The sequence below is a fragment of the Oncorhynchus mykiss genome, chromosome 25 (genome assembly GCF_057628025.1).
Source record: "Oncorhynchus mykiss isolate SJ-2025 chromosome 25, ASM5762802v1, whole genome shotgun sequence".
NCBI lineage: Eukaryota > Metazoa > Chordata > Actinopteri > Salmoniformes > Salmonidae > Oncorhynchus > Oncorhynchus mykiss.
The window spans coordinates 9,602,541-9,674,629 of NC_143046.1; the positions used below are offsets into that span (position 1 = coordinate 9,602,541).

The following is a 72,089-nucleotide window of genomic DNA, read 5'->3' on the forward strand; positions in this document are numbered from 1 at the left end:
GCTTTACGAGGCTACAATTCAACTTGCCTCACTCTGGCTTTGCAAATCAACACCAAACAAGCAAACAAATCCAGCGATGTTTATAATACATCATATTTAATATGAACATGACAACAGAAAGACTGGCTTTAATGTAATCATTTGTACTGTTAAGATCAAAGGTGGCAAGGAATAATATACAGTGCATTCGGAAAGTATTCAGACCCTTTGACTTTTCCCACATTTTGTTACGTTACAGACTTACTCTGAAATTGATTCAATTGTTATTTCCCCTCTTCAATCTACACACAACATCCAATAATGACATCACAATACCCCATAGTGACATCACAATACCCCATAATGACATCACAATACCCCATAATGACAAAGCAAAAACAGGTTTTTAGAAAGTTTTGCAAATGTTTTAAAGATAAAAAACTGAAGTATCACATTTACATAAGTATTCAGACCACTTACTCAGTACTTTGTTGAAGCAACTTTGGCAGCGATTACAGCCTCAAGTCTTCTTAGGTATGATGCTACAAGCTTGGCACACCTATATTTCGGGAGTTTCTCCCATTCTTCTCCGCAGATCCTCTCAAGCTCTGCCAGGTTGCATGGGGAGTGTTGCTGCACAGCTATTTTCAGGTCTCTCCAGAGATGTTTGATCGGGTTCAAGTCCGGGCTCTGGCTGGTCCACTCAAGGACATTCAAAGACTTGTCCCGAAGCCACTCCTGCGTTGTCTTGGCTATGTGCTTAGGGTCATTGTCCTGTTGGAAGGTGAACCTTCGCCCCAATATGAGGTCCTGAGCGCTCTGGATCAGGTGTCATCAAGGATCTCTCTCTGTGCTCCGTTCATCTTTCCCTCGATCCTGACTAGTCTCCCAGTTCCTGCCGCTGAAAAACAGCCCCACAGCATGATGCTGCCACCACCATGCTTCACAGTAGGGATGGTGCCAGGTTTCCTCCAGACGTGACGCTTGGCATTGAGTCCAAAGAGATCATTATTGGCCTTTTACTGAGGAGTGGCTACTGAGGAGTGGCTACTGTCTGGCCACTCTACCATAAAGGCCTGATTGGTGGAGTGCTGCAGAGATGGTTTTCCTTCTGGGAGGTTCTCCCATGCTTCTACACCTGCATTGCTGGCTGTTCGGGGTTTTAGGCTGGGTTTCTGTACAGCACTTTGTGACATCAGCTGATGTAAGAAGGGCTCTATAAATACATTTGATTGATTGATCTCCACAGAGGAACTCTGGAGTTCTATCAGAGTGACCATTGGGTCCTTGGTCAGCTCCCTGACCAAGGACCCAGATCTGTGCCTCGACACAATCCTGTCTCGGAGCTGTACAGACAATCCTTCTACCTCATGGCTTGGTTTTTGCTCTGACCTGCACTGTCAACTGTGGGACCTTATATAGCCTTTCCAAATCATGTCCAATCAATTGAATTTACCACAGTTGGACTCCAATCAAGTTATAGAAACATCTCAAGGATGATCAATGGAAAAAGGATGCACCTGATCTCAATTGAGTCTCATAACAAAGGGTCTGAATACTTATGTAAATAAGGTTTTTGTTTTGTATTTTTAATACATTTGCAAAAAAGTATAAAAAACAGTTTTTTGCTTTGTCATTATGGGATATTGTGAATAGAATAAGACTGTAACGTAACAAAATGTGGAAAAAGTCAAGGGGTCTGAATACTCTCCGAATGCTCTGTACATAAACATTTCCCATGAACATTGTTCCACTACCCATTCATTCCCTATTGAGTCCATAGGACTTAGTTCCAGTTGATTATGCATAAATGTCAACAAAAAAAAAACATCCCAAATGGCACCCTATTCCCTCAGCCTGGTCTCAGACATTTACATTTTGAACATTTAGCAGACACTCTTATCCAGAGCAAGTGCAGTTAGGGTTACGTCCATTGCTTAAGGGCACATTGACAGATTGATCACCTATTCGGCTCGGGGATTCGAACCAGAGACCTTTCCGTTATTGGCCCAACACCCTTAACCGCTAGGCTACCTGCTCTACATAGGGCCCTGGTCAAACATAGTGCACTACATAGGGAATAGGGTGCCATTTGGGACGCAAGCCAATTCTTAGGTCTCCCTACCGATCTTGGTCAGTTTATGGATATTAGTCTCAGTAGGCATGTCCACATACTTGTCCCTGATGCTGACTGTCATTCCACCCAGGATGGAGGGGTCCGACTGGGCAGAGAGAGAACAGAAAAGACATTCAGACATGTAGCAGCATGTACAAACCAGCTCATAATCACTATATTCATCTCTTTATTTCGCAGACTTTATAGTGACGATTTTAATCAGGGGTAATGGAAACGTAAGCCTAAAATGTCAACGTTTCCGATTCTGTAGGTGGACACTGATTCCATTATTCTTTCATCCACTGTGGCTTGTTATGTCTATTCAGTATTAGCTATTCATTAGCCTCCTCTGTGAGTTCCTTGTTCCTACCTTAGTCTCCAGCTTGAGCATCTCTGGCCAGGAAGCCATTCAGAGCAACTCTCAGGTCTTTGAGGATGGCAGCATCCAGAGGCTGTGAAAGATACACAGGATTAGGAAAATGTCAAATAAATGAAAATAATTAATCTGAAAACTATTAAATTCCTTAAATGTAAACAACATGACAATTACATTTTAGTGTGGATTAATGTACATCTTGAGTTGGCTGATCTGGGATTAGATTAAATATGTGTAATGATGGAATGTGTGTGTGTGTGTGTGTGTGTGTGTGTCAGTTCCTACCTGTGTGGTGGTGACAGTACAGAGGACCTCTCCACGGTGAGCACTCATCATCTTGCTGAAGGCTGAGATGATGTCAGAGGTCAGCGTCAGACGGTCGTTATCAGCCATAACATCTGAGGAATGAAAGTAAAGATATTCAATTCAATACAAATGTAGTTATCTCCTGTGATGGAACATTTTATGTTTGTGCTTAACTAATAACCTATTTTTGTGTTCATGCAAGTGACTGATTGAACGAATCCTCACTATCAGTATCTGCAATTTGGCAGTACGCCCAGAGCGAAAGGATATCTCAGTTTCAAGGTCTCAACTTGGAGAGAAGAAGCCTCATGAGGTATTGGTCTGTCACATGCATGAACCAAATGTTAGTGATGAATTAATTATGAATGATGAATGAGCTAAATCATGCAAATATAACTTGTCTGTATATAAGAGAACTAACGGGACTGACCCGGTGGAGCTCCTGATCGACATGTGTACATGGTGCATTGAGTTTCGTTGGAACCTCTCCAGCTTGCTGTTAATAAACAATGATTCATTTAAGATTGACTTTGAGTGTCCCTGTGTAGAATTTCCACAACACTACTTAGGGCAATTCATGTCAGGGCTACATCAGGGCCCTCAGACACAGGCACATAAACAACACACAAGACAACTATTACACATTACGCGGTTATTACACACAACTTTTGCAACACCATCTTTCTTTCACCCGTCTGTCGAGACAGGTGACATAAGGCTGGCTACCCACTGAGGACGTTGATGATGATGATGATGGTCATGACATCAGTGAAGGTGTGCTCTTTGATACTGCGTTTAACATGGGGGTTCACCATGATGCCAGATAACTTGGGGTCCTTGACTAGGGCCTGGAGAAACAGAAATAAAGCCTGTTTGGTATAGCTATGGGGCAGTAGCTGGATACCAGGTCTGAAACCGGGTCGTCTGAAAGAGAAAGGCATCCAGGTTCATGGGACAGATGACAGTCAGGGGTTCCCATGTGTGTGTTGTAAATTAATGGGACTGACTTACAAATACTGTCATCAGCTCCTTCTCCACTTGCTCCGGTCTGCCCTGCTGGCTGGCTGCTGAAAAGAGAGCATAGGCATAGCGACCCTCAACTCCATACACCTGGATGGGAGGCATAAACAGGCTGCAGAGAGGGTAAATCATTGCACCCATTAGAAGTTTCAGGATTATATTGAGATATTTTGCCTATTTTTGACTGTGACGGCTACATCTTTAGACTATAGACGCCTGTGTTTGATAATATCGTTCTGAAGTCGTCAGTCATCATTGCATAGTTGTTGTGGAATGTTGAGCCCTTCCAGTAGCTTGTATGTCCTGCTTTGCTTGCCGTGACCAGAAACCTGCCTGGTCAGCGAAGTGCTGACCTGACGGACCTGCGAGAAGAGAGAGAGAGCATTGCTTGGATAAAACTGCCGTTGATTTAGCTTCCAGTGACAGCAAGTGAGAAACTAGGTGTAGAAACCCAGTAACTGTAGAAGTGTTGGTTGTTACCAGTGTGGGCGAGTAGTGAACTACAAGTAGTTCAACTAGTAATTTAACTACATTTTGCAGTAGCTTGGTGGTAGTTGAACCAAATTCAAATCTTGGTAGTGTTTTCAGTAGTTAATTACTTTTTTTTTTGCAATGTAACGGTGTAGCTAACTACTAGAACTACACACTACTTTTTTTGCTAAAATCAAATCAAATATGGGTGAAGTAGGCAAGAGATTCATTTTTTTCTGGTGTTGTGCCGAAAATCTCTCCTCTGCCAGAATTCTCACACCCCTTCGAACGCGCACACACTCAATTCTTCATTGCTGCGACTTGCTTGGTAGTTGAGATTTCTGCTCTTTCACTGCGTTGTCAGTTTAGCCTACATTTTACTGATCTTAGAAGCAGAACGCATGTTTTATTTGTGTTTTTCAAGGCAGCTGTCAATAATCACGCTAGGCTGCGTTTCATTTCAGCAAGGCTTTCTGCTTCTAAGATCAGTGAAATGTAGAGGGGAGAATTCTGTCGGGGGGGGGGGGTTTCGGGGGGGGGGGGGTTTCAGGAACAGCACTGGCATCAGTGACAATGTTGTCGTTTTTAAATAGGCTAAAATACACATTGTGTAAACATCCGACTCCTGAGCGACACGTTCTTGCAATTTGTAGTCAATGACATTTTAGATTTAGATATGATCCCTTTTTACTTAGTTGTTTGGATGCAGTGAACTACTTTTTCAAAGTTACTTATTGCAGTAAACTATATTTTTTCTTAAGGGTAGCTTAACTTCTTACAGTTTGAAGTAATTGATAGGTTAGTAAACTATATTTTCAGAGTGACTTCCCATCAAGCGTCATCATTCATTCAATTCATTTTCGTACTGCTACATTGTATCAGACACGTCTATCAAAACCAATGACTGGTCAAAACACAAGTAATCGTGGACGCGAACTGCACTCAGTGCCTATGTACCTAGGGTTTAGGTGAAGCGGTTCAGCTAACTATGTTATTTTACAACAGAAAATAAATGTTAAATACTTAATGTCTTACCTGATGTCATCCATGCCTCAATGTTGCTGCCATTTTCTCATGGTTAGTGGTATATGGAATCCTTGGGACGTCCATACCATGAACCTTAACCCATACACTTACCTTAAACCTTACCTTAACCATTTTAAATGTCAACTTCAATAAGCTAACGTCAGGGTTGGGATGTCCCAAGGATTCATTATTGCACAAACCATGATCTCCTACTGCTGTCTGGGATAAAACTCAATGCGCATGCGTGTGTCATAAACCTGATGAGCCGCCTCAAATTCTGTATAGTTGTTCTTGAATCCAGCCAGTCCATTGTATTTATTCACTGTGAATGCACAGTAGTCCTATGCATTTGATTAGCAGTATATCTATTTACACTATTTTCCACAATATTCATGGGATTTATTTTGATAGGTTTATTATTTTGATACCGAGACCACAATTTAGTTCCCATTCGTAACCACACGGTGGCAGAAAAGCCCAGATTAAGGGGGCCAGTGAAGTCCATCGGCCAAGTAAACGCAGCAAGACCAGGGTGGTTCGTTTATCTGACTTGGGTTACTCCGATGGGAGAAATTTTAATTGGGTGAAAAGTGAATGCATAGTTCTAGAACTGTGCTGCCTCACGAACGTGAGCCAGGTAGGTGCACAGCTCTGGCCGAGTGAGAAGTCGGCTCAAAACAAAAGTAACGAAATTAATTACTCGTGGCGCAGCGGTCTAAGGCACTGCATCTCAGTGGGGTTCGATCCCGGGGTGTGTCACAGCCGGTCGTGAGCGGGAATACCATTAGAGCGGCGCACTATTTGCCCAGCGTAGTTCGGGTTAGGCGGTGAAGACCTTCATTGTAAAATAAGTCTTAACTAACTTGCCTTGTTAAATAAATGTGATGAGTAGGATTCTATGTTTCCACATGCAAAGGTGATAAAAAAGCTTTCCAATCCTAGTTTGAGAATTCAAACATTTATTTTATGGAAAATATAAATAAATGTTTCTGGACGATTCTGGCAACATGACAAAGCGGCGCATATTACAGTTCGATTTGAGATGGGCGCTCCTCCCGATAACGTTGCCCGGATCAGTGTAATAGAACTCCCTCATTGATTGTCGCTCGGGAAAGAAGCTGGGTTGGGTCCACGGAATTTCATACAGAGACAGTTTTCTGCAACTGCACCACGCATTTCTTTAGCTTTTTCATATTAACATAAGCTTGAGGTACATGCATCGCTTATTTTTAACAAGTAGTTAGCTAGTGCCGATGGTTTGAACCAATTTAAAACAGAGTCGGTAACCTAGCAAGATCGTGTATTCATTTTCGACGAAAGCAAAACGAGTGCGAATGACGAGAACGAATTAGCTAAACTAGTTTTCAATAGGTTTTCAACCTAACTAGCTAGCTGAAATATAACCAGACATGGACGACAAGTCATTCACTAAGGAATTGGATGGGTGGATTGAGCAACTCGGCGAATGCAAGCAGCTCTCGGAAAACCAAGTGAAAGCCCTTTGCGAGAAGGTAATTTTAGCCTATTTAATGTGTGTGATCTTGCAAGCCCTTAGCTAAGCTAGTTTGCCGGCTATGTTAGACAGCGAGCATTAGCTAACTGTTAAACAACTGTTTTAATTTGATCATTGGTCCGAGCACGGTACATTTCTCCACCGACTGTTGTATGCTCAGGCTAGCTACATTATTCTGAAAATGGCGGCGGGGCTGCATATTGCCATTGCATTTATTTTTATTTTTTTTTATTTTTACCTTTTTATTTTTACCAGGCAAGTCAGTTAAGAACAAATTCTTATTTTCAATGACGGCCTGGGAACAGTGGGTTAACTGCCTGTTCAGGGGCAGAACGACAGATTTGTACCATGTCAGCTCGGGGGTTTGAACTCGCAACCTTCCGGTTACTAGTCCAACGCTCTAACCACTAGGCTACCCTGCCGCATTCACTTTGGAGTTGTCAGACATACATTGGCAGTACCGTAGTTTACTTGCAGGATTTAAGGAGTATTGATTATATTTTTTATGAATGTTTTTGGAAATGTCAGTTTGATATCCTTGCTGTTCTTACATTTCGCTCTGGCTCGTTGCAGTTTAATTCAAAAGTGTGCCGCTTGGGTATCAGCTACTAAAGCTAAGGATCGGACTCTGATTTTTAATTTTCGTCCTAAAATGACATACACAAATCTAACTGCCTGTAGCTCAAAACCTTAAAGCAATGATATGCATATTCTTGATACCATTTGAAAGGAAACACTTTGAAGTTTGTGGAAATGTGAAAATAATATAGGAGAATATAACATTAGATCTGGTAAAAGATAATACAAAGAAAAAAACATGCGTGTTTTGTTCCATCTTTTCAAATGCAAGAGAAAAGCCACAATGTATTTATTCCAGTTTTGGCGCAATTTACATTTTGGCCACTAGATGGGAGCAGTGTATGTGCCTAATTTTATACTGATCCAATGAACCATTGCATTTCTCTTCAAAATGTTGAATCAATTCTGCCCAAATGTGCCATATTGGTTTATTGATACATTTTCAAGTTTAACTGTGCACTCTCCTCAAACAATAGCATGGCATTATTTCACTGTAAGAGTTACTGTAAATTGGAGAGTGCAATTTAGATTAACAAGAATTTAAGCTTTCTGCCCATGTCGGATATGTCTATGTCCTGGGAAATTTTCACATTAGCACACGTTAGCTCAACCGTCCCGAGGGGGGGGGGTCACCGAATCTGTAGGGGTTAAATACTTAAACAAGAAATAACATCCGAACTCTCGCTCTGTATCCCAGATTTCACCCATCCTCTAACTAAATCCCTAAACCCAAACTCTTTTCTCGCCTCCTCCTCCTTTCCAGGCCAAAGAGATCCTGACGAAGGAGTCTAATGTGCAGGAGGTGAGATGTCCGGTCACCGTGTGCGGAGATGTCCACGGACAGTTCCATGACTTGGTGGAGCTGTTTAAAATCGGAGGGAAGTCTCCTGACACCAACTACCTCTTCATGGGAGACTATGTGGACAGGGGCTACTACTCTGTAGAGACAGTCAGCCTCCTGGTATCTCTCAAGGTAAACAGCCAAATGTTTTAGAGCAGGGATGTGCAATTTTAATGAGGGTGCCCCCCCCCCCAAAAAAATAAATCTAATTTCATCACGAGGGGCCGCTGTGGCCTTGCCTGACGACTCAAACTGAATTATTTCGCTGCCATAATTAAAATCGCTTGTGGTGAGGTCAAAATGAGAAGTGTTGTATAAAACTAAGTAATCAGCGATTGGATCATCTCTAACCAATCAGAGTTGCAAAACCAATGATACATTTTCAAACCTCCACTTTACCCACTTGTGTTCTGGCCCAACCCATCGGTTTCTGGGACCAATTAGAACAGTTAGAATGTTTTGTCCGTTCTAGAAATCGTTGTAGAGGTACTCTGAACCATTGCACAGGAAACCTCTCATCCGTGGGCATAGCGTTTGGGTAGCCAGGCAAGCATTGGTTTGCAGGTCTGCATATACCCACATCCATAGCCACACATGCGGTCAGAGCCGGCCCTAGCCTTTCAGAGACCCTAAGTAACATGTTGCGAGCAAAACTTTTCCACGGCTCCTCTCTTGACAATGGAGAGACATTTCCTGCAATTCTCCACTATACGTGTAGAGAAAATGTTGCCGTTTTAAATTAAGTTTGCTGAAATTCTACACATTTTGCCATTGGGTGGAGAGAAGATATAGCAATTTTACCCGTCGGTAATTCTACCGTGATTATTGCAAGTTTAGATAGCTGGCTAGGCTAACTTACCGATCTAACCATTTTTAGGTGACGTGGGTTAATTGAGTGACTACTCAAACGAGTAGAGGAGGTCAGTAGGTTTACATGGAGGACAGGACAGCCTACTGATATAACACAGGAATAGATGTATTGCTGCTACTGTAAATGTCATTATCAACCTTAAACCATCTCTGGTTGACTCTAAAACAGAATGTGCAGTCGCTGTGAATGTAATGTGTGTTATGCACTTGTTGTCCCATCCAGAGAGGTGTTAATAATTCTAGTTTTTCAGGTGAGGTACCGTGAGCGAATCACCATCCTCCGAGGGAACCACGAGAGCAGACAGATTACCCAGGTGTACGGCTTCTACGACGAGTGTTTAAGGAAATACGGAAACGCCAACGTCTGGAAGTACTTCACAGACTTATTTGACTACCTGCCCCTCACTGCCCTGGTAGATAACCAGGTGAGATATTAGTTGTTAAAGGTGCATTACGCAGAAATAGCGCTTGTCATTTCCTGGTTGCTAAAATTATAGTATTTTTTTTGCCTAATTTCAGTTTATTTGACAAAACCAGCAGTTATTGTGTAGAGAATCAGTGTACCATCTAATCCACTGTGAAATATATTTTACATAACCCAAAATATTTTATTTTCAGCTGTTTGATGCTGGTGTACAAAACTAAAGTTAAAAAAAAAAATGTATTTAACCTTTATTTAACTAGGCAAGTCAGTTAGGAACAAATTATTATTTACAATGACAGCCAAACCCGGACGACGCTGGGCCAATTGTGCGCCGTCCTATGTGACTCCCAATCCCGGCTGTTCAGTAGTAAAAGACACTAAAGCGAAACTTAAGAACAGGAAGCGTAGAAATTGAGCACATAGAACAGATCTACCACTTCTTAGACTTGGTGTCAATGAGATCTATAACTCAAGTTTCTATGTGAATTCAGGTCGGGTCGCCCAAGAAGTTATGTTGCAGCTTTAATGTATCACATATTTACTCATTAGTGGAAGTATTACACAAGTGTCTTGGTTTGGGTCCTTGGAAGAGTTCTATATAAAACTCCTGTGTTATTAGTATCACTTATGAAGGAGAGAGGAGATTCAGCAACACGTGGGAGGACAGCAGAATTCAATAAATACATTTTTTTTAAAAAAGCTTATTTTTTGCAAAAAGTAGAACCAACGCCTTTTCGACTTTTGACCTTCATCAAAACGATGACGAAGGCCAGAAGCCGAAACGTGTTGGTTCTACTTTTTTTTACTTTTTTAAATAAAAATAAAAAACATTTTTTAAATTGAACTCTGTTGTCCTCACGCGTGTTGCTGAATCTCCTCCTTCAGTTTGCTCCTCAATTGAAAAGCGAGGTAGTGGCAGTGGACTCTTTCCCACTATATGTTATTACATAACCATTCAATTTAGCAGCCATGTGCTGTACAGTACAGGTTTTTTAAAGTCATTGTTACATTTACAACCCGACACAATGTTCACGTGCGTCTGTTACTGATTTAGTTTTTAACAGTAACATTTATTTTGTATTTCATTATTTATTTCACCTTTACTTAACCAGGTAGGCTAGTTGAGAACACCTTTATTCAAACCAGGTAGGCTAGTTGAGAACGAGTTCTCATTTACAACTGCGACCTGGCCAAGATGTTAGCTGGAAATGTAAAGCTAAATTATTGCTTTGTTCTACCAATTACACCATGTTTTAGATGGAAATGTCCTGACTTGTTGTTCCTCTGCAGATCTTCTGTCTCCACGGTGGACTGTCCCCCTCTATAGACACACTGGAACACATCAGAGCGCTGGATCGCTTACAGGAAGTTCCTCATGAGGTCAGCTCACTTCCACGTTCCTAGAATCGACGTCCGATCTTCATACTACCATGCTAGTTAGAATACATGCCCAATATGTTGTTTCATAGTATTGACTCACTTCACTTTAACCTCTTGGTCCCCATTGGGAGCACAGGGGCGTCCACCATGCTCTCCACCTCGCTCACTTCTGTGTGAGGTCTTTTGCCTCTGGCCAGGAGATCCCTGTTTTGTTCATGTTGAGTGAAGCGTCTCCAGTTGTTTAGCGTGTCACAGTATGCTAGTGTGGGTATTGATCCACTGGAGTCTGTAAGCCCTGACCATTGTATATCAGAGGGTTAATCTGTCAACCGTCCAACCAGTCACTACTCATCTCCGTTGTAATATGCACAGACAAAAACGCCTTCGATGACATCACATCCTGCGGTGACGCTGACGTGGGTTAAGTGTTGTAGCCTGACCTCTCCAATATGGCCACCTTATTTACATAATGTAGTGTTCACAATATTGTTGAATTTAATAACATGGCCACTGTCTCCCTCCCCCAGGGTCCGATGTGTGACCTGCTGTGGTCAGACCCCGATGACCGTGGCGGCTGGGGCATCTCTCCCCGCGGTGCCGGCTACACCTTTGGACAGGACATCTCAGAGACCTTCAACCATGCTAACGGACTCACCCTGGTCTCCAGAGCTCACCAGCTGGTCATGGAGGTACATTGGCTTGTTTCATCCTCTAAGGACTTGATGTACACCAGTTGGCCTGATGAGGATGGGCCGTGGTCAGAGTCACTGCTACGTTTAAACAGACAAACCAGTGTTCTGGTATTCTCCTGTTTCTTCATAATGAAATGTGACAATGTACTCAATCCCTTCAGTGCAAGGTCATTTATCAAGCCGTGCGTTCACAAAGATACACAGCATAACTGTTTTGTCCAGCCTTTTTTTAAATACTGCAAATTTTATATATATATACAGCAAAATCACACTACAAGCCAAAGACTTAAAACACTAAAATGACAAGAGTAACTCATATATATATATATATTTTAACCAACATGTTTACTTTGTCCTGTTTGCATGATGTAATGTGTTAGTTTAGCAAGACTTGTACTTTGTGTCTTGTTCCTAGGTTTACTGGGTTTGTTTTGACAGGGTTATAACTGGTTTATAACAGGGTTATAACTGGTGACATGATGTACCTCTGGTTTACTGGGTTTGTTTTTGACAGGGTTATAACTGGTGACATGATGTACCTCTGGTTTACTGGGTTTGTTTTGACAGGGTTATAACTGGTGCCATGATGTACCTCTGGTTTACTGGGTTTGTTTTGACAGGGTTATAACTGGTTTATAACAGGGTTATAACTGGTGACATGATGTACCTCTGGTTTACTGGGTTTGTTTTGACAGGGTTATAACTGGTTTATAACAGGGTTATAACTGGTGACATGATGTACCTCTGGTTTACTGAGTGTTTGTTTTGACAGGGTTATAACTGGTGCCATGATGTACCTCTGGTTTACTGGGTTTGTTTTGACAGGGTTATAACTGGTGACATGATGTACCTCTGTTTACTGAGTGTTTGTTTTGACAGGGTTATAACTGGTTTATAACAGGGTTATAACTGGTGACATGATGTACCTCTGGTTTACTGAGTGTTTGTTTTGACAGGGTTATAACTGGTGACATGATGTACCTCTGTTTACTGAGTGTTTGTTTTGACAGGGTTATAACTGGTGCCGTGATGTACCTCTGGTTTACTGGGTTTGTTTTGACAGGGTTATAACTGGTTTATAACAGGGTTATAACTGGTGACATGATGTACCTCTGGTTTACTGGGTTTGTTTTGACAGGGTTATAACTGGTGCCATGACCGTAACGTGGTGACTATCTTCAGTGCACCCAATTACTGCTATCGCTGTGGAAACCAGGCCGCCATCATGGAGCTGGATGACACACTCAAGTACTCCTTGTAAGTATTCACTTCAAAATGTGTTTACTTAAAGAAAAAAAATGTACGAATTCACTTCAGAATAAAATCCCAGTTAAAAATGCTTTTACTTGTAGCTTTATTGTAAAACTCTAAACATTGGAAATTGTCATGAGTATATAAATGACTTAGGAAGCTTCCTTGTCTTGAAATAGAACAAACCTTCTAATTTAGATCTAAAAATGGCTCCAAGGCGTCATAGTCACATTTATATCTGATGTCTTTGTTTCCGGTCCAGCCTTCAGTTTGACCCCGCCCCTCGCAGAGGAGAGCCCCATGTGACCCGCCGTACTCCTGACTACTTCCTGTAAAAGATCGCCACGCGTGTAAAGCTGTAGAATCTTCTTAGTCAACGTGAAGGAGGAGGTGGGGGAAAAGGGAGCAACCGACCATCGGTAGAGTTATGACAAATTCAACATCCATGGACCAAAAAGTGTGCCATAATTTCACAATGCAAAAAATGGTGAGGGAGGGGGGGGGGGGGGGATTCTGATTCAACTTTAAAGAAGACCACACAGCCTACACCCACCACAGTCCACTTCCTACTCTCTCTCTGCATGTTGTATTTATGTCTCTGAAAAGGATTCTTCATTATACAGACTACAGTATATATAGCTAAAAGGGTGCCATTTTGGAAGGAGCCAGTCTCACAGTACCTGCTGGTTTTGTCAGGTAAAATGAATGCATCTGCTGAGATTAATGCTTAAATGTAACCCATGTGTTAGGAGCGTAATTAAGATATCGAATGGTTTGCCAGAACTAAACTCGGCATGGCCTCAAACTGGACGGTTGTGGTAAACATGATATGTTGTGACATTGTTTCAAACAGAAATTCAATGGCTTTTTTTTTTTGTGTGTGAATTTAAATTACTGTTTTCAGGGTTGGGTGGAATTTAATTATTTTGTTTGCACTTTTTTTATTTAATTTTTTATCACATGACACTGACAAACTACAGCATTCTGTTTTATATTTCACCCCCAGAAAATAGTTTTTCTGTCACTCACCTGTCACTGTGACTGACATCTGTTTCGGTTAGGAATACCTGTACAAAATGATATCCCTTGTTATACACTGAACAAAAATATAAACGCAACATGTAAAGTGCTGGTCCCATGTTTCATGAGCTGAAATAAAATATCCCAGAAATGTTCCATACCGCACAAAAACCTTTTCTCAAAAATGTTGTGCTCATTTTGTCCATGGTTGAGATAATCCATCCACCTGACAGGTGTGGCATATTAAACAGCATTATCATTACAGATGCACTTTGTGCTGGGGACAAACAGCCACAGTTATGTCATTACACAATGCCACAGATGTCTCAAGTTTTGAGTGAGTGTGCAATTGGCATGATGAATGCAGGAATGTCCACTTCTCTGCCGTAAGCTGCCTCAGAGAATTTGGCGGTACGTCCTACCGGCCTTGTAAACCACGCCAGTCCAGGACCTCCACATCCGGCTTCTTCACCTGCGGGATTGTCAGAGGGAGGGGTGCTGAGGAGTATTTCTGTCTGTAATAAATCCCTTTTTGTGGGGAAAACATCCTGATAGGCTGAGCCTGGCTCCCAAGTGGGTGGACCTATGCCCTCGCAGGTCCAATCATGGCTACATCCCTGAACAGTTGTGAAATCCATAGATTAGGGCCTAATTCATTATTTCAATTGACTGATTTCCTTATATGAACTGTAACTCAGCAAAATCTTAAATTGTTGCATGTTGCCTTTATATTTGTTGTTTAGTATAGATACATCTCTGCTATACAATAAAGATTGAAGTTGCTCCTTTGCTTTGTCCTGTGTGGTGTTATTTCCCAATTTACAGGCATTCTTTTTGATCTATCTTCTGCATGGCTAAAAATGTGACCTTCGACTCTCAGAAGTTGTCCCTGGATCCCTTGTTTTTTTTTTTAACTAGGCAGATCAGTTAAGAACAAATTCTCATTTACAATGATGGCCTACTCCGGCCAAACCTAGACGACGCTGGGCCAATTTGTGCGCCGCCCTATTGGACTCACAATCACGGCTGGATGTGATACAGCCTGCATTATGAACCAGGTTCGGCAGTGACACCTCTTGCACTGCGATGCGGTGTCCTACACCACTATGCCACTTAGGAGTCCCTAGGAATGCAGGGGAAGAGAATACATGTGTATTCAAAATTGTCTGCCCTGTGATGTTCCATACATTTTTGCACTAATTTGTATAATTGTGCTTTCAAGACAACTGGGATCTCGGTTGTCCACACTCCAGTCCAATCGGTGGTGGTAATGCATCTTACATTTGGTTGCCAACCGCCATATAAAGTCCAAAGAAGAACCCTGAAGGAGGAGAGATTACTAGAAACAAACTCAGTTGACCCTTTTATCCTTGTATTAATAAATCAAATGTTTACTGCTTTTTGACCTGTCCTCAAATTAATATAGTTGGTTCAGAGTTCGTTTTGATATTTCAACCTGCGTGTCCTGATCGCGTCTGGTGTGGGTGGACAAAATCAACATGCACGTGAGGTGGACACACGTGCGCGAAAGATCTGGTCAGCATGTAATGTCACTTCCATAGAGTACGAGTCATAATACACATCAAACCTAGCATTCAAACAAGGAAATGGTTCCAATTGTTTTTCCACCATTCATGTTTCCCATAGGGGATTTTAGAATCACCTCAAATAAGGGCTGCGTTACATTTAGGCTTACCCTGGGGTGATGTTTTGATAACTGTGTAAATCTCTGTAGGACAAGGTGACTTATCAACAAATATCAATATATTCGCCTGTATTTACCCCTCAACAAATGAAACGCTAATGTGGCTATCATAAAGAACTACAAATACCATGATGATCTGGATGAGACTGCGAATCGAGGCAAAGGCAATAATCTCTGGATTCTAATGTTAGCTAAATTTAGTCATTAATAAATTGGCTACATTTCCTTAAATGGACAATTCTGAACTGTCATGTGTAAGTTTTAAATTGGCACAATACCTGTTAACAAAGATGTCAGCTAGAGATGATGTGCAGGGATTTGTAGTCTTGCATGATGTCTACTTTCATGCTAATTAGCATTTTCGAATCTGAGAGTACATACAGCCGAATATACTGATAAAAGTCACCCTGTCCGAGAGAGATTTATACGGTTATCAAAACGGGACGCCAGGATAAGCCAACGCAGCCCTTATTTTAAGTGTTTCTAAAATTCTAATTTCCCTGTTTGGCCGCTAGGTTTATGGTTATCATGACACCTCCACTCTGAGGCTCTATTACAAATGACTAACCAGCGGATGCTTTGTTCTACTTCTGAGTGAGAATGAGTCACACGTACTCCCAAAACGGACCGCTAGATGGCAGTAAAGTCCTTAAATTCTTGAACTGTTTTTTTGTTGCACTACCTTTACACTATAGTCCAATCTCCAGGAGATAGGCCTAAAATTTGAATGGCTGTAAAGATCGGGTGGCTACATTACAATGTGGATAGGTTTATTAGAGGGCATTTTACATATGATTGATCATGTTCGTTCATGTTTCTCTATGGTTCCATTTCATTTGTATTTTGTAAAATCGAAGGCCCAGTGTACAGCAGCCTACAACTGATTTACAACTGCACAATCCATTAGCTATGAGTTAAAAGAGCTGACTATTGGAAAACCAGCTTTCCTCCCGCTGCCCTTGAAGTTGAACATTACCCCCCCGCCCTCCCATTTTCCGATCCAAAAGTGAAACATTCATGGCAATTTCACTTACAAGCCAAGTTATATAAGCTACCATGCACTCTAGCATACCGTATCAGACCGTTATGGGCCGTATAAGGATGCGTTTAGACAGGCAGCCCAACTTTGATCATTTTTTTCCACTCGTTTGTATTTTGACCAATCAAGATCAGCTCTCTGAAAAGAGCTGATGTGAAATGATCTGATGTGATTGGTCAAAATACCAATTTGTGGAACAAATATCAGAAATGGGCTACCTGTGTAAACGCAGCCTGAGAGCTTTTTTTTGTTGGCTTTGTAATGTTTTCTCTTCTACGAAGGAGCAAGCCACCGTCTCGTGTAATCAGTGCACTTTTACATGGCTTCAAATATAGGAAGGCTATTGATGATGTGTTTAACGCAGTGATTCTGCTTCTGATATTCTCTAAAGCAAGTTTATGGAGACAGGCCTAAACAATTCGAAGGGAAAAAGGCGAATGGACTTTCAAAGTTATATTGTATTATTGTCATCTATCATACTGAACAAAAGTATAAACGCAACAATTTCAAAGATTTTGGCGAGTTACAGTTTATATATAAGGAAAACAGTCAATTTAAATAAATGATTTAGGCCCTAATCTATGGATTTCACATGACTGAGCATGGAAGTAGCAGACAGAAGTCACCTAAACAGTAATTTGCTAATAAAAGTCCTTGTCTGAGGAAGAAAAGTGTTAGCTGCCATTGACTTTTAATTTATGATAAACCTGGCCATGAAAATGTTTGGGGCTAGATAAATAATATATTATATTTCTATGATTTGGACTCCCGTAAAAATCTAGATATTTATATTATTTTGGTCTGTTTATTTGCATGTATTTAATGTTGGGATTTTATTGTGAAAGGAACTCCGTGCCCGCTGCTGTGCATCTCTTGGTGCTGAGTAGCCGATGCATACTTGTCAAATTAGCTTCGTTGAACGAGCTCGCTGTTCAGGGACGTCTCTGGCAGAAGACTGCTGTGATCGTGGCAGACGAGGACCGGAGCTTAGTAAGTGGCTGGATACCCTTTAAAACACATGTTTCCACATGTTGGAATTTGATACCACTTATTCTGGAGTCGTGCATCTGGTTTGAATGGTTAACAGGGAACGGAGGGATAGTCCTACTGCCTGCCTGCCTAGTGGGCAACTAGATGACTGAATCTGAGGATGTGGCAGGCAGAACGCTAGGGCTGTAGTTGAAACAGGCACGCACAGCTGGGCTGAAACATATGTTTTGAATAATAGGCTATTAGTGGAGATATTTCATTTCTTTAGGCGTTTGCACGGTGTTGGACGTTGGCTTGGTATCCAGATGTAACGGTCTACATGCAGTGGTTAGCTTCGGATCAAGCTGGTCTGCTTCGGTTGATCAATTTATCCGATCCAGCCAATGGTAGTATTGTTCGCCCGGATCCATTTGCAAGGTCGGTTCATCTGACAAAATGGTGAGAATTATCGTAGGCTATATTTCACTGAGCCTCTCTCAAACCAGAGCTGGCCGGTTCTTGCACAGTGTGATGCAGCTGTGTGGCTATGCTTTTGGAACAACCATTGTAGCATAAGAAAAACGTTACAATGTAGTTAATATGGGTTAACATGTAGCCATGGAGGCCAGTGATTTGGTTAAAACGTGGGGCTGGAAGAGAGGTCTTTAGATCAGAGGCCACCTAACGTAGCAGGCGTTAAGAGAAACCGCCCCTTGTCAGAGTTCAGATTTTGTAGTGGCATAACAAATATGATCAAATCAACACTGCCTTTGTATTAGGCCTTCAGCCTATCGTTGCATAGGATTTCACCCACAGGAAGTCTGAATGGTTGACATTTTGTCAGAGGAAGTTAGATTTATAACAACTGTTGTTGTTTGTAAGTGACCGACAAGTCATATTTGCAACAGATTGATGTGTGTGTGTGTGTGTGTAACGGGTTACAGACAGAGACATGCGTTTCAAAATGTCCCCCGTTACATCTGCAGCAAGCTGGAACTGGATGGATACAACACCTGATACATTGTAACAACGGGTTAATATAATCTAGTTCAGACTGGGTTACATTGTAACAAGGGTTAATATAATCTAGTTCAGACTGGGTTACATTGTAACAATGGGTTAATAGAATCTAGTTCAGACTGGGTTACATTGTAACAACGGGTTAATATAATCTAGTTCAGACTGGGTTACATTGTAACAACGGATTAATATAATCTAGTTCAGACTGGGTTACATTGTAACAAGGGTTAATATAATCTAGTTCAGACTGGGTTACATTGTAACAACGGGTTAATATAATCTAGTTCAGACTGGGTTACATTGTAACAACGGGTTAATATAATCTAGTCCAGACTGGGTTACATTGTAACAAGGGTTAATATAATCTAGTTCAGACTGGGTTACATTGTAACAACGGATTAATATAATCTAGTCCAGACTGGGTTACATTGTAACAAGGGTTAATATAATCTAGTTCAGACTGGGTTACATTGTAACAAGGGTTAATATAATCTAGTCCAGACTGGGTTACATTGTAACAACGGGTTAATATAATCTAGTTCAGACTGGGTTACATTGTAACAACAGGTTAATAGAATCTAGTCCAGACTGGGTTACATTGTAACAACGGGTTAATAGAATCTAGTCCAGACTGGGTTACATTGTAACAACAGGTTAATAGAATCTAGTTCAGACTGGGTTACATTGTAACAACGGGTTAATATAATCTAGTTCAGACTGGGTTACATTGTAACAACGGGTTAATATAATCTAGTTCAGACTGGGTTACATTGTAACAACGGGTTAATATAATCTAGTTCAGACTGGGTTACATTGTAACAACGGGTTAATATAATCTAGTTCAGACTGGGTTACATTGTAACAAGGGTTAATATAATCTAGTTCAGACTGGGTTACATTGTAACAACGGATTAATATAATCTAGTTCAGACTGGGTTACATTGTAACAACGGGTTAATAGAATCTAGTTCAGACTGGGTTACATTGTAACAACGGGTTAATATAATCTAGTTCAGACTGGGTTACATTGTAACAACGGGTTAATAGAATCTAGTTCAGACTGGGTTACATTGTAACAACAGGTTAATATAATCTATTTCAGACTGGGTTACATTGTAACAACGGGTTAATAGAATCCAGTTCAGACTGGGTTACATTGTATCTTGGGAATGTCGTGATTATTTCACCTCTCTGTGATTTTAAAAAACAACAACATTACCTAAATTTGATAGGAAAGGGGAAAAATGCAGTAGCATGGCAAAGTGCAGACGTTCTGTCACACTACATGAAGCCATACTGGCTGCTAGACAAGGTGCCTTGTCTAGGTTATGAGATATTATTTTAACACAGCATAATGTAGTTTCAATTAGACTAAACTGTTTTATTGACATGCCCATATAAATATAGCCTATGTTGATTAGGCCTAATTAATTTAGAATGAAGATGAGCGATAGCCTATCTACGTGCCCATGACTAGGCTGTTTCAATTCATCCATTCTTTGACCCCATAGAGAGAGAGAGCGAGAGAAAGGGGTAGGAGGGTAGGGTGGTGGGTTTGGGGCTTTTGAAGAGACGCCTCGACCCCGGTCACTGGGGGGTGGGGTGGGGGGGGGTTATGAGGTTCAGTACAATTTAGCTCTTCAAAACCCGTGTCAGGTCAGCCAGGCCTGTTTCCATAGCAACATTCTACTGGATCAGTTGTCCTGTTAAATTAATCTCAAGAAGAATTTATCACAGTGTGTTCTGGGTTTTTCATTCCTCTCAAGGGACAGCAATTGTGACATGATTTTGTGGTAACATAAGAGACGTTACCTAGAAAGGAGTGATTTCTGGCTGATGTGTAAGTGATATAGAGTGAGTGATTTCTGGCTGATGTGTAAGTGATATAGAGTGAGTGATTTCTGGCTGATGTGTAAGTGATATAGAGTGAGTGATTTCTGGCTGATGTGTAAGTGATATACAGTGAGTGATTTCTGGCTGATGTGTAAGTGATATAGAGTGAGTGATTTCTGGCTGATGTGTAAGTGATATACAGTGAGTGATTTCTGGCTGATGTGTAAGTGATATAGAGTGAGTGATTTCTGGCTGATGTGTAAGTGATATACAGTGAGTGATTTCTGGCTGATGTGTAAGTGATATAGAGTGAGTGATTTCTGGCTGATGTGTAAGTGATATACAGTGAGTGATTTCTGGCTGATGTGTAAGTGATATACAGTGAGTGATTTCTGGCTGATGTGTAAGTGATATACAGTGAGTGATTTCTGGCTGATGTGTAAGTGATATACAGTGAGTGATTTCTGGCTGATGTGTAAGTGATATACAGTGAGTGATTTCTGGCTGATGTGTAAGTGATATACAGTGAGTGATTTCTGGCTGATGTGTAAGTAGTATTCAGAGCCCTTTCCCTTGATTTTTTTTGCAAAAATGTCTAAAAACCAGTTTTTCCTCTAGTCTCAGAATGAAATAGAATAACTGGAATGTTGTTTCAGGGTTAGTTTGCTCCCAGGTAATACAACAGTCAAGCCCTTTTGTTTAGCTTTTATTCCCCTTGTTTCTAAGTCTAGGACTGGGGACCCAGATGAAATTGACTTAATGCTGTTTAGAACTATTCCTGTGAGTGCCACACTTTGTGGGAACTAATCTTGTGGGAACTAATCTTGTGGAAACTAATCTTGTGGGAAGAAACTTAACACTGGGACACCTTATTACAATTTTCCCAAAGCTTTTATTCAGGAGGATGTTATGAATTTCACCTCCTCTGACAGTAGCTAGGCTAATTTATGAATTTTAGTCGAGCGCTGGTAGATAAATCATCTGGGACAATAAAACAATAAAACAAAATAAATGATCTTTGCTATTACAATGTTGGTGTGTTCTTTCAGATAACCATGACGACAGAAATCTCCACCTCCATAAACATCAAGGAGCCTCGATGGGACCAAGGGACGTTTATGGGCCGGGCCAAACACTTCTTCACCGTTACCGACCCCCGCAACGTCCTGCTCACCAACGAACAACTAGAGAATGCACACAAAGTCATCAGTGACTACCGGTAGTGTATTCTGAGCCTGGTTCTCCTTAGTTCTCCTTGGTTCTGGTTCTTCCTGGTTCTCCCTAGTTAACATGGGTTCTGGTTCCTCTTGGTTCTCCCTAGTTCACATTGGTTCTGGTTCTCCCTAGTTCACATTGGTTCTGGTTCTTCTTGGTTCTCCTTAGTTGTCCTTGGTCCTGGTTCCTCCTGGTTCTCCCTAGTTGTCCTTGGTTCTGGTTCCTCCTGGTTCTCCCTAGTTGTCCTTGGTTCTGGTTCTCCCTAGTTGTCCTTGGTTCTGGTTCCTCCTGGTTGTCCCTAGTTCTCATTAGTTCTGGTTCCTCCTGGCTGTCCCTAGTTCTCGTTGGTTCTGGTTCATCCTGGTTGTGCCTAGTTCTCGTTGGTTCTGGTTCCTTTTGGTTTTCTCTAGTTCTCCTGGGTTCTGGTTTCTCCTGGGATCTGGTTCCTCCTGGTTTTGCTGTTTGGAAACAACCTTTAACTGAGCTGAGAGCAACTGATAGAATTGACTTCCGGCATATTGGCATAAATCTAGGATCAGTTTACCCTTAATTAACTATTGATGAACCAGAAAGACAACACATGGTTGCATTCTATGATGCAACATTGAATACACAGAGCAATGTTGCTAGGTAAGAGATTGAAGGCTTCTACACTGTTACATTTGGGACAATGTTTATCAAATACAGGTTGTGTGCAACGAACAGGGTTTTGTTTAAACTTGTATTGCTACTAAGTAAACAGGCTCAGCTAATCACTTGTTATTTGTCTTTGAATCCCCCCCCCCCCCCCTTCTCTCCCAGGCAAGGTGTGATGTCCCCCGGGCTGACAGAGGACGAGCTATGGCGAGCCAAGTATATCTTTGACTCAGCCTTCCACCCAGACACTGGAGAGAAGATGATCCTGATTGGCCGCATGTCTGCTCAGGTCCCCATGAACATGACCATCACTGGCTGTATGATGACCTTCTACAAGTGAGCAGCAGTGTTCTATTAAAATGATAGTGTTATACGGCTGTCCTATTAGAATGGCAGTGTTACACGACTGTCCTATTACAATGGCAGTGTTATACAACTGTCCTATTAGAATGACAGTGTTATACGACTGTCCTATTAGAATGGCAGTGTTACACGACTGTCCTATTAGAATGACAGTGTTACACGACTGTCCTATTAAAATGATAGTGTTATACGACTGTCCTATTAGAATGGCAGTGTTACACGACTGTCCTATTAGAATGGCAGTGTTACACGACTGTCCTATTAGAATGACAGTGTTACACGACTGTCCTATTAAAATGATAGTGTTATACGACTGTCCTATTAGAATGGCAGTGTTACACGACTGTCCTATTAGAATGGCAGTGTTATACGACTGTCCTATTAGAATGGCAGTGTTATACGACTGTCCTATTAGAATGACAGTGTTACACGACTGTCCTATTACAATGGCAGTGTTATACGACTGTCCTATTAGAATGACAGTGTTATACAACTGTCCTATTAGAATGGCAGTGTTACACGACTGTCCTATTAGAATGACAGTGTTACACGACTGTCCTATTAAAATGATAGTGTTATACGACTGTCCTATTAGAATGGCAGTGTTACACGACTGTCCTATTAGAATGGCAGTGTTACACGACTGTCCTATTAGAATGGCAGTGTTACACGACTGTCCTATTAGAATGGCAGTGTTACACGACTGTCCTATTAGAATGGCAGTGTTACACGACTGTCCTATTAGAATGGCAGTATTACGCGACTGTCCTATTAGAATGGCAGTGTTACACAACTGTCCTATTAGAATGGCAGTGTTACACGACTGTCCTATTAGAATGGCAGTGTTATACGACTGTCCTATTAGAATGGCAGTGTTACACGACTGTCCTATTAAAATGGCAGTGTTACACGACTGTCCTATTAGAATAGCAGTGTTACACGACTGTCCTATTAGAATGACAGTGTTATACGACTGTCCTATTAGAATGGCAGTGTTATACGACTGTCCTATTAGAATGATAGTGTTATACGACTGTCCTATTAGAATGGCAGTGTTACACGACTGTCCTATTAGAATGACAGTGTTACACGACTGTCCTATTAGAATGACAGTGTTACACGACTGTCCTATTAGAATGACAGTGTTACACGACTGTCCTATTAGAATGACAGTGTTATACGACTGTCCTATTAGAATGGCAGTGTTACGTGACTGCCCTATTAGAATGGCAGTGTTACGTGACTGTCCTATTAGAATGACAGTGTTACCCGACTGTCCTATTAGAATGACAGTGTTACACAACTGTCCTATTAGAATGTATTAGAATGACAGTGTTATACGACTGTCCTATTAGAATGGCAGTGTTACACGACTGTCCTATTAGAATGGCAGTGTTACAAGACTGTCCTATTAGAATGACAGTGTTACACGACTGTCCTATTAGAATGACAGTGTTATACGACTGTCCTATTAGAATGACAGTGTTATACGACTGTCCTATTAGAATGACAGTGTTATACGACTGTCCTATTAAAATGGCAGTGTTATGCGACTGTCCTATTAGAATGGCAGTGTTACGCGACTGTCCTATTAGAATGACAGTGTTACACGACTGTCCTATTAGAATGACAGTGTTACACGACTGTCCTATTAGAATGACCGTGTTACACGACTGTCCTATTAGAATGACAGTGTTACACGACTGTCCTATTAGAATGACAGTGTTACACGACTGTCCTATTAGAATAGCAGTGTTACACAACTGTCCTATTAGAATGACAGTGTTATACGACTGTCCTATTAGAATGGCAGTGTTATACGACTGTCCTATTATAATGATAGTGTTATACGACTGTCCTATTAGAATGGCAGTGTTACACGACTGTCCTGTTAGAATGACAGTGTTACACGACTGTCCTATTAGAATGACAGTGTTACACGACTGTCCTATTAGAATGACAGTGTTATACGACTGTCCTATTAGAATGGCAGTGTTACGTGACTGCCCTATTAGAATGGCAGTGTTACGTGACTGTCCTATTAGAATGACAGTGTTACCCGACTGTCCTATTAGAATGACAGTGTTACACAACTGTCCTATTAGAATGACAGTGTTATACGACTGTCCTATTAGAATGGCAGTGTTACACGACTGTCCTATTAGAATGGCAGTGTTACAAGACTGTCCTATTAGAATGACAGTGTTACACGACTGTCCTATTAGAATGACAGTGTTATACGACTGTCCTATTAGAATGACAGTGTTATACGACTGTCCTATTAGAATGACAGTGTTGTACGACTGTCCTATTAAAATGGCAGTGTTATGCGACTGTCCTATTAGAATGGCAGTGTTACGCGACTGTCCTATTAGAATGACAGTGTTACACGACTGTCCTATTAGAATGACAGTGTTACACGACTGTCCTATTAGAATGACCGTGTTACACGACTGTCCTATTAGAATGACAGTGTTACACGACTGTCCTATTAGAATGACAGTGTTACACGACTGTCCTATTAGAATGACAGTGTTATACGACTGTCCTATTAGAATGACAGTGTTACCCGACTGTCCTATTAGAATGACAGTGTTACCCGACTGTCCTATTAAAATGATAGTGTTATACGACTGTCCTATTAGAATGGCAGTGTTACACGACTGTCCTATTAGAATGGCAGTGTTACAAGACTGTCCTATTAGAATGACAGTGTTACACGACTGTCAAATTAGAATGACAGTGTTACAAGACTGTCCTATTAGAATGACAGTGTTACACGACTGTCAAATTAGAATGACAGTGTTATACGCCTGTCCTATTAGAATGACAGTGTTATACGACTGTCCTATTAGAATTGCAGTGTTACACGACTGTCCTATTAGAATGACAGTGTTATAACAAGACACTTCAATTGCCATATACAGTGTTGAAACAATGTGCAAATAGTTCAAGTATAAAAGGGAAAATAAATAAGCATAAATATAGGTAAATATAGGTATATAGGTAAATAAATATATTCTTCAGTTACATTGAGCTCATTTCTGACGTCCTTCTTTTCCATAGTGTATTTCTGTTTGAGTGATTCACCATAGTGAAGGCGTTGACTCAGGTTTTCTGTATTGTTTGAGTGATTCACCATAGTGAAGGCGTTGACTCAAGTTTTCTGTATTGTTTGAGTGATTCACCATAGTGAAGGCGTTGACTCAGGTTTTCTGTATTGTTTGAGTGATTCACCATAGTGAAGGCGTTGACTCAGGTTTTCTGTATTGTTTTAGTGATTCACCATAGTGAAGGCGTTGACTCAGGTTTTCTGTATTGTTTGAGTGATTCACCATAGTGAAGGCGTTGACTCAGGTTTTCTGTATTGTTTTAGTGATTCACCATAGTGAAGGCGTTGACTCAGGTTTTCTGTATTGTTTGAGTGATTCACCATAGTGAAGGCGTTGACTCAGGTTTTCTGTATTGTTTGAGTGATTCACCATAGTGAAGGCGTTGACTCAGGTTTTCTGTATTGTTTGAGTGATTCACCATAGTGAAGGCGTTGACTCAGGTTTTCTGTATTGTTTGAGTGATTCACCATAGTGAAGGCGTTGACTCAGGTTTTCTGTATTGTTTGAGTGATTCACCATAGTGAAGGCGTTGACTCAGGTTTTCTGTATTGTTTGAGTGATTCACCATAGTGAAGGCGTTGACTCAGGTTTTCTGTATTGTTTTTGTGATTCACCATAGTGAAGGCGTTGACTCAGGTTTTCTGTATTGTTTGAGTGATTCACCATAGTGAAGGCGTTGACTCAGGTTTTCTGTATTGTTTTAGTGATTCACCATAGTGAAGGCGTTGACTCAGGTTTTCTGTATTGTTTTTGTGATTCACCATAGTGAAGGCGTTGACTCAGGTTTTCTGGGTCTCTGTTTTTGGTTGGATAGGTTTCTCAATTTCTTTCTTAGGTTTTTGCATTCTTCATCAAACCATTTGTTATTATTGTTAATTTTCTTAGGTTGTCTGCTTGATATTTTTTAGATTTGATAGGGAAGTGATTTGCTGTGATCTGATAGTGTCAGTGGACTGACTGTGAACTCTGTAAGAGACTCTGGGTTGAGGTTAGCGATGAAGTAATCTACAGTAGTTTTTTAATCTTTATTTAACTAGGCAAGTCAGTTAAGATCAAATTCTTATTTACAATGACGGCCTACACCAGCCAAAGCCGGACGACTCTGGGACAATTCTGCGCCGCCCAATGGGACTCCCAATCAAGGCCGGTTGTGATACAGCCTGGAATCAAACCAGGGTGTCTGTAGTGACGCCTCAAGCACTGAGATGCAGTGCCTTAGACCGCTGCACCACTCGGGAGCCCAGTACTACTGCCAAGGGATGAGCTGTAGGTGTAGGTACTATAGGAGTCTCCTCGAAGCCTACCATTGACAATGTACAGACCCAGCGTGCGACAGAGCTGCAGGAATGGTGACCCATTTTTGTTGGTTGTTTTGTCATAGTTGTGTCTAGGGCGGCATCTTTTAAAGGAGGGAACACTGTCACCTCCAGGTAGGTGTTTGTCCCCCTGTGTGCTGAGGGTGTCAGGTTATTGTCCAGTTCTGGCATTTAGGTCACCACAGACTAGTACATGTTCCTGGGCCTGGAAATGGTTGGTCTCCCCCTCTAGGATGGAGAAGCTGTCTTCATTAAAGTATGGGGAATCTATTGGGGGGATATAGGTGGCACACATGAGGACATTTTTATCTGAGATCATTTCCTTATTCATTTCTAGCCAGATGTATAATGTTCTTGTTTTGACTAATATACTAGAGTGGGTTAGGTCTGCTCTATATTAAATTAGCATACCACCTGAGTCTCTACCCTGTTTCACACCTGGTAGTTTGGTGGATGGGACTACCAGCTCTCTGTAACCTAGAGGGCAACCAGTGAGTTCATCTCCTCTACATCATGTTTCTTGTAGGATGACAATGTCTGTATTTCTAATTTCTTAGTTGAAGTCTTGTTCCTGCTCTTTAGGCCAAAGGCAGATGACCTCAGACCTTGTATATTCCAGGATTTTATAGTAAAAGCTTTGTGTTCCATAAGCCCCCCCCCCCCCTCTGAGGACAACTCCAGCTGTAGTCTAATTGAAGTCTCTCTCTCTCCTCAGGACAACTCCAGCTATAGTCTAATTGAAGCCTCTCTCTCCCTCTCCTCAGGACAACTCCAGCTGTTGTCTAATTGAAGCCTCTCTCTCTCCTCAGGACAACTCCAGCTGTAGTCTAATTGAAGTCTCTCTCTCCTCAGGACAACTCCAGCTGTAGTCTAATTGAAGTGTCCTCTCTCTCTCTCTCTCTCTCTCCTCAGGACAAATCCAGCTGTAGTCTAATTGAAGTCTCTCTCTCTCCTCAGGACAACTCCAGCTGTAGTCTTATGGCAGTGGATCAATCAGTCCTTCAATGCAATAGTCAACTACACCAATAGGAGTGGAGATGCTCCTCTCTCAGTCAAGTAAGTTGGTTTTATAGTTTCTATATCAGGGATATTCAACTACTTTTATATTCTTACAGGGGCCAGATGTGTAAAAAAAAGAAAGAAAAAAAGAGTTTGATTGCAGGGGGGCCAGACATTTTCCATGTGTAATTATTATTCTGTGTATATATATATATATATATATATATATATATATAAAAAGCCATACACACACCAATAAATGACTTGTCTTAAAATGAAATGTTCTCAACCAGCTGGAGTCGAGGTGGCAACCAAAACATTTGATAATCATTGAAAAGGAAACAACGCCCGCTCACCTTTTTTTATTTGTCTTAAATGTCTCTTAAAAGTAATTAGGTCATTTGGAAATCGTCTGAAAACGGAGCATCTCAGTAATTTAATACAACGATACACTACATGACCAAAAGTATATGGACACCTGCTCGTTGAACATTGGCATCAATATGGCCTTAGATGTTCCCACTTCCCAATAACAGTACGCCTATTTCACCGGAGCTCTAGCAGGGCAGGTCATTTTACAAAATGACTTATTGGAAAGTTGGCATCCTATGACAGTGCCATGTTGAAAGCCATTGTGCTCTTCACTCTACTGCCAATGTTTATCTATGGAGATTGCATGGCTGGGTGCTTGATTTTATACACCTGTCAGCCGACTCAACTAATTTGAAGGGGTGTCCACATACTTTTGTAGCTTAAATTGTTCAAACGATAGAGCCAAATTCATATGAAGAAAAAAATCAACCTGCCACATAGGCACTAGAAACCACACTATAGACAACCCCCGTAGTGATAGAAACCACACTATAGACAACCCCCGTAGTCATAGAAACCACACTATAGACAACCACCGTAGTCATAGAAACCACACTATAGACAACCACCGTAGTCATAGAAACCACACTATAGACAACCACCGTAGTCATAGAAACCACACTATAGACAACCACCATAGTCATAGAAACCACCGTAGTCATAGAAACCACACTATAGACAACCACCGTAGTTCTTGTCATTTTGACCCGGAACGTCGGATTCTGACGGGGATTTATTTTCAGATCTTTTGTTAATGATGAGAATTGATCAAAGGGCCAGTCTAAATGAATAAACGGGCCGAATCTGGCCACCAGTTGAACAGCCCTGTTCTATATCATTTTTGTTAGCTGATGTTGCTCTGGTAGTTTTTTTGTCTTGTGTGTTTCTGATACCTATTAACCCTGTAATATTTTGTGGTTTGGATAATATGACTATGTGAATTTCTGAATGCGTCTCTCGTTTGCAGTCAGCTTGGCACAGCCTATGTATCTGCTACCACAGGGGCAGTAGCCACGGCTCTAGGACTAAATGCACTAACAAAGGTATTAACCCACTGAAACCCTGTTCTCATTCATTCATTTACCATCAACCACATCGCACGGGAGTGTTATCAAACGTAGCTACTCACAAGTCATATCATGAGTAGTTATCATGTCCGAAATAGTGAATAGAAGTGACTAGTAACCCCGAATAGAAGTAGTCTACACATTTTGCCTGCTGCCTGCTTTGCTGGTTTGTCAATGTGTTGAAAGAGAGAGAGAAAATGTTGTGTATTCCATACGGTATTCCCACTGTGGAAACAAATGTCGCTCATCATAACCATCATGACATACACAAAGAGCTTTTAAAGCTTTGGAAAAATATTAGAATGTATAGATCAATTCAACTCCTGTCTGTCTATTTAACTCCAACCTTTTGTTGTCGTCCAGCACATATCTCCCCTCGTAGGAAGGTTAGTTCCCTTCGCCGCTGTTGCTGCTGCGAACTGCATCAACATCCCTCTCATGAGGCAACGGTGAGACCAACTAGCCTGTACCACCTTCTGTTTGAAAATATGTCTTCAGCATTTTAAGTGTTTTTCTTCTCAATTCTCTACTAATATGTAGTTTTAAATGTTGATTAGATTACTACAATGCTCAATTCTCTACTAATATGTAGTTTTAAATGTTGATTAGATTACTACAATGCTCAATTCTCTACTAATATGTAGTTTTAAATGTTGATTAGATTACTACAATGCTCAATTCTCTACTAATATGTAGTTTTAAATGTTAATTAGATTACTACAATGCTCAATTCTCTACTAATATGTAGTTTTAAATGTTGATTAGATTACTACAATGCTCAATTCTCTACTAATATGTAGTTTTAAATGTTGATTAGATTACTACAATGCTCAATTCTCTACTAATATGTAGTTTTAAATGTTGATTAGATTACTACAATGCTCAATTCTCTACTAATATGTAGTTTTAAATGTTGATTAGATTACTACAATGCTCAATTCTCTACTAATATGTAGTTTTAAATGTTGATTAGATTACTACAATGCTCAATTCTCTACTAATATGTAGTTTTAAATGTTGATTAGATTACTACAATGCTCAATTCTCTACTAATATGTAGTTTTAAATGTTGATTAGATTACTACAATGCTCAATTCTCTACTAATATGTAGTTTTAAATGTTGATTAGATTACTACAATGCTCAATTCTCTACTAATATGTAGTTTTAAATGTTGATTAGATTACTACAATGCTCAATTCTCTACTAATATGTAGTTTTAAATGTTGATTAGATTACTACAATGCTCAATTCTCTACTAATATGTAGTTTTAAATGTTTTAAATGTTGATTAGATTACTACAATGCTCAATTCTCTACTAATATGTAGTTTTAAATGTTGATTAGATTACTACAATGCTCAATTCTCTACTAATATGTAGTGTTAAATGTTTTAAATGTTGATTAGATTACTACAATAATCAATTCTCTACTAATATGTAGTTTTAAATGTTGATTAGATTACTACAATGCTCAATTCTCTACTAATATGTAGTTTTAAATGTTGTTTAGATTACTACAATGCTCAATTCTCTACTAATATGTAGTTTTAAATGTTGTTTAGATTACTACAATGCTCAATTCTCTACTAATATGTAGTTTTAAATGTTTTAAATGTTGATTAGATTACTACAATGCTCAATTCTCTACTAATATGTAGTTTTAAATGTTGTTTAGATTACTACAATGCTCAATTCTCTACTAATATGTAGTTTTAAATGTTTTAAATGTTGATTAGATTACTACAATGCTCAATTCTCTACTAATATGTAGTTTTAAATGTTGTTTAGATTACTACAATGCTCAATTCTCTACTAATATGTAGTTTTAAATGTTTTAAATGTTGATTAGATTACTACAATGCTCAATTCTCTACTAATATGTAGTGTTAAATGTTGATTAGATTACTACAATAATCAATTCTCTACTAATATGTAGTTTTAAATGTTGATTAGATTACTACAATGCTCAATTCTCTACTAATATGTAGTTTTAAATGTTTTAAATGTTGATTAGATTACTACAATGCTCAATTCTCTACTAATATGTAGTTTTAAATGTTGTTTAGATTACTACAATGCTCAATTCTCTACTAATATGTAGTTTTAAATGTTGTTTAGATTACTACAATGCTCAATTCTCTACTAATATGTAGTTTTAAATGTTTTAAATGTTGATTAGATTACTACAATGCTCAATTCTCTACTAATATGTAGTTTTAAATGTTGTTTAGATTACTACAATGCTCAATTCTCTACTAATATGTAGTTTTAAATGTTGTTTAGATTACTACAATGCTCAATTCTCTACTAATATGTAGTTTTAAATGTTTTAAATGTTAATTAGATTACTACAATGCTCAATTCTCTACTAATATGTAGTTTTAAATGTTAATTAGATTACTACAATGCTCAATTCTCTACTAATATGTAGTTTTAAATGTTGTTTAGATTACTACAATGCTCAATTCTCTACTAATATGTAGTTTTAAATGTTGATTAGATTACTACAATGCTCAATTCTCTACTAATATGTAGTTTTAAATGTTGATTAGATTACTACAATGCTCAATTCTCTACTAATATGTAGTTTTAAATGTTGATTAGATTACTACAATGCTCAATTCTCTACTAATATGTAGTGTTAAATGTTTTAAATGTTGATTAGATTACTACAATAATCAATTATCTACTAATATGTAGTTTTAAATGTTGATTAGATTACTACAATGCTCAATTCTCTACTAATATGTAGTTTTAAATGTTGTTTAGATTACTACAATGCTCAATTCTCTACTAATATGTAGTTTTAAATGTTGTTTAGATTACTACAATGCTCAATTCTCTACTAATATGTAGTTTTAAATGTTTTAAATGTTGATTAGATTACTACAATGCTCAATTCTCTACTAATATGTAGTTTTAAATGTTGTTTAGATTACTACAATGCTCAATTCTCTACTAATATGTAGTTTTAAATGTTTTAAATGTTGATTAGATTACTACAATGCTCAATTCTCTACTAATATGTAGTTTTAAATGTTGTTTAGATTACTACAATGCTCAATTCTCTACTAATATGTAGTTTTAAATGTTGTTTAGATTACTACAATGCTCAATTCTCTACTAATATGTAGTTTTAAATGTTTTAAATGTTGATTAGATTACTACAATGCTCAATTCTCTACTAATATGTAGTTTTAAATGTTGTTTAGATTACTACAATGCTCAATTCTCTACTAATATGTAGTTTTAAATGTTTTAAATGTTAATTAGATTACTACAATGCTCAATTCTCTACTAATATGTAGTTTTAAATGTTGTTTAGATTACTACAATGCTCAATTCTCTACTAATATGTAGTTTTAAATGTTTTAAATGTTAATTAGATTACTACAATGCTCAATTCTCTACTAATATGTAGTTTTAAATGTTAATTAGATTACTACAATGCTCAATTCTCTACTAATATGTAGTTTTAAATGTTGTTTAGATTACTACAATGCTCAATTCTCTACTAATATGTAGTTTTAAATGTTGATTAGATTACTACAATGCTCAATTCTCTACTAATATGTAGTTTTAAATGTTGATTAGATTACTACAATGCTCAATTCTCTACTAATATGTAGTTTTAAATGTTTTAAATGTTGATTAGATTACTACAATGCTCAATTCTCTACTAATATGTAGTTTTAAATGTTGATTAGATTACTACAATGCTCAATTCTCTACTAATATGTAGTTTTAAATGTTGATTAGATTACTACAATGCTCAATTCTCTACTAATATGTAGTTTTAAATGTTGATTAGATTACTACAATGCTCAATTCTCTACTAATATGTAGTTTTAAATGTTTTAAATGTTGATTAGATTACTACAATGCTCAATTCTCTACTAATATGTAGTTTTAAATGTTTTAAATGTTGATTAGATTACTACAATGCTCAATTCTCTACTAATATGTAGTTTTAAATGTTGTTTAGATTACTACAATGCTCAATTCTCTACTAATATGTAGTTTTAAATGTTGATTAGATTACTACAATGCTCAATTCTCTACTAATATGTAGTTTTAAATGTTTTAAATGTTGATTAGATTACTACAATGCTCAATTCTCTACTAATATGTAGTTTTAAATGTTGATTAGATTACTACAATGCTCAATTCTCTACTAATATGTAGTTTTAAATGTTGATTAGATTACTACAATGCTCAATTCTCTACTAATATGTAGTTTTAAATGTTGATTAGATTACTACAATGCTCAATTCTCTACTAATATGTAGTTTTAAATGTTGATTAGATTACTACAATGCTCAATTCTCTACTAATATGTAGTTTTAAATGTTGATTAGATTACTACAATGCTCAATTCTCTACTAATATGTAGTTTTAAATGTTGATTAGATTACTACAATGCTCAATTCTCTACTAATATGTAGTTTTAAATGTTTTAAATGTTGATTAGATTACTACAATGCTCAATTCTCTACTAATATGTAGTTTTAAATGTTGATTAGATTACTACAATGCTCAATTCTCTACTAATATGTAGTTTTAAATGTTGATTAGATTACTACAATGCTCAATTCTCTACTAATATGTTGTTTTAAATGTTGATTAGATTACTACAATGCTCAATTCTCTACTAATATGTTGTTTTAAATGTTGATTAGATTACTACAATGCTCAATTCTCTCCTTTTTAATTTGTTTTTTTTCTATAGCCTATATCACTCATCGCTTATTTACATTTTTCTTTCCACAACTTGGACAAGAAAGGATCTTTATCATCAATGCCAGTTTCTATAAGGTCTTTCAACAGAAAGGATCTTTATCATCAATGCCAGTTTCTATAAGGTCTTTCAACAGAAAGGATCTTTATCATCAATGCCAGTTTCTATAAGGTCTTTCAACAGAAAGGATCTTTATCATCAATGCCAGTTTCTATAAGGTCTTTCAACAGAAAGGATCTTTATCATCAATGCCAGTTTCTATAAGGTCTTTCAACAGAAAGGGTCTTTATCATCAATGCCAGTTTCTACAAGGTCTTTCAACAGAAAGGATCTTTATCATCAATGCCAGTTTCTATAAGGTCTTTCAACAGTTTAATAGATGTTTACTTTTCTTCTTCAACTTTTGTCCAGGGAACTGAAACACGGCATTCCGATAACCGACGAGAACGATAACCGGTTAGGAGAGTCAACGACCGCCGCTAAGCAGGCTATCTCCCAGGTGGTGGTGTCTAGAATCCTCATGGCCTCTCCTGGAATGGGTACGTATTACATGATAGGCTTTAGAACCAATCTGGCAACCCATGCGATCTGTGACTCCAACCTGGCAACTCCATATGATACACTGGAAACGATAAAAGCTTGAAATCCACCATGTTGTCAGGTGAAAGATCATGTTTGTGTAGGTTGATTATGATGTATGAATAAACATTTATAAAGGATTAACATTTTATTTGACTATTCTGTTTTTTAGCTATCCCTCCATTTTTAATGAACACCTTGGAAAAGAAAGCCTTCCTGAAGGTATTATTCACATCATTTAGCATTTTGTTTGTTCATGTATGATCACATATTTACCTACTTTCTCGTATCCGTGACGGCAGTCAGCCTTACGTTCTCGTATCTGTGACGGCAGTCAGCCTTACTTTCTCGTATCCGTGACGGCAGTCAGCCTTACTTTCTCGTATCTGTGACGGCAGTCAGCCTTACTTTCTCGTATCCGTGACGGCAGTCAGCCTTACTCTCTCGTATCCGTGACGGCAGTCAGCCTTACGTTCTCGTATCCGTGACGGCAGTCAGCCTTACTCTCTCGTATCCGTGACGGCAGTCAGCCTTACTTTCTCGTATCTGTGACGGCAGTCAGCCTTACTTTCTCGTATCTGTGACGGCAGTCAGCCTTACTTTCTCGTATCTGTGACGGCAGTCAGCCTTACTCTCTCGTATCCGTGACGGCAGTCAGCCTTACTTTCTCGTATCCGTGACGGCAGTCAGCCTTACTTTCTCGTATCTGTGACGGCAGTCAGCCTTACTTTCTCGTATCTGTGACGGCAGTCAGCCTTACTCTCTCGTATCCGTGACGGCAGTCAGCCTTACTTTCTCGTATCCGTGACGGCAGTCAGCCTTACTTTCTCGTATCCGTGACGGCAGTCAGCCTTACCTTCTCGTATCCGTGACGGCAGTCAGCCTTACCTTCTCGTATCCGTGACGGCAGTCAGCCTTACTTTCTCGTATCCGTGACGGCAGTCAGCCTTACTTTCTCGTATCTGTGATGGCAGTCAGCCTTACTTTCTCGTATCCGTGACGGCAGTCAGCCTTACTTTCTCGTATCCGTGACGGCAGTCAGCCTTACTTTCTCGTATCCGTGACGGCAGTCAGCCTTACTTTCTCGTATCCGTGACGGCAGTCAGCCTTACCTTCTCGTATCCGTGACGGCAGTCAGCCTTACTTTCTCGTATCCGTGACGGCAGTCAGCATTACTTTCTCGTATCTGTGATGGCAGTCAGCCTTACTTTCTCGTATCCGTGACGGCAGTCAGCCTTACTTTCTCGTATCTGTGACGGCAGGCAGCCTTTTGATAAGTGGCTATACTAGAGACAGTGTATATATAATGGCCTGTCGCTGTGTTGTGTGAGCTTAACCCTAACCCTAGCCTAAACCCTAACCCTACCCCTAACCCTAGCCCTAGCCCTAACCCTAACCCAAGCCCTAGCCCTAGCCCTATCCCTAACCCTCCTTAGCAGTCTTCTAGACACGGTCAGCAGGCTAAGTCCAAATGCTCTATTTCCTCATCCTGATTCAAACTAACTGGATAGGTAGAAACAAAATGGTGCCTACTAAACTATAGCCCTCAGGCATATTGCCTATTGCACTCCAGCCCTTTCAGTGATCAGTCAGTGTGAGGAAATAGGACAGAACAGAGGAAGCCATTTCAGAGGAGTGGAATGTCTCCCTTTGTTTGTCTCATTGTGTTCTGGTCTTTTCAGAAGTTCCCGTGGATGAGTGCACCTATTCAAGTGGTCTTGGTGGGATTCTGGTAAGTGGCCAGCAATGGACTAATAAACCACCATTTGGACTGTTGATAAACAAACGCTGTGAAGAACCCGTAACATATACTGTAAACGCTATGAAGAACCCGTAACATATACTGTAAACGCTATGAAGAACCCGTAACATATACTGTAAACGCTGTGAAGAACCCGTAACATATACTGTAAACGCTATGAAGAACCCGTAACATATACTGTAAACGCTATGAAGAACCCGTAACATATACTGTAAACGCTGTGAAGAACCCGTAACATATACTGTAAACGCTGTGAAGCACCCGTAACATATACTGTAAACGCTGTGAAGAACCCGTAACATATACTGTAAACGCTATGAAGAACCCGTAACATATACTGTAAACGCTATGAAGAACCCGTAACATATACTGTAAACGCTATGAAGAACCCGTAACATATACTGTAAACGCTGTGAAGAACCCGTAACATATACTGTAAACGCTGTGAAGCACCCGTAACATATACTGTAAACGCTGTGAAGCACCCGTAACATATACTGTAAACGCTGTGAAGCACCCGTAACATATACTGTAAACGCTGTGAAGAACCCGTAACATATACTGTAAACGCTGTGAAGAACCCGTAACATATACTGTAAACGCTGTGAAGAACCCTTAACATATACTGTAAACGCTGTGAAGAACCCGTAACATATACTGTAAACGCTGTGAAGAACCCGTAACATATACTGTAAACGCTATGAAGAACCCGTAACATATACTGTAAACGCTATGAAGAACCCGTAACATATACTGTAAACGCTGTGAAGAACCCGTAACATATACTGTAAACGCTATGAAGAACCCGTAACATATACTGTAAACGCTATGAAGAACCCGTAACATATACTGTAAACGCTGTGAAGAACCCGTAACATATACTGTAAACGCTGTGAAGCACCCGTAACATATACTGTAAACGCTGTGAAGAACCCGTAACATATACTGTAAACGCTATGAAGAACCCGTAACATATACTGTAAACGCTATGAAGAACCCGTAACATATACTGTAAACGCTATGAAGAACCCGTAACATATACTGTAAACGCTGTGAAGAACCCGTAACATATACTGTAAACGCTGTGAAGCACCCGTAACATATACTGTAAACGCTGTGAAGCACCCGTAACATATACTGTAAACGCTGTGAAGCACCCGTAACATATACTGTAAACGCTGTGAAGAACCCGTAACATATACTGTAAACGCTGTGAAGAACCCGTAACATATACTGTAAACGCTGTGAAGAACCCTTAACATATACTGTAAACGCTGTGAAGAACCCGTAACATATACTGTAAACGCTGTGAAGAACCCGTAACATATACTGTAAACGCTATGAAGAACCCGTAACATATACTGTAAACGCTATGAAGAACCCGTAACATATACTGTAAACGCTGTGAAGCACCCGTAACATATACTGTAAACGCTGTGAAGAACCCGTAAAATATACTGTAAACGCTATGAAGAACCCGTAACATATACTGTAAACGCTGTGAAGAACCCGTAACATATACTGTAAACGCTATGAAGCACCCGTGACATATACTGTAAACGCTGTGAAGAACCCGTAACATATACTGTAAACGCTGTGAAGCACCCGTAACATATACTGTAAACGCTATGAAGAACCCGTAACATATACTGTAAACGCTGTGAAGAACCCGTAACATATACTGTAAACGCTGTGAAGAACCCGTAACATATACTGTAAACGCTATGAAGAACCCGTGACATATACTGTAAACGCTGTGAAGAACCCGTAACATATACTGTAAACGCTGTGAAGCACCCGTAACATATACTGTAAACGCTGTGAAGCACCCGTAACATATACTGTAAACACTATGAAGCACCCGTAACATATACTGTAAACGCTGTGAAGCACCCGTAACATATACTGTAAACGCTGTGAAGAACCCGTAACATATACTGTAAACGCTGTGAAGAACCCGTAACATATACTGTAAACGCTGTGAAGAACCCGTAACATATACTGTAAACGCTGTGAAGAACCCGTAACATATACTGTAAACGCTGTGAAGAACCCGTAACATATACTGTAAACGCTGTGAAGAACCCGTAACATATACTGTAAACGCTGTGAAGAACCCGTAACATATACTGTAAACGCTATGAAGAACCCGTAACATATACTGTAAACGCTGTGAAGAACCCGTAACATATACTGTAAACGCTATGAAGAACCCGTAACATATACTGTAAACGCTGTGAAGAACCCGTAACATATACTGTAAACGCTATGAAGAACCCGTAACATATACTGTAAACGCTGTGAAGAACCCGTAACATATACTGTAAACGCTGTGAAGCACCCGTGATATATACTGTAAACGCTGTGAAGAACCCGTAACATATACTGTAAACGCTGTGAAGCACCCGTAACATATACTGTAAACGCTATGAAGAACCCGTAACATATACTGTAAACGCTGTGAAGAACCCGTAACATATACTGTAAACGCTGTGAAGCACCCGTAACATATACTGTAAACGCTGTGAAGCACCCGTAACATATACTGTAAACGCTGTGAAGAACCCGTAACATATACTGTAAACGCTGTGAAGAACCCGTAACATATACTGTAAACGCTGTGAAGAACCCGTAACATATACTGTAAACGCTGTGAAGCACCCGTAACATATACTGTAAACGCTGTGAAGAACCCGTAACATATACTGTAAACGCTGTGAAGAACCCGTAACATATACTGTAAACGCTGTGAAGCACCCGTAACATATACTGTAAACGCTGTGAAGAACCCGTAACATATACTGTAAACGCTGTGAAGCACCCGTAACATATACTGTAAACGCTGTGAAGAACCCGTAACATATACTGTAAACGCTGTGAAGAACCCGTAACATATACTGTAAACGCTGTGAAGAACCCGTAACATATACTGTAAACGCTGTGAAGAACCCGTAACATATACTGTAAACGCTATGAAGCACCCGTAACATATACTGTAAACGCTGTGAAGAACCCGTAACATATACTGTAAACGCTGTGAAGAACCCGTAACATATACTGTAAACACTATGAAGAACCCGTAACATATACTGTAAACGCTGTGAAGAACCCGTAACATATACTGTAAACGCTGTGAAGCACCCGTGACATATACTGTAAACGCTGTGAAGCACCCGTAACATATACTGTAAACGCTGTGAAGAACCCGTAACATATACTGTAAACGCTGTGAAGAACCCGTAACATATACTGTAAACGCTGTGAAGAACCCGTAACATATACTGTAAACGCTGTGAAGCACCCGTAACATATACTGTAAACGCTGTGAAGAACCCGTAACATATACTGTAAACGCTGTGAAGAACCCGTAACATATACTGTAAACACTGTGAAGAACCCGTAACATATACTGTAAACGCTATGAAGAACCCGTAACATATACTGTAAACACTATGAAGAACCCGTAACATATACTGTAAACGCTGTGAAGAACCCGTAACATATACTGTAAACGCTGTGAAGCACCCGTAACATATACTGTAAACGCTATGAAGAACCCGTAACATATACTGTAAACGCTGTGAAGCACCCGTGATATATACTGTAAACGCTATGAAGAACCCGTAACATATACTGTAAACGCTGTGAAGCACCCGTAACATATACTGTAAACACTGTGAAGAACCCGTAACATATACTGTAAACGCTGTGAAGAACCCGTAACATATACTGTAAACACTGTGAAGCACCCGTAACATATACTGTAAACGCTGTGAAGAACCCGTAACATATACTGTAAACGCTGTGAAGAACCCGTAACATATACTGTAAACGCTGTGAAGAACCCGTAACATATACTGTAAACGCTGTGAAGCACCCGTAACATATACTGTAAACGCTGTGAAGCACCCGTAACATATACTGTAAACGCTATGAAGAACCCGTAACATATACTGTAAACGCTGTGAAGCACCCGTAACATATACTGTAAACGCTATGAAGAACCCGTAACATATACTGTAAACGCTATGAAGAACCCGTAACATATACTGTAAACGCTGTGAAGAACCCGTAACATATACTGTAAACGCTGTGAAGCACCCGTAACATATACTGTAAACGCTGTGAAGCACCCGTAACATATACTGTAAACGCTGTGAAGAACCCGTAACATATACTGTAAACGCTGTGAAGAACCCGTAACATATACTGTAAACGCTGTGAAGAACCCGTAACATATACTGTAAACGCTATGAAGAACCCGTAACATATACTGTAAACGCTGTGAAGCACCCGTAACATATACTGTAAACGCTGTGAAGAACCCGTAACATATACTGTAAACGCTGTGAAGCACCCGTGATATAACTATCACGTAAACATAAGTACAGTGTCGTTTAGATATCACAACAGCTGTTTTGAAGCAGCATTGTGTCTTGGGAAAGGGCCAGGAATTATAGCTGTGGTATCTAATCTACTGTCTAGTTCTATATAGTAGATGTGTTGCTGACCCTTATGTGTTGCTGACCCTTATGTGTTGCTGACCCTTATGTGTTGCTGACCCTGTTGCTGACCCTTATGTGTTGCTGACCCTTATGTGTTGCTAACCCTTGTGTTGCTGACCCTTATGTGTTGCTAACCCTTATGTGTTGCTAACACTTATGTGTTGCTGACCCTTATGTGTTGCTGACCCTTGTGTTGCTGACCCTTATGTGTTGCTGAACCTTATGTTGCTGACCCTTATGTGTTGCTGACCCTTATGCGTTGCTGACCCTGTTGCTGACCCTTATGCGTTGCTGACCCTGTTGCTGACCCTTATGTGTTGCTAACCCTTGTGTTGCTGACCCTTATGTGTTGCTAACCCTTATGTGTTGCTAACCCTTATGTGTTGCTGACCCTTATGTGTTGCTGACCCTTGTGTTGCTGACCCTTATGTGTTGCTGAACCTTGTGTTGCTGACCCTTATGTGTTGCTGACCCTTATGCGTTGCTGACCCTGTTGCTGACCCTTATGCGTTGCTGACCCTGTTGCTGACCCTTATGTGTTGCTGACCCTTATGTGTTGCTGACCCTAGTGTTGCTGACCCTTATGTGTTGCTGACCCTTGTGTTGCTGACCCTTATGTGTTGCTGACCCTTATGTGTTGCTGACCCTTATGTGTTGCTGACCCTTATGTTTTGCTGACCCTTATGTTTTGCTGACCCTTATGTTTTGCTGACCCTTATGTGTTGCTAACCCTTATGTGTTGCTTGTCTTTCAGCCTGGTGTTTGCCACTCCGCTGTGCTGTGCACTGTTCCCCCAGAAGAGGTGAGTTAATTATCATTGCTAGCTGTGTTGATCAGCTGTGTTGATCAGGAATGGTGCATAACTTTGTATTGTCTCCCCATCTCTCTTTTTCTTTCTGGCCATCGCTCGCTCTCGCATCTCTCTTGTCCCATCTCTCTTGTCCCATCTCTCTTGTCCCATCTCTCTCTCTCCAGCTCTATGTCAGTAAGCCGATTGGAGCCAGAGCTTCAGGAGAAGATCCGTGTGAGCCACCCCGGTGTGGAGAGGGTCTACTTCAATAAAGGACTATGAGTGTCCAGCCCAACAGTAGTGTTCCTCAGAGCAGCTCTACTGGCAGACACCACAACCCTCCTCATTTTGTGTGCCAAAGTTCACTTCTGCTTCTCATCCTCTCCTCTTTTCTGTCCTCTGCTCCTCAGACAGAATCCCTTGGTTCTCTCCCCTCTCCGTCTCCCTCCCCCCTCTCTCTCGTGCGGTCTCTCCCTCTCTCTTTCTTCTGTCTCTCTCTTTCTTCTCTCTCTCTTTCTTTCTTCTGTCTCCCTCTCTCTGTCTTCTCTCTTCTCACTGCTCTCTCTCCCTCCCCTCTGTCTCCGTCTTCTCTCTTCTCACTGCTCTCTCCCTCCTCCCCTCTGTCTACCTCTTCTCTCTCCCTCCTCCCCTCTGTCTCCCTCTCTTCATCTTCTCTCTCCCTCCTCCCCTCTGTCTACCTCTTCTCTCTCCCTCCTCCCCTATGTCTCCCTCTCTCCATCTTCTCTCTCCCTCCTCCCCTCTGTCTCCTTCAATCTTTTTGAGATGTTTGCCTTGTTGCTGTTATGTTGTGAAAGATATTGTCTCTCATTGTGGAGCTGTGATGATGGTGGTTTATAGTGGGTCTGTGTACAGTAAGAGGAGAGAGGCTTCTAAGATAGACATTTGTTTGTTTGTATTCCCACACAGTTTTTTCGTCCGATTTTTTTTGGGGGGGGGGTGTCAATTGTATTTAGCTGCCAAAACATTTTCATTTTAAAAACAGTTGTTTGTGTTCAGTGGAGAACCAGGAAAATAACAGGGTCTGTATTCCTGTATTAGTAACATTAGCAGTAATCAGTATTAGTCAGTCTTAATCGAACTATGATGCCTACTCCAAAATTCAGTTCAAGTATTTGCCAAATCTCAACAATGGTTTGTGAGACCTCTCAACATTACACAACCTCTAGTAATATATTAGTGTCATTTCAGAGGATAACAATATGACGTACAGTTCATTTGAATGAATTCATATTTGCCAAATGAGTGAACTTCGCCAGGGCTGTGTCCCAAATGGCATCCAATTCCTATAAATGCTCTGGCCAAAAGTAGTGCACTACGTAGGGAATTATAGGGTGCCAAAAGTAGTGCACTACGTAGGGAATTATAGGGTGCCAAAAGTAGTGCACTACGTAGGGAATTATAGGGTGCCAAAAGTAGTGCACTATGTAGGGAATAATAGAGTACCAAAAGTAGTGCACTACATAGGGAATAATAGGGTGCCAAAAGTAGTGCACTATGTAGGGAATAATAGGGTGCCAAAAGTAGTGCACTACGTAGGGAATTATAGGGTGCCAAAAGTAGTGCACTACGTAGGGAATAATAGGGTGCCAAAAGTAGTGCATTGTAGGGAATAATAGGGTGCCAAAAGTAGTGCACTACGTAGGGAATTATAGGGTGCCAAAAGTAGTGCACTATGTAGGGAATAATAGGGTGCCAAAAGTAGTGCACTACGTAGGGAATTATAGGGTGCCAAAAGTAGTGCACTACGTAGGGAATTATAGGGTGCCAAAAGTAGTGCACTACGTAGGGAATAATAGGGTGCCAAAAGTAGTGCATTGTAGGGAATAATAGGGTGCCAAAAGTAGTGCACTACGTAGGGAATTATAGGGTGCCAAAAGTAGTGCACTATGTAGGGAATAATAGGGTGCCAAAAGTAGTGCACTACGTAGGGAATTATAGGGTGCCAAAAGTAGTGCACTACGTAGGGAATAATAGGGTGCCAAAAGTAGTGCACTATGTAGGGAATAATAGGGTGCCAAAAGTAGTGCACTACGTAGGGAATAATAGGGTGCCAAAAGTAGTGCACTATGTAGGGAATTATAGGGTGCCAAAAGTAGTGCACTACGTAGGAAATTATAGGGTGCCAAAAGTAGTGCACTACGTAGGGAATTATAGGGTGCCAAAAGTAGTGCACCACGTAGGGAATAATAGGGTGCCAAAAGTAGTGCACTACGTAGGGAATAATAGGGTGCCAAAAGTAGTGCACTACGTAGGGAATTATAGGGTGCCAAAAGTAGTGCACTACGTAGGGAATTATAGGGTGCTAAAAGTAGTGCACGACGTAGGGAATTATAGGGTGCCAAAAGTAGTGCACTACGTAGGGAATTATAGGGTGCCAAAAGTAGTGCACTACGTAGGGAATTATAGGGTGCCAAAAGTAGTGCACTACGTAGGGAATTGTAGGGTGCCAAAAGTAGTGCACTACGTAGGGAATCATAGGGTGCCAAAAGTAGTGCACTACGTAGGGAATTATAGGGTGCCAAAAGTAGTGCACTACGTAGGGAATCATAGGGTGCCAAAAGTAGTGCACTACGTGGGGAATAATAGGGTGCCAAAAGTAGTGCACTACGTAGGGAATCATAGGGTGCCAAAAGTAGTGCACTACGTAGGGAATTATAGGGTGCCAAAAGTAGTGCACTACGTAGGGAATAATAGGGTGCCGTTTGGGATGGAACTCTATATTGGCTCCATGACCAGGGTTTACTCCTTCTAACAATGTGAGATCTTACAATGGTTTACAATGACCGTTGTTCCGTATATTACTGGTGCTTTTGATGCAATATCTTCATATAATTGATGTTTATTCCAGACTATTTATTCTGCTTCCCAAACCATGCATGAACAAACCACTCCTCATCAGTGTGATAGTGCGGCATATGGTTGGTTTCAGGTGTGTTTCAGGCCGAGTCAACTAGTCTGTCTGTATAGTCACTTCAGGGCTACATTCAGGGTGGCATCCACAGCAGCTGTGTTTCAAAAACGATGACAAAATCTTAGGTTCTACAAATACTGTCTACAGTTTGATATGTGGGGGGTGAGGGTGCCAGATCGCTTTGTTAAAGAGCAACGCCGTGCGGTCCTGAATGCGACCCGGTCACGAGGCTCCCACAGACCTTGCTGAACGATGTGCCAAAGAGCTGATGACATGTTTTAGTGTGCTCCTGTGCTGCTGTCTCAGGCTAGCGTAGACCATCTCTCAGGCTAGCGTAGACCATCTCTCAGGCTAGCTTAGACCATCTCTCAGGCTAGCTTAGACCATCTCTCAGGCTAGCGTAGACTATCTCTCAGGCTAGCGTAGACCATCTCTCAGGCTAGCGTAGACCATCTCTCAGGCTAGCTTAGACCATCTCTCAGGCTAGCTTAGACCATCTCTCAGGCTAGCGTAGACCATCTCTCAGGCTAGCGTAGACCATCTCTCAGGCTAGCGTAGACCATCTCTCAGGCTAGCGTAGACCATCTCTCAGGCTAGCTTAGACCATCTCTCAGGCTAGCGTAGACCATCTCTCAGGCTAGCTTAGACCATCTCTCAGGCTAGCTTAGACCATCTCTCAGGCTAGCGTAGACCATCTCTCAGGCTCGACACAAGCACAGCATGTCTTGTGCATATTTGTCAATCCCTAATTTAAAAAAAATCTATATGACAGTGAAATTTAAGGAATAGCTAGACCTTGTGATCAGCTGGAAGATTCACTCAAATGCACATGATGTTAAACTCTGGACTACAGATATATCAGCGTAGCAAAAGCCTACTGGTGGCAGTACTGTCAGAGAAAACCAACTCTGGATAATAGCAGTACCTTGTAAAAAATAAAGTGATGTATACACAGAAACAATAGAGAAATTGATAGTTTCAATGCTGTTTCTTCCAGAGTTTGTCCGAAAATAAAATAGAAGTATATAATTTTTTTAATTTAAAAAAAAAATAAAAATATTGTGAACATTCCGTTTGGTTGATAAAAGTATCATCCTTGGTTCATCACATTGTGTTTTTAAATGTTTTAAGAATGGAAAAATATCTACCAGTATTGACTTAATACGGTTCTATATATGTCTTTTCAGAGAGAATCCTGCTATAGAAGTTGTTCTTACAGATGACAGGAAGCGATGGATAATGTTTCTGTGTATTTCAGTAGTTGAACGTAGCGTCAGCAGATCTAGGCTGGGATTTAATCTAAGCCGTGTTATAGAGCCAGTGGCATTGGACTGACAATGCACCTTTTTTTTTTTTAAATTGATTTGTATTTTTTTAAAGGCAATTTCTCTGACGTTCCCACCGAGATCACATTAAAACGCTGCACACGTTGGCTCAAGTGTAAATGACGTTAGTGTGCTGCTCTCGACGGTCTCAGCGTCTGTTCGTTGTTTGGCGTTTCCTCATATGTAAAACATTGAATGACCCTGTTTGGGAAAATACAAGATGAAAAAGCACAATATTGTGATTGATGGTTGATCTGACACACTGCACGTTTCTAGTTCTCAGTATTTCAAACTTAAAGTCCTATACATTTATTTAAGCACATTCATTAATCAAATAGATTCAATGTAACTTTAAAAAGCAACAATTAGCGAGAGATAAGCACAATGGATTCTAATAACGGGAATATTTTTCAACCAGTGGACAATGTATATGAGTGTCTCTTTTCCTTAGTCTTTAACTTGACGTATTAAACCAAGAAATGCCAAACGAACCTGCCCGAACAAACCTTAATTGTTACAAAATACAATTATTATACTGAAGGCTATTTATTGTTATTTACCTATCTGCCAAATCAATCTGCTTGAATGTCAATCTAGCCAAAGTGATACAAATCCACTGGAAAGGAATAAGTCATGACAGTTTACTGTAATATAAATGAAATGGGTATTTTTAAGAAAGGGTATTATGAAATACTGTTAATAGTAGTTCATTGTTTTGGTTTTTTTTGCGATTAAATTTGGGATGTAATGTCTAGACCTAACTGGATGAAATCAAATAAAAAATAAAAATCTCAAAATGGTTGTGCTGTAAGTTTTTTTATTAATAAAACAAAGATAATTGGTCGCGTACAGATTAGCAGATTTTATCGCAGGTGCAGAAACATAAGCGTTTTGCTGTCTCCAACACTTTTACTACTACGGCCGATTTATTGCCTTACCTCCTCACGCCATTTGAACACACTGTATATAGACTATTCTCTTATTTCTACTGTGTTATTGACTGTATGTTTTGTTTATTCCAGGTGTAACTCTGTGTTGTTGTTGTTTGTGTCGCACTGCTTTGCTTTATTCTTGGCCAGGTCGCAGTTGTAAATGAGAACTTGTTCTCAACTGGCCTACCTGGTTAAATAAAGGTGTTTCTCAACTGGCCTACCTGGTTAAATAAAGGTGTTTCTCAACTAGTCTACCTGGTTAAATAAAGGTGTTTCTCAACTGGCCTACCTGGTTAAATAAAGGTGTTTCTCAACTGGCCTACCTGGTTAAATAAAGGTGTTCTCAACTAGCCTACCTGGTTAAATAAAGGTGAAATACAATTAAATGAATAAAAAACAGTGCAGTAATATCTAGCAACACATTACACACGTCATCCATATGTTAACATCTAGCAACACAACATTACACACGTCATCCATATGTTAATATCTAGCAACACAACCATACACACGTCATCCATACGTTAATATCTAGCAACACAACATTACACACGTCATCCATATGTTAACATCTAGCAACACAACATTACACACGTCATCCATACGTTAATATCTAGCAACACATTACACACGTCATCCATACGTTAATATCTATCTAGCAACACAACATTACACACGTCATCCATACGTTAATATCTATCTAGCAACACATTACACACGTCATCCATACGTTAATATCTATCTAGCAACACATTACACACGTCATCCATATGTTAATAACTAGCAACACAACCATACACACATCATTAAAAAGTTAATATCTATCTAGCAACACATTACACACGTTCCATACGTTAATATCTATCTAGCAACACATTACACATGTCATCCATATGTTAATATCTAGCAACACAACCATACACACGTCATCCATACGTTAATATCTAGCAACACATTCCACATATCATCCATACGTTAATATCTATCTAGCAACACAACATTACACACGTCATCCATACGTTAACATCTAGCAACACATTACACACGTCATCCATACGTTAATATCTAGCAACACATTACACACGTCATCCATGCGTTAATATCTAGCAACACATTACACACGTCATCCATACGTTAATATCTAGCAACACATTACACACGACATCCATACGTTAATATCTATCTAGCAACACAACCATACACACATCATCCATACGTTAATATCTATCAACACATTACACACGTCATCCATACGTTAATATCTATCTAGCAACACATTACACACGTCATCCATACGTTAATATCTAGCAACACATTACACACGTCATCCATACGTTAATATCTAGCAACACATTACACACGTCATCCATACGTTAATATCTAGCAACACATTACACACGTCATCCATACGTTAATATCTAGCAACACATTACACACATCGTACATACGTTAATATCTATCTAGCAACACATTACACACGTCATCCATATGTTAACATCTAGCAACACATTACACACATCGTACATACGTTAATATCTATCTAGCAACACATTACACACGTCATCCATACGTTAATATCTAGCAACACAACCATACACACGTCATCCATACGTTAATATCTAGCAACACATTACAGACATCGAACATACGTTAATATCTATCTAGCAACACATTACACACGTCATCCATATGTTAATATCTAGCAACACATTACACACGTCATCCATATGTTAATATCTAGCAACACAACCATACACACGTCATGCATACGTTAATATCTAGCAACACATTACACACGTCATCCATACGTTAACATCTAGCAACACATTACACACGTCATCCATATGTTAATATCTAGCAACACAACATTACACACATCATCCATACGTTAATATCTATCTAGCAACACATTACACACGTCATCCATACGTTAATATCTAGCAACACAACATTACACAAGTCATCCATACGTTAATATCTAGCAACACATTACACACGTCATCCATACGTTAATATCTAGCAACACAACATTACACACGTCATCCATACGTTAATATCTAGCAACACATTACACACGTCATCCATACGTTAATATCTATCTAGCAACACAACATTATACACGTCATCCATACGTTAATATCTAGCAACACAACATTACACACGTCATCCATACGATAATATCTAGCAACACATTACACACGTCATCCATACGTTAATATCTAGCAACACATTACACACGACATCCATACGTTAATATCTATCTAGCAACACATTACACACGTCATCCATACGTTAATATCTAGCAACACATTACACACATCATCCATACGTTAATATCTAGCAACACATTACACACGTCATCCATACGTTAACATCTAGCAACACATTACACACATCATCCATACGTTAATATCTAGCAACACATTACACACGTCATCATACGTTAATATCTATCTAGCAACACATTACACACGTCATCCATACGTTAATATCTAGCAACACAACATTACACACGTCATCCATACGTTAATATCTATCAACACATTACACACGTCATCCATACGTTAATATCTATCTAGCAACACAACCATACACACGTCATCCATACGTTAATATCTAGCAACACAACATTACACACGTCATCCATACGTTAATATCTATCAACACATTACACACGTCATCCATACGTTAATATCTATCTAGCAACACAACCATACACACGTCATCCATACGTTAATATCTAGCAACACAACATTACACACGTCATCCATACGTTAATATCTATCTAGCAACACATTACACACGTCATCCATACGTTAATATCTAGCAACACAACATTACACACATCATCCATACGTTAATATCTATCTAGCAACACAACATTACACACGTCATCCATACGTTAACATCTAGCAACACAACATTACACACGTCATCCATACGTTAATATCTAGCAACGCAACATTACACACGTCATCCATACGTTAATATCTAGCAACACATTACACACGTCATCCATACGTTAACATCTAGCAACACAACATTATACACGTCCTCCATACGTTAACATCTAGCAACACATTACACACGTCATCCATACGTTAATATCTAGCAACACATTACACACGTCATCCATACGTTAATATCTATCTAGCAACACATTACACACGTCATCCATACGTTAATATCTAGCAACACATTACACACGTCATCCATACGTTAATATCTAGCAACACATTACACACGTCATCCATACGTTAATATCTAGCAACACATTACACACATCGTACATACGTTAATATCTATCTAGCAACACATTACACACGTCATCCATATGTTAACATCTAGCAACACATTACACACATCGTACATACGTTAATATCTGTCTAGCAACACATTACACACGTCATCCATACGTTAATATCTAGCAACACAACCATACACACGTCATCCATACGTTAATATCTAGCAACACATTACAGACATCGAACATACGTTAATATCTATCTAGCAACACATTACACACGTCATCCATATGTTAATATCTAGCAACACATTACACACGTCATCCATATGTTAATATCTAGCAACACAACCATACACACGTCATGCATACGTTAATATCTAGCAACACATTACACACGTCATCCATACGTTAACATCTAGCAACACATTACACACGTCATCCATATGTTAATATCTAGCAACACAACATTACACACATCATCCATACGTTAATATCTATCTAGCAACACATTACACACGTCATCCATACGTTAATATCTAGCAACACAACATTACACAAGTCATCCATACGTTAATATCTAGCAACACATTACACACGTCATCCATACGTTAATATCTAGCAACACAACATTACACACGTCATCCATACGTTAATATCTAGCAACACATTACACACGTCATCCATACGTTAATATCTATCTAGCAACACAACATTATACACGTCATCCATACGTTAATATCTAGCAACACAACATTACACACGTCATCCATACGATAATATCTAGCAACACATTACACACGTCATCCATACGTTAATATCTAGCAACACATTACACACGACATCCATACGTTAATATCTATCTAGCAACACATTACACACGTCATCCATACGTTAATATCTAGCAACACATTACACACATCATCCATACGTTAACATCTAGCAACACATTACACACGTCATCCATACGATAATATCTAGCAACACATTACACACGTCATCCATACGTTAATATCTAGCAACACATTACACACGTCATCCATACGTTAATATCTAGCAACACATTACACACATCGTACATACGTTAATATCTATCTAGCAACACATTACACACGTCATCCATATGTTAACATCTAGCAACACATTACACACATCGTACATACGTTAATATCTGTCTAGCAACACATTACACACGTCATCCATACGTTAATATCTAGCAACACAACCATACACACGTCATCCATACGTTAATATCTAGCAACACATTACAGACATCGAACATACGTTAATATCTATCTAGCAACACATTACACACGTCATCCATATGTTAATATCTAGCAACACATTACACACGTCATCCATATGTTAATATCTAGCAACACAACCATACACACGTCATGCATACGTTAATATCTAGCAACACATTACACACGTCATCCATACGTTAACATCTAGCAACACATTACACACGTCATCCATATGTTAATATCTAGCAACACAACATTACACACATCATCCATACGTTAATATCTATCTAGCAACACATTACACACGTCATCCATACGTTAATATCTAGCAACACAACATTACACAAGTCATCCATACGTTAATATCTAGCAACACATTACACACGTCATCCATACGTTAATATCTAGCAACACAACATTACACACGTCATCCATACGTTAATATCTAGCAACACATTACACACGTCATCCATACGTTAATATCTATCTAGCAACACAACATTATACACGTCATCCATACGTTAATATCTAGCAACACAACATTACACACGTCATCCATACGATAATATCTAGCAACACATTACACACGTCATCCATACGTTAATATCTAGCAACACATTACACACGACATCCATACGTTAATATCTATCTAGCAACACATTACACACGTCATCCATACGTTAATATCTAGCAACACATTACACACATCATCCATACGTTAACATCTAGCAACACATTACACACGTCATCCATACGTTAATATCTAGCAACACATTACACACGTCATCCATACGTTAACATCTAGCAACACATTACACACATCATCCATACGTTAATATCTAGCAACACATTACACACATCATCATACGTTAATATCTATCTAGCAACACATTACACATGTCATCCATACGTTAATATCTAGCAACACAACATTACACACGTCATCCATACGTTAATATCTATCAACACATTACACACGTCATCCATACGTTAATATCTATCTAGCAACACAACCATACACACGTCATCCATACGTTAATATCTAGCAACACAACATTACACACGTCATCCATACGTTAATATCTATCAACACATTACACACGTCATCCATACGTTAATATCTATCTAGCAACACAACCATACACACGTCATCCATACGTTAATATCTAGCAACACAACATTACACACGTCATCCATACGTTAATATCTATCTAGCAACACATTACACACGTCATCCATACGTTAATATCTAGCAACACAACATTACACACATCATCCATACGTTAATATCTATCTAGCAACACAACATTACACACGTCATCCATACGTTAACATCTAGCAACACAACATTACACACGTCATCCATACGTTAATATCTAGCAACGCAACATTACACACGTCATCCATACGTTAATATCTAGCAACACATTACACACGTCATCCATACGTTAACATCTAGCAACACAACATTATACACGTCCTCCATACGTTAACATCTAGCAACACATTACACACGTCATCCATACGTTAATATCTAGCAACACATTACACACGTCATCCATACGTTAATATCTATCTAGCAACACATTACACACGTCATCCATACGTTAATATCTAGCAACACATTACACACGTCATCCATACGTTAATATCTAGCAACACATTACACACGTCATCCATACGTTAATATCTAGCAACACATTACACACATCGTACATACGTTAATATCTATCTAGCAACACATTACACACGTCATCCATATGTTAACATCTAGCAACACATTACACACATCGTACATACGTTAATATCTGTCTAGCAACACATTACACACGTCATCCATACGTTAATATCTAGCAACACAACCATACACACGTCATCCATACGTTAATATCTAGCAACACATTACAGACATCGAACATACGTTAATATCTATCTAGCAACACATTACACACGTCATCCATATGTTAATATCTAGCAACACATTACACACGTCATCCATATGTTAATATCTAGCAACACAACCATACACACGTCATGCATACGTTAATATCTAGCAACACATTACACACGTCATCCATACGTTAACATCTAGCAACACATTACACACGTCATCCATATGTTAATATCTAGCAACACAACATTACACACATCATCCATACGTTAATATCTATCTAGCAACACATTACACACGTCATCCATACGTTAATATCTAGCAACACAACATTACACAAGTCATCCATACGTTAATATCTAGCAACACATTACACACGTCATCCATACGTTAATATCTAGCAACACAACATTACACACGTCATCCATACGTTAATATCTAGCAACACATTACACACGTCATCCATACGTTAATATCTATCTAGCAACACAACATTATACACGTCATCCATACGTTAATATCTAGCAACACAACATTACACACGTCATCCATACGATAATATCTAGCAACACATTACACACGTCATCCATACGTTAATATCTAGCAACACATTACACACGACATCCATACGTTAATATCTATCTAGCAACACATTACACACGTCATGCATACGTTAATATCTAGCAACACATTACACACATCATCCATACGTTAACATCTAGCAACACATTACACACGTCATCCATACGTTAATATCTAGCAACACATTACACACGTCATCCATACGTTAACATCTAGCAACACATTACACACATCATCCATACGTTAATATCTAGCAACACATTACACACGTCATCATACGTTAATATCTATCTAGCAACACATTACACACGTCATCCATACGTTAATATCTAGCAACACAACATTACACACGTCATCCATACGTTAATATCTATCAACACATTACACACGTCATCCATACGTTAATATCTATCTAGCAACACAACCATACACACGTCATCCATACGTTAATATCTAGCAACACAACATTACACACGTCATCCATACGTTAATATCTATCAACACATTACACACGTCATCCATACGTTAATATCTATCTAGCAACACAACCATACACACGTCATCCATACGTTAATATCTAGCAACACAACATTACACACGTCATCCATACGTTAATATCTATCTAGCAACACATTACACACGTCATCCATACGTTAATATCTAGCAACACAACATTACACACATCATCCATACGTTAATATCTATCTAGCAACACAACATTACACACGTCATCCATACGTTAACATCTAGCAACACAACATTACACACGTCATCCATACGTTAATATCTAGCAACGCAACATTACACACGTCATCCATACGTTAATATCTAGCAACACATTACACACGTAATCCATACGTTAACATCTAGCAACACAACATTATACACGTCCTCCATACGTTAACATCTAGCAACACATTACACACGTCATCCATACGTTAATATCTAGCAACACATTACACACGTCATCCATACGTTAATATCTATCTAGCAACACATTACACACGTCATCCATACGTTAATATCTAGCAACACATTACACACGTCATCCATACGTTAATATCTAGCAACACATTACACACGTCATCCATACGTTAATATCTAGCAACACATTACACACATCGTACATACGTTAATATCTATCTAGCAACACATTACACACGTCATCCATATGTTAACATCTAGCAACACATTACACACATCGTACATACGTTAATATCTGTCTAGCAACACATTACACACGTCATCCATACGTTAATATCTAGCAACACAACCATACACACGTCATCCATACGTTAATATCTAGCAACACATTACAGACATCGAACATACGTTAATATCTATCTAGCAACACATTACACACGTCATCCATATGTTAATATCTAGCAACACATTACACACGTCATCCATATGTTAATATCTAGCAACACAACCATACACACGTCATGCATACGTTAATATCTAGCAACACATTACACACGTCATCCATACGTTAACATCTAGCAACACATTACACACGTCATCCATATGTTAATATCTAGCAACACAACATTACACACATCATCCATACGTTAATATCTATCTAGCAACACATTACACACGTCATCCATACGTTAATATCTAGCAACACAACATTACACAAGTCATCCATACGTTAATATCTAGCAACACATTACACACGTCATCCATACGTTAATATCTAGCAACACAACATTACACACGTCATCCATACGTTAATATCTAGCAACACATTACAGACGTCATCCATACGTTAATATCTATCTAGCAACACAACATTATACACGTCATCCATACGTTAATATCTAGCAACACAACATTACACACGTCATCCATACGATAATATCTAGCAACACATTACACACGTCATCCATACGTTAATATCTAGCAACACATTACACACGACATCCATACGTTAATATCTATCTAGCAACACATTACACACGTCATCCATACGTTAATATCTAGCAACACATTACACACATCATCCATACGTTAACATCTAGCAACACATTACACACGTCATCCATACGTTAATATCTAGCAACACATTACACACGTCATCCATACGTTAACATCTAGCAACACATTACACACATCATCCATACGTTAATATCTAGCAACACATTACACACGTCATCATACGTTAATATCTATCTAGCAACACATTACACACGTCATCCATACGTTAATATCTTGCAACACAACATTACACACGTCATCCATACGTTAATATCTATCAACACATTACACACGTCATCCATACGTTAATATCTATCTAGCAACACAACCATACACACGTCATCCATACGTTAATATCTAGCAACACAACATTACACACGTCATCCATACGTTAATATCTAGCAACACATTACACACGTCATCCATACGTTAATATCTATCTAGCAACACATTACACACGTCATCCATACGTTAATATCTAGCAACACAACATTACACACATCATCCATACGTTAATATCTATCTAGCAACACAACATTACACACGTCATCCATACGTTAACATCTAGCAACACAACATTACACACGTCATCCATACGTTAATATCTAGCAACGCAACATTACACACGTCATCCATACGTTAATATCTAGCAACACATTACACACGTCATCCATACGTTAACATCTAGCAACACAACATTATACACGTCCTCCATACGTTAACATCTAGCAACACATTACACACGTCATCCATACGTTAATATCTAGCAACACATTACACACGTCATCCATACGTTAATATCTATCTAGCAACACATTACACACGTCATCCATACGTTAATATCTAGCAACACATTACACACGTCATCCATACGTTAATATCTAGCAACACATCATTACACACGTCATCCATACGTTAATATCTAGCAACACAATAACAATACACACGTCATCCATACGTTAATATCTAGCAACACAACCATACACACGTCATCCATACGTTAATATCTAGCAACACAATAACAATACACACGTCATCCATACGTTAATATCTAGCAACACAACATTACACACGCCATCCATACGTTAATATCTAGCAACACATTACACACATCATCCATACGTTAATATCTAGCAACACAACCATACACACGTCATCCATACGTTAATATCTATCTAGCAACACAACCATACACACGTCATCCATATGTTAATATCTAGCAACACATTACACACATCATCCATACGTTAATATCTAGCAACACAACCATACACACGTCATCCATACGTTAATATCTATCTAGCAACACAATAACAATACACACGTCATCCATATGTTAATATCTATCTAGCAACACATTACACACGTCATCCATACGTTAATATCTATCAACACATTACACACGTCATCCATACGTTAATATCTAGCAACACATTACACACGTCATCCATACGTTAATATCTAGCAACACATTACACACGTCATCCATACGTTAATATCTATCAACACATTACACACGTCATCCATACGTTAATATCTAGCAACACATTACACACGTCATCCATACGTTAATATCTAGCAACACATTACACACGTCATCCATACGTTAATATCTATCTAGCAACACAACCATACACACATCATCCATACGTTAATATCTATCAACACATTACACACATCATCCATACGTTAATATCTATCTAGCAACACATTACACACGTCATCCATACGTTAATATCTATCTAGCATCACAACCATACACACATCATCCATATGTTAACATCTAGCAACACAACATTACACACGTCACCCATACGTTAATATCTAGCAACACATTACACACGTCATCCATACGTAAATATCTATCTAGCAACACATTACACACGTCATCCATACGTTAATATCTAGCAACACATTACACACGTCATCCATACGTTAACAGCTAGCAACACAATAACAATACACACAAGAGTACAACAAAATAAACACGAAATGAAGAAATATCTTTATAAATGGTGTGCACAGACAGTATAGACAGCATATGAACAGAAGGGTTGTGTACTGCAGTAGTTACTTGGGATGAACCTTGACTAGAATTAAGCAATAAGGCCCGAGGGGTTGTGGTATATGACCAATTTACCACGGCTAAGGGCTGTTCTTAGGCACAATGCACAGTATATATTGGCCTTATACCACAACCCCCCGAGGTGCCTTATTGCTATTATAAACTGGTTACCAATGTAATTAGAGCATTAAAAATACATGTTTTGTCGTCTACCACGGCTGTAAGCCAATCAGCATTTATGGCTCGAACCACCCAGTTTATTATACAGAATATTCACTGAGAGTAGAAAACATTAAGAGCACCTTCCTATTATTGAGTTGCAGCCCTAGCTTTCACCTGGATTCACCTGGTCAGTCCATGTCATGGAAAGAGCAGGTGTTCCTAATGTTGTGTACAATCAGTGTTCACGTGAAGGGGGTAAAACAGTACGTAAACATTATTAAAGTGACCAGTGTTCAATGTCTCTAAGGTGCAGGGCAGGGTTGAGTACCGGGTTGAAGCTGGCTAGTAAGGGTGCCTAGGGTTCAGGGCAGGGTTGAGTACCGGGTTTAAGCCGGCTAGTAAGGGTGCCTAGGGTTCAGGGCAGGGTTGAGTACCGGGTTGAAGCTGGCTAGTAAGGGTGCCTAGGGTTCAGGGCAGGGTTGAGTACCGGGTTTAAGCCGGCTAATAAGGGTGCCTAGGGTTCAGGGCAGGGTTGAGTACCGGGTTGAAGCTGGCTAGTAAGGGTGCCTAGGGTTCAGGGCAGGGTTGAGTACCGGGTTTAAGCCGGCTAGTAAGGGTGCCTAGGGTTCAGGGCAGGGTTGAGTACCGGGTTGAAGCTGGCTAGTAAGGGTGCCTAGGGTGCAGGGCAGGGTTGAGTACCGGGTTGAAGCCGGCTAGTAAGGGCGCCTAGGGTTCAGGGCAGGGTTGAGTACCGGGTTGAAGCTGGCTAGTAAGGGTGCCTAGGGTGCAGGGCAGGGTTGAGTACCGGGTTGAAGCCGGCTAGTAAGGGCACCTAGGGTTCAGGGCAGGGTTGAGTACCGGGTTGAAGCTGGCTAGTAACGGTGCCTAGGGTTCAGGGCAGGGTACTGTGTGGAGGCCGCTAGTGGGGACTGTTTAACAGTCTAATGGCCTGGAGATAGAAGCTGTTTTTCAGTCTCTCGGTCCCAGATTTGATGCACCTGTACCTGATCTCCCCTTCTGGATGGTAGCGGGGTGAACAGGCAGTGGCTCGGGTGGCGGAGGTTCTTGAGGATCTTCTTGGCCTTCCTGTGACATCAGGTGTTGTAGATGTACTGGAGGGCAGGACTGGAGCCTTTACTGGCTTTTCCCCTGGTCAGGTCACATGGCTAATTCCGTCTCCATGTAACAAATTAATCAAATATGAAAACATAAATAAATATAAAACAGTCTAGAAATATAAAACAGTCTATAAATATAAAACAGTCTATAAATATAACATTTTCCTCAGCTTTAATCTTTGCTCTCATTCAAACCCAGACAGGCAGAACCACTGCTTGCCTGCAGCCATCTACTGGTCAAGGTTGGACACAGCAGAGGCCTTTTTCCACCACAGTGGATTTTTACTGCTATAAGAATGTTTTAACCAATTTAAAAAGCTAATCAACTGGGTTTGATGTGCCAAAATGACCCTGTGTTTCTCAACTAAAAATAATCAAACAGAAGAACAATGTCAAAGCAGTTTATTCCAGGAAGAATTATACAATTTATAGAAATACAATCGCTAATGCATTCAACACAACCTCCCTCGCTCCTGGATGGCTTCCACATACAACCCTCCTGGATGGCTTCCACACACAACCCCCTCCTGGATGGCTTCCACACACAACCCCCTCCCTCCTGGATGGCTTCCACATACAACCCTCCTGGATGGCTTCCACATACAACCCTCCTGGATGGCTTCCACACACAACCCCCTCCTGGATGGCTTCCACACACAACCCCCTCCTGGATGGCTTCCACACACAACCCCCTCCTGGATGGCTTCCACACACAACCCCCTCCCTCCCGGATGGCTAGATGCTGGTGCTGACTGACACTATGGAGTACATGTAAGAGCACAATGAAACTGGCATCTTATGTGGAGGAACCAGTATGTGTCTACATTGTGTATCATGATTACATCATTCACAATATTCACAGTGAAAGTGCAGCAACTCAGATGAATGAAACACATGACAAGCCACTACTAGTTCAACTAACAAGCAGCCTTCTGGCATGATCAAACATGACCGCAATCTGAATGAAGAGGACTTACAAGCTACTATCCTTCTAGTCCTGCTAGCTTCACATTGGGTGTTTCATAGTGTCTCTAGCAAGAATTTCTGGTTCCCTCTGAAACCCAGTTGTTACTGACCCAAGTCTTCCTGGTTCCCTCTGAAACCCAGTTGTTACTGACCCAAGTCTTCCTGGTTCCCTCTGAAACCAAGTTGTTACTGACCCAAGTCTTCCTGGTTCCCTCTGAAACCCAGTTGTTACTGACCCAAGTCTTCCTGGTTCCCTCTGAAACCCAGTTGTTACTGACCCAAGTCTTCCTGGTTCCCTCTGAAACCCAGTTGTTACTGACCCAAGTCTTCCTGGTTCCATCTCAGACCCAGTTGTTACTGACCCAAGTCTTCCTGGTGCCCTCTGAAACCCAATCCAAGTACCCTGAACATCCATCACATAGAAATAACCAAGAGGAAGGAAGGATTGTGTTGCAGGAAATATGCTCCAGACTGCGCCAGGCTCTGCTTTCATGCCAACTTGCAGACTTCTTCATCCTTATATCTTATTTGACCCAAGTTTTCAAAATGTCCCATCACACACACACACACACACTCACACACACACACACAATATCATATACTTCCTCCACCATGTAACACGTTGTTTCATTCACAGTGAAGAATTTACTTTTAATAACTGATGATTGGCTGTTTTCCTCAGCCGCTGTTACTAATCCAGTCAATTACGGAGTTCAACTGAGATTCCGAATTCCGATTCTTCTTCGTTGCCATTCTATGAGAAACTCAGTCAATACATGACTGTGGTAAAGCATACTTGTCAATCAACTACACAAGTCTCAGAGTCAGAGTGGTGATCTAGGATCAGGGGGGACGGGGGACGATGGGGGGGCAAGGCTGACCCGAGATCACAGTGGTGGAAAAAGCATCCAATTGTCAAACTTGAGTAAAAGTATAGATACCTTAATAGAAAGTTACTCAAGTAGAAGTGGAAGTCACCCAGTAAAATCCTACTTGAGTAAAAGTCTAAAAGTATTTGGTTTTAAATATACTTAAGGTTCAAAAGTACATTTACTTGCTAAAATATACTTAAGCATCAAAAGTAAAAGTATTTATAATTTCAAATTCCTTATATGAAGCGAAGAGGACAGCCCCATGTTCTTGTTTTTAAAATGGAGTGTGCCCCTGGCTATCCGGACAACACACAGACATTATTTACAAAAGATCACACTTGTTAAGTGAGTCCGTCAGTTCAGAGGCATGACCCACATGTTCTCTTGATAAGTGTGTGAATCTCACAAGTTCTCTGTATTCAAGTATTCACAATGTAACGAGTACTTCGGGTTGTCAGGGGGAAAATATATGGAGTAAAAAGTACAATATTTTCTTTAGGAATGAAGTGAAGTAAAAGTTGTCCGAAATATAAATAGTAAAGTACAGATACCCCCAAAATAACTACTTCAGTAGTACTTTCAAGTATTTTTTACTTAAGTACTTTACACCACTGCTAGATCAGCACTGGTATAGCAGACTGTCAGTGATTGTACAGGCAGGATTTGGACCACTTCAGCATCGTAATCTACCAATCAGTGTCCTTATCACCGTACACATTCAGTACAAAAAAAAGCCCTGGTCCTCCTGTAGACGCCTGCTCAGTGCAGCGTTATCTTTGAAATGTGTTGGACTTTGAGAGAGAGAGAGAGAGTCTACAATTGGCACTTGGAGTAACGTTTACTGGTACACATGTTTCCATAAGTGTTCTGTAGTAAGAGATCCTTAGAGTTTATACTTCATACTGTACATTCTTAAATGATTGCTCACGTACAGTATATATTTCCTGATTTGAGAAACCGATGTTTACGATGGAAACATTTAGATGACAAATGACATCGGTATGTGCTCAACAACATTCCTTTGTTTTACAAGGAAAATATATGACAAAGTACAAATAAGTACTGTGATAATTGTTTTTACGTTTTTTTTTAAATAAGGCTAACATAAACACTCTTATATAATCATAATATACAACGGCATAATTATTATACTTCTGATCCCTCAGAAGGAAAAAGGCACTCGTGTTAAGTCCGTACATTTTAACATCGGGCACCATTTTAGAGTGTCTTTGGACAGATGTCAAAGATAGTCTCTGCAAACCTTCATATTATAAACACATAGAAAAAAGACAGCACATCTTCCTAGCGGCTGACACCTGCATTGTCTTTCAACAGATACTCTCAAACCCCCGAACAAAGAGAGCCAGAGATCCTATAAACCCTAGTGTAAGATCCCTTCACCCTGTAGCCGTTGACAAAAGACATTTTGGCAGCGGTAGTGAACATGAAGTCCTCCCAAGCATCCATTAGACTGCACACTGTCAGTCAGACAGAGGGGGAGGGGAAACAGAAAGGCTTTTTCAAGTCAATAGATGCTGCCCTGGGGGCACCTGTATAGCTGGACGGGAAAATTAACCTATGTAACCCACTTAGTTAGCATGGGCTAGCTTTCGCTACCTTAAGTTAGCTTAGCTTAGCCAAGCATATAATGGCTAAACCAAGCTTAAGTTAGCACAGACTAACCTAGCCTCAGACAAACTCCTCCTCGCAGTGGGCCTCCCCCACCAGCAATGAGTATTTGTCGGAGTCGCTGAGGGCCATGCAGTTGAGGGAGTGCTTTGATTGGAGGGAGTTGATGGATGCGCGGAAGAAGTTGACAAAACGGTCCAAAAGCCTCAACTTGGGGGAGGGGCGGCGCAAATCGCCCATGCCGATGTGGACGCTGACATCTGATAGGCTTGCAGCGTGTCTCTTTTGACTGCCCAAACGAGACTCCAGTAGCTCAGCACTGGGCTTAGTGTAGCTACAAACAGACAGATGAGAGTTAGTGTAACTACAAACAGAGAGAGAGAGGAGAGTTAGTGTAACTACAAACAGAGAGAGAGGAGAGTTAGTGTAACTACAAACAGAGAGAGAGGAGAGTAAGTGTAACTACAAACAGAGAGAGAGGAGAGTAAGTGTAACTACAAACAGAGAGAGAGAGGAGAGTTAGTGTAACTACAAGCAGACAGAGGAGAGTTAGTGTAACTACAAACAGACAGAGAAAGGAGAGTTAGTGTAACTAAAAACAGAGAGAGAGTGGAGAGTTAGTGTAACTACAAACAGAGAGAGAGGAGAGTTAGTGTAGCTACAAAGAGAGAGAGGAGAGTTTGTGTAACTACAAACAGAGAGAGAGGAGAGGTAGTGTAACTACAAACAAACAGAGAGAGGAGAGTTAGTGTAACTACAAACAGACAGAGAGAGGAGAGTTAGTGTAACTACAAACAGACAGAGAGAGGAGAGTTAGTGTAACTACAAACAGAGAGAGGAGAGTTAGTGTAGCTACAAACAGAGAGAGAGAGGAGAGTTAGTGTAACTACAAGCAGACAGAGGAGAGTTAGTGTAACTACAAACAGACAGAGAGAGGAGAGTTAGTGTAACTACAAACAGAGAGAGAGAGGAGAGTTAGTGTAACTACAAACAGAGAGAGAGGAGAGTTAGTGTAACTACAAGCAGACAGAGGAGAGTTAGTGTAACTACAAACAGACAGAGAGAGGAGAGTTAGTGTAACTACAAACAGACAGAGAGAGGAGAGTTAGTGTAACTACAAACAGAGAGAGAGGAGAGTTAGTGTAACTACAAGCAGACAGAGGAGAGTTAGTGTAACTACAAACAGACAGAGAGGAGAGTTAGTGTAACTACAAACAGACAGAGAGAGGAGAGTTAGTGTAGCTACAAACAGACAGAGAGGAGAGTTAGTGTAACTACAAACAGACAGAGAGGAGAGTTAGTGTAACTACAAACAGACAGAGATGAGAGTTAGTGTAACTACAAACAGACAGAGAAAGGAGAGTTAGTGTAACTACAAACAGAGAGAGGAGAGTTAGTGTAACTACAAACAGAGAGAGGAGAGTTAGTGTAACTACAAACAGACAGAGAGAGGAGAGTTAGTGTAGCTACAAACAGAGAGAGAGGAGAGTTAGTGTAGCTACAAACAGAGAGAGAGGAGAGTTAGTGTAACTACAAACAGACAGAGAGAGGAGAGTTAGTGTAACTACAAACAGAGAGAGAGAGGAGAGTTAGTGTAACTACAAACAGAGACAGAGAGGAGAGTTAGTGTAGCTACAAACAGAGAGAGGAGAGTTAGTGTAACTACAAGCAGACAGAGGAGAGTTAGTGTAACTACAAACAGAGAGAGGAGAGTTAGTGTAACTACAAACAGACAGAGATGAGAGTTAGTGTAACTACAAACAGACAGAGAGAGGAGAGTTAGTGTAACTACAAACAGAGAGAGAGGAGAGTTAGTGTAGCTACAAACAGAGAGAGAGGAGAGTTAGTGTAGCTACAAACAGAGAGAGAGGAGAGTTAGTGTAGCTACAAACAGACAGAGAGAGGAGAGTTAGTGTAACTACAAACAGACAGAGAGAGGAGAGTTAGTGTAACTACAAACAGAGAGAGAGAGGAGAGTTAGTGTAACTACAAACAGACAGAGGAGAGTTAGTGTAACTACAAACAGACAGAGAGGAGAGTTAGTGTAACTACAAACAGACAGAGAGAGGAGAGTTAGTGTAACTACAAACAGAGAGAGGAGAGTTAGTGTAGCTACAAACAGAGAGAGAGGAGAGTTAGTGTAACTACAAACAGACAGAGAGGAGAGTTAGTGTAACTACAAACAGAGAGCGGAGAGTTAGTGTAACTACAAACAGAGAGAGAGAGGAGAGTTAGTGTAACTACAAACAGAGACAGAGAGGAGAGTTAGTGTAGCTACAAACAGAGAGAGGAGAGTTAGTGTAACTACAAGCAGACAGAGGAGAGTTAGTGTAACTACAAACAGACAGAGAGGAGAGTTAGTGTAACTACAAACAGACAGAGAGAGGAGAGTTAGTGTAACTACAAACAGAGAGAGGAGAGTTAGTGTAACTACAAACAGACAGAGAGAGGAGAGTTAGTGTAACTACAAACAGAGAGAGGAGAGTTAGTGTAGCTACAAACAGAGAGAGAGGAGAGTTAGTGTAACTACAAACAGACAGAGAGGAGAGTTAGTGTAACTACAAACAGACAGAGATGAGAGTTAGTGTAACTACAAACAGACAGAGAGAGGAGAGTTAGTGTAACTACAAACAGAGAGAGGAGAGTTAGTGTAACTACAAACAGACAGAGAGAGGAGAGTTAGTGTAACTACAAACAGACAGAGAGAGGAGAGTTAGTGTAACTACAAACAGACAGAGAGAGGAGAGTTAGTGTAACTACAAGCAGACAGAGGAGAGTTAGTGTAACTACAAACAGAGAGAGGAGGGTTAGTGTAGCTACAAACAGAGAGAGAGGAGAGTTAGTGTAGCTACAAACAGAGAGAGAGAGGAGAGTTAGTGTAACTACAAGCAGACAGAGGAGAGTTAGTGTAACTACAAACAGACAGAGAGAGGAGAGTTAGTGTAACTACAAACAGAGAGAGAGAGAGGAGAGTTAGTGTAACTACAAACAGAGAGAGAGAGGAGAGTTAGTGTAACTACAAGCAGACAGAGGAGAGTTAGTGTAACTACAAACAGACAGAGAGAGGAGAGTTAGTGTAACTACAAACAGACAGAGAGAGGAGAGTTAGTGTAACTACAAACAGAGAGAGAGGAGAGTTAGTGTAACTACAAGCAGACAGAGGAGAGTTAGTGTAACTACAAACAGACAGAGAGAGGAGAGTTAGTGTAACTACAAACAGAGAGAGAGAGGAGAGTTAGTGTAACTACAAACAGAGACAGAGAGGAGAGTTAGTGTAGCTACAAACAGAGAGAGAGGAGAGTTAGTGTAACTACAAACAGACAGAGAGAGGAGAGTTAGTGTAACTACAAACAGAGAGAGAGAGGAGAGTTAGTGTAACTACAAACAGAGACAGAGAGGAGAGTTAGTGTAGCTACAAACAGAGAGAGAGGAGAGTTAGTGTAACTACAAACAGAGAGAGAGAGGAGAGTTAGTGTAGCTACAAACAGAGAGAGAGGAGAGTTAGTGTAAATACAAACAGACAGAGAGAGGAGAGTTAGTGTAAATACAAACAGACAGAGAGAGGAGAGTTAGTGTAACTACAAACAGAGAGAGGAGAGTTAGTGTAACTACAAGCAGAGAGAGGAGAGTTAGTGTAACTACAAGCAGACAGAGGAGAGTTAGTGTAACTACAAACAGACAGAGAGGAGAGTTAGTGTAACTACAAACAGACAGAGAGAGGAGAGTTAGTGTAACTACAAACAGAGAGAGGAGAGTTAGTGTAGCTACAAACAGAGAGAGAGGAGAGTTAGTGTAACTACAAACAGACAGAGAGGAGAGTTAGTGTAACTACAAACAGACAGAGATGAGAGTTAGTGTAACTACAAACAGACAGAGAGAGGAGAGTTAGTGTAACTACAAACAGAGAGAGGAGAGTTAGTGTAACTACAAACAGACAGAGAGAGGAGAGTTAGTGTAACTACAAACAGACAGAGAGAGGAGAGTTAGTGTAACTACAAACAGACAGAGAGAGGAGAGTTAGTGTAGCTACAAACAGAGAGAGAGGAGAGTTAGTGTAGCTACAAACAGAGAGAGAGGAGAGTTAGTGTAGCTACAAACAGACAGAGAGAGGAGAGTTAGTGTAACTACAAACAGACAGAGAGAGGGGAGTTAGTGTAGCTACAGAGAGAGAGGAGAGTTAGTATAGCTACAAACAGAGAGAGAGGAGAGTTAGTGTAACTACAAACAGAGAGAGGAGAGTTAGTGTAACTACAAACAGACAGAGAGAGGAGAGTTAGTGTAACTACAAACAGACAGAGAGAGGAGAGTTAGTGTAACTACAAACAGAGAGAGGAGAGTTAGTGTAACTACAAGCAGACAGAGGAGAGTTAGTGTAACTACAAACAGACAGAGAGAGGAGAGTTAGTGTAACTACAAACAGACAGAGAGGAGAGTTAGTGTAACTACAAACAGAGAGAGAGGGGAGTTAGTGTAACTACAAACAGAGAGAGAGGAGAGTTAGTGTAACTACAAACAGACAGAGAGAGGAGAGTTAGTGTAACTACAAACAGAGAGAGAAAGGAGAGTTAGTGTAACTACAAACAGAGAGAGAGAGGAGAGTTAGTGTAACTACAAACAGACAGAGAAAGGAGAGTTAGTGTAACTACAAACAGACAGAGGAGAGTTAGTGTAACTACAAACAGACAGAGAGGAGAGAGTGTAGATACAAACAGAGAGAGAGAGGAGAGTTAGTGTAACTACAAACAGAGAGAGAGAGGAGAGTTAGTGTAACTACAAACAGACAGAGAAAGGAGAGTTAGTGTAACTACAAACAGACAGAGGAGAGTTAGTGTAACTACAAACAGACAGAGAGGAGAGAGTGTAGATACAAACAGAGAGAGAGAGGAGAGTTAGTGTAACTACAAACAGAGAGAGGAGAGATAGTGTAACTACAAACAGACAGAGAGAGGAGAGTTAGTGTAACTACAAACAGACAGAGAGAGGAGAGTTAGTGTAACTACAAACAGAGAGAGGAGAGTTAGTGTAACTACAAACAGAGAGAGGAGAGTTAGTGTAACTACAAGCAGACAGAGGAGAGTTAGTGTAACTACAAACAGACAGAGAGAGGAGAGTTAGTGTAACTACAAACAGACAGAGAGAGGAGAGTTAGTGTAACTACAAACAGACAGAGAGAGGAGAGTTAGTGTAACTACAAACAGAGAGAGGAGAGTTAGTGTAACTACAAACAGAGAGAGAGGGGAGTTAGTGTAACTACAAACAGACAGAGAGAGGAGAGTTAGTGTAACTACAACCAGAGAGAGAGAGGAGAGTTAGTGTAGCTACAAACAGAGAGAGAGGAGAGTTAGTGTAACTACAAACAGACAGAGAGAGGAGAGTTAGTGTAACTACAAACAGACAGAGAGAGGAGAGTTAGTGTAACTACAAACAGACAGAGAGAGGAGAGTTAGTGTAACTACAAACAGACAGAGAGGAGAGTTAGTGTAACTACAAACAGAGAGAGAGGGGAGTTAGTGTAACTACAAACAGAGAGAGAGGAGAGTTAGTGTAACTACAAACAGACAGAGAGAGGAGAGTTAGTGTAACTACAAACAGAGAGAGAGAGGAGAGTTAGTGTAACTACAAACAGAGAAAGAGAGGAGAGTTAGTGTAACTACAAACAGACAGAGAGAGGAGAGTTAGTGTAACTACAAACAGACAGAGGAGAGTTAGTGTAACTACAAACAGACAGAGAGGAGAGTTAGTGTAACTACAAACAGACAGAGAGGAGAGAGTGTAGATACAAACAGAGAGAGAGAGGAGAGTTAGTGTAACTACAAACAGAGAGAGGAGAGTTAGTGTAACTACAAACAGAGAGAGGAGAGATAGTGTAACTACAAACAGACAGAGAGAGGAGAGTTAGTGTAACTACAAACAGACAGAGAGAGGAGAGTTAGTGTAACTACAAACAGAGAGAGGAGAGTTAGTGTAACTACAAACAGAGAGAGGAGAGTTAGTGTAACTACAAGCAGACAGAGGAGAGTTAGTGTAACTACAAACAGACAGAGAGAGGAGAGTTAGTGTAACTACAAACAGACAGAGAGAGGAGAGTTAGTGTAACTACAAACAGACAGAGAGAGGAGAGTTAGTGTAACTACAAACAGAGAGAGAGGAGAGTTAGTGTAACTACAAACAGAGAGAGAGGGGAGTTAGTGTAACTACAAACAGACAGAGAGAGGAGAGTTAGTGTAACTACAACCAGAGAGAGAGAGGAGAGTTAGTGTAGCTACAAACAGAGAGAGAGGAGAGTTAGTGTAACTACAAACAGACAGAGAGAGGAGAGTTAGTGTAACTACAAACAGACAGAGAGAGGAGAGTTAGTGTAACTACAAACAGACAGAGAGAGGAGAGTTAGTGTAACTACAAACAGAGAGAGGAGAGTTAGTGTAACTACAAACAGACAGAGAGAGGAGAGTTAGTGTAACTACAAACAGAGAGAGAGAGGAGAGTTAGTGTAACTACAAACAGAGAGAGAGAGGAGAGTTAGTGTAACTACAAACAGACAGAGAGAGGAGAGTTAGTGTAACTACAAACAGACAGAGAGGAGAGTTAGTGTAACTACAAACAGACAGAGAGGAGAGTTAGTGTAACTACAAACAGACAGAGAGAGGAGAGTTAGTGTAACTACAAACAGAGAGAGGAGAGTTAGTGTAACTACAAACAGACAGAGAGAGGAGAGTTAGTGTAACTACAAACAGAGAGAGAGAGGAGAGTTAGTGTAACTACAAACAGAGAGAGAGGAGAGTTAGTGTAACTACAAACAGACAGAGAGAGGAGAGTTAGTGTAACTACAAACAGACAGAGAGGAGAGTTAGTGTAACTACAAACAGACAGAGAGGAGAGTTAGTGTAACTACAAACAGACAGAGAGGAGAGTTAGTGTAACTACAAACAGACAGAGAGAGGAGAGTTAGTGTAACTACAAACAGACAGAGAGAGGAGAGTTAGTGTAGCTACAAACAGAGAGAGAGAGGAGAGTTAGTGTAACTACAAACAGAGAGAGAGAGGAGAGTTAGTGTAACTACAAACAGAGAGAGGAGAGATAGTGTAACTACAAGCAGACAGAGAGAGGAGAGTTAGTGTAACTACAAACAGACAGAGAGGAGAGTTATTGTAACTACAAACAGAGAGAGGAGAGTTAGTGTAACTACAAACAGAGAGAGGAGAGTTAGTGTAACTACAAGCAGACAGAGGAGAGTTAGTGTAACTACAAACAGACAGAGAGGAGAGTTAGTGTAACTACAAACAGACAGAGAGAGGAGAGTTAGTGTAACTACAAACAGAGAGAGAGGGGAGTTAGTGTAACTACAAACAGACAGAGAGAGGAGAGTTAGTGTAACTACAAACAGACAGAAAGAGGAGAGTTAGTGTAGCTACAAACAGAGAGAGAGGAGAGTTAGTGTAGCTACAAACAGACAGAGAGAGGAGAGTTAGTGTAACTACAAACAGACAGAGAGAGGAGAGTTAGTGTAACTACAAACAGAGAGAGAGAGGAGAGTTAGTGTAACTACAAACAGACAGAGAGAGGAGAGTTAGTGTAACTACAAACAGAGAGAGGAGAGTTAGTGTAACTACAAACAGAGAGAGGAGAGTTAGTGTAACTACAAACAGACAGAGAGGAGAGTTAGTGTAACTACAAACAGAGAGAGAGGGGAGTTAGTGTAACTACAAACAGAGAGAGAGGAGAGTTAGTGTAACTACAAACAGAGAGAGAGGAGAGTAAGTGTAACTACAAACAGACAAAGAGAGGAGAGTTAGTGTAGCTACAAACAGAGAGAGAGGAGAGTTAGTGTAGCTACAAACAGACAGAGAGAGGGGAGTTAGTGTAACTACAAACAGACAGAGAGAGGAGAGTTAGTGTAACTACAAACAGAGAGAGAGGAGAGTTAGTGTAACTACAAACAGACAGAGAGAGGAGAGTTAGTGTAACTACAAACAGACAGAGAGAGGAGAGTTAGTGTAACTACAAACAGAGAGAGAGGAGAGTTAGTGTAACTACAAACAGAGAGAGAGGGGAGTTAGTGTAACTACAAACAGACAGAGAGAGGAGAGTTAGTGTAACTACAAACAGACAGAGAGAGGAGAGTTAGTGTAGCTACAAACAGAGAGAGAGGAGAGTTAGTGTAGCTACAAACAGACAGAGAGAGGAGAGTTAGTGTAACTACAAACAGACAGAGAGAGGAGAGTTAGTGTAACTACAAACAGAGAGAGAGAGAGGAGAGTTAGTGTAACTACAACCAGAGAGAGAGAGGAGAGTTAGTGTAGCTACAAACAGAGAGAGAGGAGAGTTAGTGTAACTACAAACAGACAGAGAGAGGAGAGTTAGTGTAACTACAAACAGACAGAGAGAGGAGAGTTAGTGTAACTACAAACAGACAGAGAGAGGAGAGTTAGTGTAACTACAAACAGACAGAGGAGAGTTAGTGTAACTACAAACAGACAGAGAGAGGAGAGTTAGTGTAACTACAAACAGAGAGAGAGAGGAGAGTTAGTGTAACTACAAACAGACAGAGAGAGGAGAGTTAGTGTAACTACAAACAGAGAGAGAGGAGAGTTAGTGTAACTACAAACAGACAGAGAGAGGAGAGTTAGTGTAACTACAAACAGACAGAGGAGAGTTAGTGTAACTACAAACAGACAGAGAGGAGAGTTAGTGTAACTACAAACAGACAGAGAGAGGAGAGTTAGTGTAACTACAAACAGACAGAGAGGAGAGTTAGTGTAACTACAAACAGACAGAGAGGAGAGTTAGTGTAACTACAAACAGACAGAGAGAGGAGAGTTAGTGTAACTACAAACAGAGAGAGGAGAGTTAGTGTAACTACAAACAGACAGAGAGAGGAGAGTTAGTGTAACTACAAACAGAGAGAGAGAGGAGAGTTAGTGTAACTACAAACAGAGAGAGAGGAGAGTTAGTGTAACTACAAACAGACAGAGAGAGGAGAGTTAGTGTAACTACAAACAGACAGAGAGGAGAGTTAGTGTAACTACAAACAGACAGAGAGGAGAGTTAGTGTAACTACAAACAGACAGAGAGGAGAGTTAGTGTAACTACAAACAGACAGAGAGAGGAGAGTTAGTGTAACTACAAACAGACAGAGAGAGGAGAGTTAGTGTAGCTACAAACAGAGAGAGAGAGGAGAGTTAGTGTAACTACAAACAGAGAGAGAGAGGAGAGTTAGTGTAACTACAAACAGAGAGAGGAGAGATAGTGTAACTACAA

At 40.0% G+C, this 72,089-nt stretch overlaps 3 protein-coding genes and 1 pseudogene across 8 annotated transcripts in view; 2 read left to right on the forward strand and 2 right to left on the reverse strand.

Annotated features, from left to right (window-relative positions):
* Window positions 1–1,992: 1,992 nt before the first annotated feature.
* On the reverse strand, window positions 1,993–4,060 carry LOC110504532 (ATP synthase peripheral stalk subunit OSCP, mitochondrial-like; annotated as a pseudogene). The gene is made up of 6 exons (XR_016491747.1): window positions 3,789–4,060; window positions 3,508–3,625; window positions 3,208–3,273; window positions 2,757–2,869; window positions 2,466–2,547; window positions 1,993–2,201 (listed from the first exon to the last, which is right to left on the reverse strand). The product of XR_016491747.1 is annotated as an ATP synthase peripheral stalk subunit OSCP, mitochondrial-like (transcript).
* A 1,711-nt stretch (window positions 4,061–5,771) lies between these two features.
* On the forward strand, window positions 5,772–14,652 carry LOC110504529 (serine/threonine-protein phosphatase 2A catalytic subunit alpha isoform). 2 transcript variants are annotated; one of them, XM_036970038.2, is made up of 7 exons: window positions 5,772–6,805; window positions 8,150–8,359; window positions 9,349–9,522; window positions 10,812–10,901; window positions 11,429–11,590; window positions 12,732–12,850; window positions 13,107–14,652. In XM_036970038.2, the coding sequence occupies exons 1-7, from the start codon at window positions 6,704–6,706 to the stop codon at window positions 13,177–13,179; spliced, it is 930 nt and encodes a 309-aa protein (XP_036825933.1). In that variant the 5' UTR covers window positions 5,772–6,703; the 3' UTR covers window positions 13,180–14,652. The 2 variants fall into 2 exon arrangements, with proteins under 2 accessions (XP_036825933.1, XP_036825934.1); XM_036970039.2 differs by lacking the exons at window positions 12,732–12,850; window positions 13,107–14,652 and adding an exon at window positions 12,161–12,247 and having other exon boundaries at window positions 5,909–6,805.
* Window positions 14,653–17,448: 2,796 nt separating this feature from the next.
* Window positions 17,449–46,940, forward strand: LOC110504533 (sideroflexin-1). Of its 4 annotated transcripts, none has more exons than XM_036969896.2 (11): window positions 17,449–17,598; window positions 21,480–21,649; window positions 22,447–22,617; window positions 28,031–28,129; window positions 29,412–29,487; window positions 29,875–29,960; window positions 34,662–34,789; window positions 35,002–35,051; window positions 36,512–36,561; window positions 41,851–41,898; window positions 42,072–46,940. In XM_036969896.2, exons 2-11 carry the CDS (start codon window positions 21,486–21,488, stop codon window positions 42,166–42,168), a joined length of 969 nt encoding a protein of 322 aa, XP_036825791.1. In that variant the 5' UTR covers window positions 17,449–17,598; window positions 21,480–21,485; the 3' UTR covers window positions 42,169–46,940. The 4 variants fall into 4 exon arrangements, with proteins under 4 accessions (XP_036825791.1, XP_036825793.1, XP_036825790.1 ...); XM_036969895.2 differs by lacking the exon at window positions 17,449–17,598 and adding an exon at window positions 17,655–18,036; XM_036969897.2 differs by lacking the exon at window positions 17,449–17,598 and adding an exon at window positions 17,678–18,015.
* Window positions 46,941–62,021: 15,081 nt separating this feature from the next.
* Window positions 62,022–72,089, reverse strand: part of LOC110504534 (copper-transporting ATPase 1-like) — a 61,003-nt gene continuing 50,935 nt past the window's right edge. Inside the window, 1 exon segment of the mRNA XM_036970270.2 lies at window positions 62,022–63,165. Coding sequence (XP_036826165.1) covers window positions 62,892–63,165 — 274 coding nt within the window. The 3' untranslated portion in view covers window positions 62,022–62,891.

What these genes read in the sequence shown, in the direction of transcription:
- LOC110504533 (XM_036969895.2), top strand. An exon ending in AAAGTCATCAGTGACTACCG is followed by an intron (nt 21,650 to 22,446) that starts GTAGTGTATTCT and finishes CTTCTCTCCCAG; the next exon opens with GCAAGGTGTGATGTCCCCCG. An exon ending in GCACTGTTCCCCCAGAAGAG is followed by an intron (nt 41,899 to 42,071) that starts GTGAGTTAATTA and finishes CTCTCTCTCCAG; the next exon opens with CTCTATGTCAGTAAGCCGAT.
- LOC110504529 (XM_036970038.2), top strand. Translation starts at nt 6,704, where the DNA reads ATGGACGACAAGTCATTCACTAAGGAATTGGATGGGTGGATTGAGCAA. An exon ending in GCCTCCTGGTATCTCTCAAG is followed by an intron (nt 8,360 to 9,348) that starts GTAAACAGCCAA and finishes CTAGTTTTTCAG; the next exon opens with GTGAGGTACCGTGAGCGAAT. An exon ending in CTGCCCTGGTAGATAACCAG is followed by an intron (nt 9,523 to 10,811) that starts GTGAGATATTAG and finishes GTTCCTCTGCAG; the next exon opens with ATCTTCTGTCTCCACGGTGG.